This window comes from Coregonus clupeaformis, chromosome 9, assembly GCF_020615455.1.
Source record: "Coregonus clupeaformis isolate EN_2021a chromosome 9, ASM2061545v1, whole genome shotgun sequence".
In the NCBI taxonomy this organism is placed as follows: Eukaryota; Metazoa; Chordata; class Actinopteri; order Salmoniformes; family Salmonidae; genus Coregonus; species Coregonus clupeaformis.
The window spans coordinates 22,186,441-22,258,529 of NC_059200.1; the positions used below are offsets into that span (position 1 = coordinate 22,186,441).

The 72,089-nt window shown below is 45.5% G+C and overlaps 3 protein-coding genes across 8 annotated transcripts in view; all 3 read right to left on the bottom strand.

Annotated features, from left to right (window-relative positions):
* Positions 1-14,861, bottom strand: part of LOC121573463 (roquin-2) — a 43,020-nt gene extending 28,159 nt beyond the window's left edge. For 3 of the 6 annotated variants that reach the window (XM_045222516.1, XM_045222513.1, XM_045222517.1), the window contains exons 1-5: positions 14,541-14,861; positions 6,841-7,227; positions 6,343-6,460; positions 4,850-5,083; positions 3,959-4,134 (exon numbers count right to left, since the gene is read on the bottom strand). In XM_045222516.1, the coding sequence (XP_045078451.1) occupies positions 3,959-4,134; positions 4,850-5,083; positions 6,343-6,460; positions 6,841-7,071 (759 nt within the window). In that variant the 5' untranslated portion in view covers positions 7,072-7,227; positions 14,541-14,861. Of the gene's footprint in view, positions 1-3,958; positions 4,135-4,849; positions 5,084-6,342; positions 6,461-6,840; positions 7,228-7,505; positions 7,729-8,888; positions 9,022-14,540 lie in introns of those variants that run through there. The other 3 variants (XM_045222518.1, XM_045222515.1, XM_045222514.1) reach the window with 3 other exon arrangements.
* A 9,800-nt stretch (positions 14,862-24,661) lies between these two features.
* Positions 24,662-26,829, bottom strand: LOC121574305 (zinc finger and BTB domain-containing protein 26-like). Its single transcript, XM_041886918.2, has 3 exons — positions 26,680-26,829; positions 25,228-26,331; positions 24,662-25,034 (listed from the first exon to the last, which is right to left on the bottom strand). The coding sequence occupies exons 2-3, from the start codon at positions 26,308-26,310 to the stop codon at positions 24,843-24,845; spliced, it is 1,275 nt and encodes a 424-aa protein (XP_041742852.1). The 5' UTR covers positions 26,311-26,331; positions 26,680-26,829; the 3' UTR covers positions 24,662-24,842.
* A 9,005-nt stretch (positions 26,830-35,834) lies between these two features.
* On the bottom strand, positions 35,835-49,138 carry LOC121574306 (keratin, type I cytoskeletal 18-like). The gene is made up of 11 exons (XM_041886919.2): positions 49,086-49,138; positions 45,025-45,295; positions 44,517-44,642; positions 44,182-44,264; positions 43,661-43,817; positions 41,925-42,092; positions 39,584-39,709; positions 38,917-39,039; positions 38,257-38,351; positions 37,699-37,724; positions 35,835-36,004 (listed from the first exon to the last, which is right to left on the bottom strand). The coding sequence occupies exons 2-11, from the start codon at positions 45,286-45,288 to the stop codon at positions 35,883-35,885; spliced, it is 1,290 nt and encodes a 429-aa protein (XP_041742853.1). The 5' UTR covers positions 45,289-45,295; positions 49,086-49,138; the 3' UTR covers positions 35,835-35,882.
* Positions 49,139-72,089: the final 22,951 nt, after the last annotated feature.

The window sequence follows — 72,089 nt, forward strand, 5'->3', positions numbered from 1 at the left end:
TGGGCGGGTGCCAGCAGCGTTCGATTGAAGAGCATGCATTTAGTTTTACTTGTGTTTAAGAGCAGTTGGAGGCTACGGAAGGAGTGTTGTATGGCATTGAAGCTCGTTTGGAGGTTTGTTAACACAGTGTCCAATGAAGGGTCAGATGTATACAAAATGGTGTCGTCTGCGTAGAGGTGGATCTGAGAATCACCAGCAGCAAGAGCGACATCATTGATATACACAGAGAAAAGAGTCGGCCCAAGAATTGAACCCTGTGGCACCCCCATAGAGACTGCCATAGGTCCAGACAACAGGCCCTCTGATTTGACACATTGAACTTTAGTTGAGAAGTAGTTGGTGAACCAGGCGAGGCAGTCATTTGAGAAACCAAGGCTATTTAGTCTGCCAATAAGAATGCGGTGGTTGACAGAGTCGAAAGCCTTGGCCAGGTCGATGAAGACGGCTGCACAGTACTGTCTATTATCGATTGCGGTTATAATATCGTTTAGCACCTTGAGCGTGCTTGAGGTGCACCCATGACCAGCTCGGAAACCGGATTGCATAGCGGTGAAGGTACGGTGTATCTCGAAATGGTCAGTGATCTGTTTGTTAACTTGGCTTTCAAAAACTTTCGAAAGGCAGGGCAGGATGGATATAGGTCTGTAACAGTTTGGATCTAGAGTGTCACCCCCTTTGAAGAGGGGGATGACCGCGGCAGCTTTCCAATCTCTGGGGATCTCAGACGTTACGAAAGAGACGTTGAACAGGCTAGAAATAGGGGTTGTGACAATTTCGGCGGCTAATTTTAGAAAGAAAGGATCCAGATTGTCTAGCCCAGATGATTTGTAGGGGTCCAGATTTTGCAGCTCTTTCAGAACATCAGCTGTCTGAATTTGTGTGAAGGAGAAGAGGGGGGGGGGCATGGGCAAGTTGCAGCAGAGGGTGCAGAGCTGGTGACCGGGGTAGTGGTAGCCAGGTGGAAAGCATGGCCAGCCGTAGCAAAATGCTTGTTGAAATTCTCGATTATTGTAGATTTATCGGTGGTGATAGTGTTTCCTAGCCTCAGTGCAGTGGGCAGCTGGGAGGAGGTGCTCTTATTCTCCATGGACTTTACAGTGTCCCAAAACCTTTTGGAGTTAGTGCTACAGGATGCACATTTCTGTTTGAAAAAGCTAGCCTTTGCTTTCCTAACTGCTTGTGTATATTGGTTTCTAACTTCCCTGAAAAGTTGCATATCGCGGGGGCTATTCGATGCTAATGCAGTACGCCACAGGATGTTTTTGTGCTGGTCAAGGGCAGTCAAGTCTGAGGAGAACCAGGGGCTATATATTTTCTTAGTTCAGATTTTTTTGAATGGGGCATGCTTATTTAAGATTGAGAGGAAAGCACTTTTAAAGAACAACCAGGCATCCTCTATTGACGGAATGAGATCGATATCTATCCAGGAAACCTGGGCCATGTCAATTAGGAAGGCCTGCTCGCTAAAGTGTTTTAGGGAGCGTTTGACAGTGATGACGGGTGGTCGTTTGACCGCGGACCCGTTACGGACGCAGGCAATAAGGCAGTGATCACTGAGATCCTGGTTGAAGACAGCGGAGGTGTATTTAGAGGGTAAGTTAGTCAGGATGATATCTATAAGGGTGCTCATGTTTATGGATTTAGGGTTGTACCTGGTAGGTTCCTTGATAATTTGTGTGAGATTGAGGCCATCTAGTTTGGATTATAGGATGGCCGGGGTGTTAAGCATATCCCAGTTTAGGTCACCAAGCAGTACGAACTCTGAGGATAGACGGGGGCAAGCAATTCACATATGGTGTCCAGGGCACAGCTGGGGGCTGAGGGGGGTCTGTAGCAAGCGGCAACAGTGAGAGACTTATTTCTGGAAAGGTGGATTTTTAGAAGTAGGAGCTCAAACTGTTTGGGCACAGACCTGGATAGTATGATAGACCTACAGTAGATTGCAACTCCACCCCCTTTTGCAGTTCTATCTAGACGGAAAATGTTGTAGTTGGGGATGGACATTTCTGAATTTTTGGTGGCCTTCCTAAGCCAGGATTCAGACACTGCTAGAACATCAGGGTTGGCGGAGTGTACTAACGCAGTGAATAACTCAAACTTAGGGAGGAGGCTTCTGATGTTAACATGCAAAAAACCAATGCTTTTACGGTTACAGAAGTCAACAAATGATAGCTCCTGGGGAGTAGGAGTGATACTGGGGGCTGCAGGGCCTGGGTTAACCTCTACATCACCAGAGGAACAGAGGAGGACTAGAATAAGGATACGGCTAAAGGCTTTAAGAACTGGTCTTCTAGTGCGTTGGGTAGAGAGAATAAAGGGGGCAGATTTCCTGGCGTTGTAGAATAGATTCAGGGCATTATGTACAGACAAGGATATGGAAGGATATGAGTACAGTGGAGGTAAACCTAAGAGTTGGGTAACAATGAAAGAGATAGCATCACTGGAGGCACCGATTGAGCCGGTCTCCGTGTGTATGGGGGGTGGAACAAAGGAACTATTTGAGGCAGTTTGAGAGGGACTTGGGGCTCTACAGTGAAATTCTATAATAAGAACTAACTGGAACAGCAATAGGCAAGGCATATTGACATGGGAGAGAGGCATAAAGCAATCACAGGTGTTATTCGAGAGAGCTAAGACAACAACTGGTAATGGCGATGAAAGTTTGGGCTGAGGCTAAACAGATAAACAGGACAGGGTAACGTGTAAAGGAACAGTCCAGCAGGCATCAGCTGTGCAGCTGAGTGATCATAAGGTCCAGTGAACAGCAATATGTGAGTCCGAGAGCAGTTCGAATTGGTGCTACAGCACAGGCTAGCAGGAAGCACGGCTGTTGTTTGCGTGTGCTAGCGGGCCGGGGCTAGCAGATGGATCTTCGTGGTCGTCGCAATGGGAAGCCTGTTGAAACCACAGACGATTACGTCGGCAGACCAGTCGTGATGGATCGGCGGGGCTCCGTGTCGACTCTAGGAGGTCCCGTCCGGTTGACAGAGAGGTAGATAGCCAGTAGATGGGCCTGGCTCGAGGCTAGCTCAAGACTAACTGGTGCTTGCTTCGGGGGCAGTAGTGATTAGCCAACAGCAACATCCATTCGGTTGCGGCTAGCTTGTTGTGATCCGGTGTTAATGTCCAATGATTCAGTTATTCCCACAGATAATCCGATGTTCTGGGTGAAAACCGCTAACGGTGGCTAATAGCAAGTAGCTAGTTAGCTGGCTAGCTAGTTTCAACTGGAGATTCTAGATAAAAGGTAAGTCAATAATAGAATCCGTTACACATTGAGTGAGGCGGGTTGCAGGAAAGTATATTTAGTAGAAGGGTGAAAAGTGTGATAGGGCCATATGTACGAAAAATACACAAAAAATACAAACAGGCTATTTACACGGACACACACAGAGTACACGACCGCACTGCTATGCCATCTTGGATTCATGCAGAGAGAGGACCATTTTGAGTCATTTCACGTGGAACATGTTTCCATTGGCAGCTAATTTGTCATAATTGGCAATATAAATCTAAACTAAAGATGTGAATTTGAAATCTCCCAGAGAGATTCAGGAACTCATGGTAAGTGACACTCAGAAGCTTTCTCCACTGCTGGGCATGATGAGTGGCAGAGGCAGAAGGTGGCTCTTCTTCAAAGTGCTTCATTGATCAAATGTGACTGGTGGTACCGTACAGCATGGTGCCTATTGATGTCTGTAGCACTTTTGTAAGATAAAGATTTTTTAGCACTATGATAAAACCGCTGAATCAGAGTACTTTCTATCACCCCTATATTAAAGCAAGACAGCCTGTACGCTACAACGATATGGAGACTGTTATCGATGTCAGTGACTTGTGTGTGTGTGCATGCATGTGTATGCGTGTGTGTGTATTTGCATGCCTATGTGCATCATAAGTGCATGTCAGCGCATACTATATACAACATAATATACCAATACAGTAGAATAAGTCTTACCTTAAAGCAGGAGGCCCTGTAGAGTAGCTGGACCACATGTCCTATGGAGGTCTTGGAGGCCTGAGGGAACCGAGCCTCCAGCTTCTGGACCACAAACAGCACCAGAACTTTCCTGGACAGAGCTAAGCCGTCCTCTAGAGCCAACAACACCAGCTTCAGAGCGTCCTCCTGCGTGGCTGTTTCAAACGACACACGCAACTGTCGTCATGTAGCTACATACTGCATAGTACTTATGAAGTACTACTATTACATACTGCATAGTACTAATGAAGTACTACTAGTACATATCAGTGGCCTTATGTTCCAATGGGGATGAAGAGGATTAAGTAATTATTTAAGTACTAGTACATACTACATAGTATCTGATATTACTATGCTGTATTATTGATATCACTATGCTTTATTTATGTATTATTATGCTTTGTGTTTTATGTTGTAAATGTGTCTGAAACTTTGTGTGCTGCTATTTTGGCCAGGTCTCTCTTGTAAAAGAGATTGTTAATCTCAATGAGACTAACCTGATAAAATAAAGGTACCAAAAAAAATAAAAGAATACATAATACATATAAGTACATATCTGACACTTCACCATTTATTTTACAGCAAGAGGGAATCCTATGACACTGTAGGAAATGATACTGTGTTCTACTGGTGTCCTCAGACTGGAAACCCAAAACTCAGATCAGGTGTGAGAAACAGAGTTCCCTCACTCAGGATCTGCCCTATAAGTAATCATTATAAGACACCATAGTGCTGCAGCATCATAGAACATAGCAGAGAGGGAGGATAGAGCATGGAGAGAAAAGCATGCTGAAGCATCATGTGATTGACAGGTGTATTATCCTATCACCCCAGTTTGTCATATGACTGAAAGGTGTATCATCCACTCACCAGGCCCCAGGAACTGGCATCCCCGTGCCCTGACTGCAGCCCACAGGTTAGCAGAGAGCTGCTGTGGGTTCTGGTGCTGCAGGATGAGCTCTGTAACGGTACGTTCCCCTAGCGACCTGCCCGCCCGCACCGCCCGCACCCGCCCCTCCTCCTCCACCAGCTGACAGTTGACGAGCGTCACTAGCTTCCTCTGCATGGGCCGACTGAGCATGCTCGGACTGAGGGTCACCACACCTGGATGAAGGAGAGGAAGGGGTCAAACGTCAGAAGACGGCGCCAGAAACATAAATACTGAAATACACACAAAAACGGACGATCGCACAGACACATGAACAGACACACAGACACAGACACACACACACACACTCACACACACTGACATACTACTACAGAGAGATTTTCCCACACTCTGTCATTGTTTACCAGAGCTAAAGTTTAATCCTAGTCTAAAACAAGTCTTTATGGGGATGGAGAAACTGTATTTATGTAGTTTGTTAGTGCTGCCGCAATAGAAAAAACCCTCTCTTCCTCTAATAAATGTCCCATAGCAGGACAAAGTGGTAACAAAAGTGTCTTAAAACCCTTTATTACAGTGAGTCTATAAAAGACCAGGGATGGATGACCACTGTCTCCTCTCCAATTCTGTGATCATCACAAAAACAGTTGACAGAGCTGCCGAGGAATTTAACTGCACTCTCAGCTTTCCAGGTGAATTACACCCAATAAACAGAGCAATTCCCCTCCGATATTGACTTTTAAAAGCATTGATGGGAAAACAGGACTGGGCTCAAGGTCTACCGCCCGTCACACACCCAGCGTTTTATAGGTCCTGGGAGAAGGATTTTCCATCCTCCACCCTGCAATAATTGCTACAGATAATATACTCTACAATATACTGTTTATCTGAGAATGAGGTATAATAAAATATGCAATATGAAATTACATGCAGGGCAAAGTCATATTGTTAGTTTCACTTCTTTACATTTTGTCAATTTACTTTTTTGTTGTCTAATCTAATCTTGTCATCTAATTAAATGATTCCTTTAAATGAAACTAATTCAACTCAAACTACTTTCGACACAGCTCATTACATTTCCTGTTGATGTAATGTGGGGTTTCAGGCTTTGTGTTGGTGTGGGGGACACATGTTCCGTCTGACCTTACAGAGTGCATGGGTTTCCTGGGTCTAGCTGCTCCTACATGCTCTGATGCAAATGTTCCCACCACAGTAAGCTCAGACCCTGACAATAACAGGAAATGCTGTGTTCCTCTAACCTAAACATCAACTACACACACTCATACACACCCACACACACACACGTACACTGCTCTGAGCTCAGTGTCCCCTCAGAAGGAAGAAACCCACTGTGCTGAACACAGGGTCACCAGTAGAGAGCACCTCTTTGTCTGGAAACACACACACGGACACAGACACGCACATGCACACACACACATACAGATGCATTTATCACCACATTTCGGTGTTCTGGTACCTTTTCCTCCACTGATGGGTTTGAGGTAGAGAGCCAGCTCCTCCACACACACCCTGCACACCTCATAGTGATCTACCTCCACAGCACTGCTCAGAGACACAGGCTGGGACTCCACAGCCTGGGAACACACAACATCATCAACATTATCATCACAATCATCATCATCATTATCATTATCATCATTATCACCCCAATCATCACCATCATTATCACCCCAATAATCCCAATCATCATCATCATTATCACCCCAATCATCCCAATCATCATCATCATTATCACCCCAATCATCCCAATCATCATCATCATTATCACCCCAATCATCCCAATCATCATCATCACCCCAATCATCATTATCATTACAATCATCATTATCATCACAATCATCATTATCATTATCATCACAATCATCATTATCATTATCGTCATCATCGTCATCAGAAGAAGAAGAACCACAACAACAATAACAACAAAAACAACAACAAGACGTGCTGTACCCACCTGAGCTCCCACCAGCTGTAGCAGGGCACAGTTGACTGGCAGGAGGTCGATGTCAGTGCTGATGGCAGTCTGGTCGAAGGGGCAGGCCTTGCGGTGCAGCTTGTGCAGACAGGTCTTACACACGGTGTGTGAGCAGCCCAGACTGATGGGCTTGTGGCCGTTGCTGTCAAACTCGTTGTAGCAGATGGGGCAGGAGAGGAACTCTGTCCATTGGGCCGCCTGCACTGGCATCCTGCTGCCTGTCCTGACTGCTGTCACCTCTGGAGGGTGCTGTCTTGCTCAGAGGGATCGCATGCCACCACGCCCCGACAGCTCACTTACAACTGGTGGAGAACCAGGTGCAATGCTCCATAGATCTGTCCCCTAGTGGCTATAGATGATCAGAATCTGGGAAAATAAAGTAGAGCGGTGAGCGGTTATCTCGCCACACTTTTTCTTTCTTTGCCTCAATCTCACTCTCTTCTACACCTCTCTCATCCACTGCCCACTACCATCTCTAACAGAGGTGGTTTGCTGAACCACGCTCTCATGATGAGTAACCTTGTCCTGAGACCCGAAGACTTGTGTTAACTCCCTGGTCTAATGCATAGGCTTTAGCTCAGCGGGCTAACACAGTCTTAGGGAACACAGGCACCATGAAATTAGAACCCCAGTTGGTCACACACCCACAACCCCACCCATTCTGCCGCAGCTCCACCGTCTCTCTGATGCTTTCCCTGCCAGTCCATCATGCCTCCTCCTGGGCAAGCTGGTGGAGAGGCCTCCCTTGGCTGGCTACAGACCCTGGAGGTGCTCTGCCATGGAATGGTCCTATCAGTCTGATTTACACACTGACTGAGTACCAGGCCAGATTTGCACCTCTCTCTCTCTCTCTCACTCTCTCTCTCTCACTATGCACTCCGCTACAGGGCACAAGATTATAAATACTCAGAGTGAAACCCAAGACAGCAACAGGATCAGTATGGGCACAGAGAGAGAGACAGGGATTGAACCAGAATCAGGTTTTACGGGAGACGTAGATATGGCGAAGCTCCTTTAAGCCCAGGAAGCAGCCATTTAACTTGCCATTAACCAGCTTTTCAAGCTTAATAATGTCAAAACACGTTAGTTACTGACCAAATATGGAGTTTCGATTAGCAGCTATAGTCATGTACTGCTGTCACAGCCGGTATGTACTTCCAAAAAAGGTCTAAATAAAAAGTTACATGCAACCAAAAAAATGCCTCTTCGGCAGCTCCTTTGTATTGTAGATTTGTAGGCAGTAAAATGAGTGCTGTCCAGGATCCATGGGACGTGAGCGATTGGAAGTACATACCGGCCGTGACGGCAGTACATGACGATTGTTAAGATTGAAATGCTGGTGAATGGCAAGTTGAATGGCTGCTTCCTGGGCTTAAAGGAGATTCGCCATATAAACGTCTCCAGTAAAGCCAGATTCTGGTTCAGACAGAGACAGAGAGAATATGCTCATACAGCCAGTTGTAGCCAAATGGATAAGGATCATTGCTGCAGTGGATCTGGCCAATAAGCAAGTCTGTGCAAGGCTTTAGTTTAGACCATGAGGTTCTGTACAAAGCAGTAAAAGCACCCGGGAGCCACGACAGAAATAACTTTCCTGCATGCAACAGCTGCACCGACAGACCAGCAACTGCTGGGTGGAACCAACTGCTCCATCATCACCCCTCATCCAATGCATGGCATGAGGATGTTGCATCAGGCAGGCCCAGAGATGGCTCTACAAGGCTAAACCTGTACTGTCTTACTGTCATGCTGAGTTCAGTTATGCAACAAAGGAATGCACTGCTGTTCACAATCAATCATTGTGCAAAGAGAGGGAGACACCATGCACCTTGACCCCAAGGATAGGAAAGTGTGCGTGTGTGCGCGCCTTCGCGTGTGTAACTAGAAAATGCCATCATGTTGTAAAAACAATAATTTAACTCAACTCAAGAATCTCAGCCAACTCGAAAATGAAACGTTGCATAAATTATAAACATGCCTACAATTCTATCTACTAAAAGATCAAGCAGGTCAAGCTTTTTCCCCACCAAATGATGCACCATCCAAATGGCCCAGTGTGCGCGGTGTCCACATAGCCTCTCCGGCGTGGACAACTCAGTGATGATCTTGGCGTCATGTTTCCGCGAGGGTGCTCATTCTGAATATAACGCCACGAGCTTCACGCAACAGTTGAGCTCAGTCACTGGCTCGCTGACCAAAGTGAAAATGCAAGTAAAGGCTACAGGGGGAACATTTTTGGAGAGCTGAAGTTAGATTTGTTGACGTGCCGAAGCCACTGGGTGGGGAAACCGCAAATATAATTTCAACCACAGTGAGTGATTCAGTGTCACGTTGAAACCACCTCTTCCTGACTGTAAACTACAGCGACATATCCTGTTGTTCGCGGCAGATTGACTACGGCGGCATTTTCTGAGCTAAACTGATCAAGACGCACCTCCAACAACAATACATAAAACCTCACAGAATTACAATTTCTCTCGACCAGTGACATATGGGCTTTTTAGGTGAGCGCTGATGGCGCCCTTTGATAAGCAGTGCCCACTTTGCCAAAGGCAGGGGCGCAAAATATTTTGCTTGTCCATTCCCAGCGCGCCTCTCCAGGGTGCTGTTGGAGAGAAGCATCTCTGCAGCGCTCCAGCAAACGTTCCTTCCAAAAAAGTTTCTAACATAAATCATGTAGCAGATATAGGATATGGTATAAATAGAATGTGGCCTTTTCTGTAGCCTACAGGCTGGAGATAAAATTTATGTCAATGTAATTAGACGGACACTTTTTACACCATGCAGGTTTCTCCGATCAAATAGCCTTACCTAAATGACGCTCAATCAAATAAAAAATGGTCAGGTCAAAGTAAAATGGACAATATGGAATGGACAATCACAACTGTTGTCCAAGAGTTTCACCCCATTGTCATGGTCAGTTGTTTCAAGTTTGTATCCGTACATTTTTGACAAGCTGATCATAGCGAAGAAGAAAAGACTTCTGCATTTCCCGCGGTGTATACAAATAGGCTCGCGATAACTCCTGATAAAAGTTGGGTAGCTGATATTCAGAGCCCACATGGATGGGCATTCATAAAATGCCATTGCAGGCCGACATGGTAGGCTACACCCCAGTAAGCAAGAGCCGACATCTTTTGGATGTATTTTTTTGGTCTCCTGACATCGTTTTATGGTGTTTTACAAACGGTATGCTTACCACATAGATGGGCATTCATACAATTACATTTCAGAGAACACTGTAGGCTACACCGCAGTAAGCAAGGGTAGATGCCTTTTGGACGTCTTTTTTTGGTGCAGTTCCTGACCAGCCTTGATTTCCATATCCACCGACATTGGTTTTTGGTCTGGTCCAGACCAAATCTGAACCAATCATAGACATCTATGTTTGGTTCAGATTTTGTCCGGTCTGGACCAGCCTTGATTTGGCCCAAATATAGACATCTATAAATTACTTATTTTCAACTTTCATCAAGAACCAAAAATGAGCCTGATTTCAACATCCGGAAAATACATATTTTCAACATCCATAAAATATATTTTTCAACGTCCTGGAAAATATGTATTTTAAACATACGGAAAATACCTTTTCACCTTTCATTCAGAACCTAAATTGAACCTAACTTCAACTTCTGGAAAATACGTATTTTAGATGTCTTATATACGTCTTACTGGGGCTATTCTAGCTTTGCGGGAGGCCGCATTCTTTGGTCTCGCCTTAGGCGGCAGAACCGTAAGGACCTGCCCTGATCTCCTCGTGATATACAATCTTATACAATCAGTAACAGATGTGATAAACTATATATAAACAAGAGGAAATGGCATGTTCATCATCTGGTGACTACTGTGGGTGAAAAAAGGGGATATCTGTCCTCCTACACACACGCACCCACACACAGTCTTCCACCAGAAGATAATTTACATTTAACATGTGGCTCTACCCATTTGGCTCTACAGTCATGGTCAAAAGTTTTGAGAATGACACAAATACTAATTTTCACAAAGTCTGCTGCCTCAGTTTTGATGATGGCAATTTGCATATACTCCAGAATGTCATGAAGAGTGATCAGATGAATTGCAATTAATTGCAAAGTCCCTCTTTGCCATGAAAATGAACTTAATCCCCAAAAAACATTTCCACTGCATTTCAGCCCTGCCACAAAAGGACCAGCTGCCATCATGTCAGTGATTCTCTCGTTAACACAGGTGAGAGCGTTGACTAGGACAAGGCTGGAGATCAATCTGTCATGCTGATTGAGTTAGAATAACTCTTAAAAGGAGGGTGGTGCTTGAAATCATTGTTCGTCCTCTGTTAATCATGGTTACCTGCAAGGAAACACGTGCCGTCATCATTGCTTTGCACAAAAAGGGCTTCACAGGCAAGGATATTGCTGCTAGTAAGATTGCACCTAAATCAACCATTTATCGGATCATCAAGAACTTCAAGGAGAGAGGTTCAATTGTTGTGAAGAAGGCGTCAGGGTGCCCAAGAAAGTCCAGCAAGCGCCAGGACCGTCTCCTAAAGTTGATTCAGCTGCGGGATCGGGGCACCACCAGTGCAGAGCTTGCTCAGGAATGGCAGCAGACAGATGTGAGTGCATCTGCACGCACAGTGAGGCAAAGACTTTTGGAGCATGGCCTGGTGTCAAGAAGGGCAGCAAAGAAGCCACTTATCTCCAGGAAAAACATCAGGGACAGACTGATATTCTGCAAAAGGTACAGGGATTGGACTGCTTAGGACAAGGGTAAAGTCATTTTCTCTGATGAATCCCCTTTTTCCGATTGTTTGGGGCATCCGGAAAACACCTTGTCTGGAGAAGACAAGGTGAGCGCTACCATCAGTCCTGTGTCATGTCAACAGTAAAGCATCCTGAGACCATTCATGTGTGGAGTTGCTTCTCAGCCAAGGGAGTGGGCTCACTCACAATTTTGCCTAAGAATACAGCCATGAATAAAGAATGATACCAACACATCCTCCGAGAGCAACTTCTCCCAACCATCTAAGAACAGTTTGGTGATGACCAATGCCTTTTCCAGCATGATGGAGCACCTTGCCAAAGGAAAAAGTGATAACTAAGTGGCTCGGGAACAAAACATCAACATTTTGGGTCCATGGCCAGGAAACTCCCCAGACCTTAATCCCATTGAGAACTTGTGGTCGATCCTCAAGAAGCGGGTGGACAAACAAAACCCCACAAATTCTGACAAACTCCAAGCATTGATTATGCAAGAATGGGCTGCCATCAGTCAGGATGTGGCCCAGAAGTTAATTGACTGCATGCCAGGGTGGATTACAGAGGTCTTGAAAAAGAGGGGTCAACACTGCAAATATTGAGTCTTTGCATTAACTTAATGTAATTGTCAATAAAAGCCTTTGACACTTATGGAATGCTTGTAATTATACTTCAGTATACCATAGTAACATCTGACAAAAATATCTCATAACACTGAAGCAGCGAACTTTGTGAAGACCAATACTTGTGTCATTCTCAAAACTTTTGACCACGACTGTACACATTTGGCCCCTTACATTTGGCTCTCCTCACACATACTGTATGTCCCAGTCAGTCCTCACATGGCCCCATAGAGTTCCCTGTTGGCTCCTGAAGAGTCCCCTATGTGCCTCAACAGAACAGCAGATGTTCTACAACCTAAAGGACTTCCTGGCATTCTAAATGGATCATCATTGAGTCTGCTGATGGACAGGCTCTCATGTTAGCCGGTCCTCCTCCCCCCTTTGCCCCCCTTCCATTTGGGCAGGGGTAGAACCTGAACCCCTGGAATGTGAGAAGCAGTAAATACATGCATGGCTTTAAGGTAAGATTACATCAGCATGACCCCAGCATTGGAACATCCTGTTCTAGACTATAGGATAGCTCCAGTATTAGTGCTATTGGAGGCTGGAAATAACTTTTAGAAGTGTGTGTGTGAGAAAGAGAAAGAGAGGGAGAGAGAGAGAGTGAGTGAGAGAGAGCGAGAGAGAGAGAGAGAGAGAGCGTGTGCACACGTGCATGCATGCATGTGTGTGTGCGTGTGTGTGTGCGTGTGTGTGTGTGAGCACAAGTGTGTGTGCGAGCGTGCATGCGTGTGTGTTGGGGGGTATTTTCCTGTAAAGAGGACAGCTGGGCTTGTCCTGCATCAGTGAACCCTGCTGGTCCAGACATGGCCTTAGGACACCAGTCTCCCCACCACTCTGACTATACCAACCAGGCCCTCAGAGTACAATACAGTACAGTACATTACAACCAGTGACATATAACAGGGCTGAGATTCACACAAAAATGTGGTGGGCAATGGAATTTAGAATATGGAATATGGAACATTGCCAGCAGAGTGGGCTTCAATGAGTCACAGTCATTACTGTCTGTTTGAGTCATGAAACAAGACCGCCACAAACCTAATCACTATTCCCTCACTACCCCCTGAATGAGTAGTTCAATATTATATTCCTCTGGATGGTATAGCTTGCTCTTTGCTCGGAACCCCTCATCATCTGAGAAATAGAATCATGGTCCTTTCAAAACAAACTGTTTGTAGGAAAAACAACAAAACAAGCTTACTTCCTCTTCCTGTGCTCAAAAATAACAAAAGTGTTTATTTCTTGTTGTTGTTTATCAGTTTGGATTTTTATTCTGAGGTCAACATTTCACAATTGAATTTGTAGATTGACTTTCAAACATAATCCATATCTCAGGGTTAATATTAGACTATTCAATTAAAAATGAACCATTTGTTATGCTCATCTGGGAACAGAATAACTGCAGTCCTCTATAAACACAGCTAGAAGTACATTTTTACAATTCTGCGCATGTGACAAATACAATTTGATTTGATTTATATGCTATACATCAGGCTGTATTCATTTAGATTAAAGAAGGCCTTTTCAGAGTGTATTCAGCCTGGCATCAATACGTTGGCGGTGGGTGGGTGGCACTGGCACATATCACTCGCGATAGATCTGACTGTACACGGAAGTAGCTGCAACAGTAATTCTTGGAGCCTGCATTTTGATATGCAACTTCATTGGACAGCCAGTTTATGTAACATTGTCTAACATTAATCTGTTGATGCCTCTGTGCAAAGAGACTCATTGAATAATAGCCTCGGCTTAATAGATTAGGGGTCTTGTTGACAATTTCGAAGACAATTGTTCTTGGTTTCCATCCCTGACTGCATATATATCCACAAATATATTGAAATACATACAGATAGACCTATCCTGAAGAAATCGAGCATGGCTCCTAAATGTAGTAATGGTACCCCATAATAAATTATCTGCCTGTAGATATGATGGAATGAGAACAGTTGCCAACTACTTTAACTGGGGATGGACTCGATCATCAGAAGCGCGCCTATAATGTCGTGACACTTTGCTCTATTTTCAATAGATGAAGTTGTAATTGTGAATTTGGTCTATTTCTCATGCCAGTTACAAGCAGCCGTTATGGGTTGTGGATGTTGACTTCATGATGACAAAACTGGGCTGCACTTACGATGCATAAATATGAATTCCCCTAAATAACATTTTCTGTCACAAATATTTCCCAAATCAATTGCATTTACTACATTATTTCCCATCCAAATTGCACAGCCATACGCCCAGCGTTTTAGCAGCATGAAACACAACAAAATCATAATTGGACAACCAGCTGAAAGTCGCGCCTCTTTCTGTCACTTACCTTAGGCACTGTAACGGAGTACTATAATGATCATGTATTTATCGTCCAAGAGAGCAAACGGAAAAAACATCAGCAGCTGTTGCTATGGAACAGCAGCAACCAACTAAATTATATAGATGCCGCATTGAAAACTGTCATTTCAGCACATCAAATGACAGTTATTTACTCCAATTTCTATATTCATTTTCCAGTCTACGCGACTTGTTCGCTCAGGTAGCCTATCCTCCCTCGGTTTGACAACTAGGTACAACGATCGTGTGTACTGTATCACTCCGCTTCCCGTTTTTGAACTGCGTGCGGGGGGGTAGGCGCGTCTTGATCAGCCGGAGAGTTTCGGGTTAAAATGAGCGTAACTAAATAATATATATTGAAAATGTACCTCGAAACCTTATTTATAATGGTTGTATGTATGTGGTACTATTTTCATATTATGGGCAAGGATATAGACGTAAAGGGGCAAAGCCGGAACAAGCCGCTTTTCGAGGCGTGGGTCGCATCGTTTTTAAAGAGACAGGGGGATGCGATAGGACTGCTAGACGCAATGCTCCGAGCTGGTTTTGGCGCTATAATGACAGACACCTATCGAATTGACCGTCTCACTGTCTCTGCTTGCTAATCTCATTTGTCTAACAGTATAATCTAATGCAAGAAAAAGTGCAGTGCATTCAGAATGTTTCTAGCATTCAGTAAGACATCTGTTATTACTGTGTCATGATTATGATTGTAGCCTACCTATAATAACCTGATTCAATAATGGAAGGGTCCTAAACAGAACTTCACACACTCACACAAACGCACGCACATGCACACACACACACACACACACACACACACACACACACACACACACACACACACACACACACACACACACACACACACACACACACACACACACACACACACACACACACTACTCCCTTTTACAGTCACTCAGTGTCCCTCTCAGTACTCTGGGGGGACCATGAGGATGAGAGAATTGTTGGGTTGCACTGAGCTGAGCGTGGCTGACATTTCTCGAGCAAAGGGATAAAAGAGAAAGAGGAGAGAGTGACTGAGAGAGAGAGCAAGGAGGCAAGAGAGAGCAAGGAAACCCTCTCAGACATGCTGGAGTATCCACTCATACAGTGTAGATGCTTAGTGAGGTACACAGAGGACTCAGGTCATATACCCGGGCATACCACCGACTCCCTCACTCTATATGTCTTACCCATGCAGAACACATACCCTACAGACCAACACACAAAAACACCAACATATTATAGAGCACTCATTTACACAAAAAACATATTGATTAATACATTCCATTCCTACGCACACAAACACATTCCAGGATTACGTGTCATGGAGAATGACTATGTCTACAAGTAAGCTCTTTATTCCAAGTGAAATGTCAGAAAGTGGAAATTCACATCATCCAATACTGCAGGTGCCACCTTGTGGCCATCTATAACAGCCTACAACGCAGCATGCAGTCAAAAACACTACGGACATGACTAGAGAACTGCTGATTTAAACGGACACACATTTAATCAATGGGACATTACTCAATAATCACATGAAATGAGACAGCTAAAGGTACATTTACAAACTGACCTAAAATTAGCAATGTCTGATTTCTCAACCAGCATAAGACTACCTCATTATTTTCCGTTTACAATGTTTACAAGTCAAGTAGTAAAACCAAACCAAAACCAAACCAAAACATCATCTTAACAACATCCTCTTAACAACATTATCTTAATAACATCCTCTTAACAACATCATCTTAACAACATTCTCTTAACAACATTATCTTAATAACATCCTCTTAACAACATCATCTTAATAACATCATCTTAATAACATCATCTTAATAACATTATCTTAACAACATCATCTTAATAACATCATCTTAATAACATCCGCTTAACAACATTATCTTAATAACATCCTCTTAACAACATCATCTTAATAACATCATCTTAATAACATCATCTTAATAACATCATCTTAATAACATCATCTTAATAACATCATCTTAATAACATCATCTTAATAACATCATCTTAATAACATCATCTTAATAACATTATCTTAATAACATCATCTTAATAACATTATCTTAATAACATCATCTTAACAACATCATCTTAATAACATTATCTTAATAACTGTCACAAATGTTATTAGAGGCAGACCAAGGCGCAGCGTGATAGGCGTACATCTTTTAATGAGTACTTTACACCAACAACAAAACAACAAAACGATACTGTCACACCCTGGCTCTGGGACTCTATATGTTGAGCCAGGGTGTGTTCATTCTATGTGGTTTATTTCTATGTTGGGGGTTCTAGTTTGTCGTTTTCTATGTTTGCCTTAGTGACTCCCAATCAGAGGCAACGAGTGTCAGCTGTTGGCTGGTTGTCTCTGATTGGGAGCCATATTTAACTGTCTGTTTTTCACTTTGTGTTTGTGGGTTTTTGTTCCGTGTTCGGTCATTGTCACCGTGGACTTCACGAGTCGTTTATTGTTTTGTTGTTTCGTGTGTGCACTTTATTAAATAAAGTAATCATGTTCGTTCATCACGCTGCGCATTGGTCTACTTCTCTCCCTGACGATCGTGACAGAAAAACCCACCGTACCAGGACCAAGCAGCGTGTCCAGGAACAGGCAGACTGGACATGGGAGGAAGCGCCAGGAAAGGAGATGGAGAGGCTGGCGATGGCCCAGGTGGGCAAATCGTGGTCCTGGGAGGACATGCTCGGGGGCAAAGGGCCATGGGCAAGGATTAAGGCCCTGGCGAGAGAGGAGCAGCGGCGTCAGCAGTGTCATCGTCGGAAGGACGAGAGGCAACCCCAAAAAATTTTTAGGGGGGGGGCACACGGCATGGGTGGCTGGGCAGCAGGAGGCTGCCACAGGGCGATTTGGAGAGGAGGCCACCGGGTTTGGGGGCCCAGAAGGCAGGTTGGTGGAGCCTGGAAGGAGAGCGGAACCAACGTCCCGTACTCAGGCATGGCAGCATGGGACGGGGCAGGTTCCCGCGGTATACGGAGCGGGCGTTCTGTGCCACGAGTGGTCCGGCATAGTCCTGTACGTCCTGTGCGAGCGCCCGCACGTGTCGTGTGAAGGCGGGTATGCAGCCAGGACGGAGTGTGCCGGCTCAACGCTCGTGGTCTCCAATGCCTCTCCGCGGTCCCGGATATCCTGCTCCAGTGTCACGTGCTGTTATGCCAGTACGGGTACACAGCCCTGTACGTCCTGTGCGGATGCCTCACACAGAGTGTGTGAGGGTAGGCATTCAGCCAGGACGGGTTGTGGCCGCTCTTCACTCCAGGTCTCCTATCCGTCTCCACAGCCCGGTTCGGCCTGTTCCTGCTCCACGCACCAAGCCTACGGTGTGCGTCGCCAGCCCAGTCCGGCCTGTCTTTGCTCCACGCACCAAGCCTACGGTGTGCGTCGCCAGCCCAGTTCGGCCTGTCCCTACTCCACGCACCAAGCCTACGGTGTGCGTCGCCAGCCCGGTCCGGCCTGTTCCTGCCCCTCGCACCAAGCCTACGGTGTGCGTCGCCAGCCCGGCCCGGCCTGTTCCTGCCCCTCGCACCAAGCCTACGGTAAGAGTCGTCAGCCTGGTCCAGCCTGTTCCTGCCCCTCGCACCAAGCCTACGGTGTGAGTCGTCAGCCTGGTCCAACCTGTTCCTGCCACTCGCACCAAGACAGGGGTGCGAGTCGTCAGCCTGGTTCAGCTCGTTCCTGCCACTCGCACCAAGCCAGGGGTGCGAGTCGTCAGCCTGGTCCAGCCCGTTCCTGCCACTCGCACCAAGCCGAGGGTGCGAGTCGTCAGTCGGTGAGGCCCGTTCGGCTCCACGCACCAAGCCAGGGGTGCGAGTCGTCAGTCCGGTGAGGCACGTTCCGGCTCCACGCACCAAGCCAGGGGTGCGCATCGTCAGCCCGGTCCGGCCCGTTGCTGCTACACGCACCAAGCCAGGGGTGCGCATCGTCAGCCCGGTCCGGCCAGTTGCTGCTCCACGCACCAAGCCAGAGGTGCGCGTCATCAGTCCGGCACAACCCGTGCCTGGGTCATCGGTGCCAAATCAGGTACCGCTCAACTGCTCCACTAAGGAGCTGAAGCCTACCGCTCCTGCTACGCCCAGTCCAGCTCCAGCCAGCGGGGCCAGACCGGACCAGGGGCGCTATGGGGGGTTTGTTGGAGGGTGGTGGGCAAGCCCGGAGCCAGAACCGCCGCCGAGGAGGAATGCCCACCCAGCCCTCCCCTATTTTTCTCTGGTTGAGGCGCGGTCGCAGTCCGCGCTCTTTAGGGGTACTGTCACACCCTGGCTCTGGGACTCTATATGTTGAGCCAGGGTGTGTTCATTCTATGTGGTTTATTTCTATGTTGGGGGTTCTAGTTTGTCGTTTTCTATGTTTGCCTTAGTGACTCCCAATCAGAGGCAACGAGTGTCAGCTGTTGGCTGGTTGTCTCTGATTGGGAGCCATATTTAACTGTCTGTTTTTCACTTTGTGTTTGTGGGTTTTTGTTCCGTGTTCGGTCATTGTCACCGTGGACTTCACGAGTCGTTTATTGTTTTGTTGTTTCGTGTGTGCACTTTATTAAATAAAGTAATCATGTTCGTTCATCACGCTGCGCATTGGTCTACTTCTCTCCCTGACGATCGTGACAGATCGTGAAGTCTAAAGGTTCACCAACACAAACCTATACAGAACAAGATCCCACAATCAACTGTGCAAAACAGGCTGCCTAAGTATGGTTCCCAATCAGAGACAACGAGCTACAGCTGCCTCTGATTGGGAACCACCCTGGCCAACATAGATCTAAACGATCTAGAAAGAAAACATAGAACAACTAAACATAGGAACTAACACCCTGGCTCAACATTAAAGAGTCCCCAGAGCCAGGGCGTGACAGTACCCCCCCCAAAGGCGCGGACTGCGACCGCGCCAACCAAACACCACAGGGGAGGGGCCGGGTGGGCATTCCGCCTCGGAGGCGGATCCGGCTCCGGGCGTGACCACCACTCTCTCTCTCGCCCTCGTGGTCTGGCCCTGCTGGCCGGAGCTGCACTGAACACCGGTGGAGCGGATTGCTCTGGCTCCGGCGTGGAGCAGCTGACCGGTGCCGGACCAGGCACAGGTGGAACAGGCACGGACCGTGCCGGACTGACGACGCCGCACCACTGGCTTGGTGCGGGAGCGGAACGGGCCGGACCGGGCTGACGACGCGCACCACTGGCTTGGTGCGGGGAGCAGGAACGGGCCGGACCGGGCTGACGACGCGCACCACTGGCTTGGTGCGGGGAGCAGGAACAGGCCGAACCGGGCTGACGACGCGCACCACTGGCTTGGTGCGGGGAGCAGGAACAGGCCGGACCGGGCTGGCGACGCGCACCACTGGCTTGGTGCGGGGAGCAGGAACAGGCCGGACCGGGCTGGCGACGCGCACCACAGGCTTGGTGCGAGGGACAGGAACAGGCCGGGCCGGACTGGCGACGCGCACCACAGGCTTGGTGCGGGGAGCAGGAACAGGCCCGGACCGGGCTGGCGACGCGCACCACAGGCTTGGTGCGAGGGACAGGAACAGGCCGGGCCGGACTGACGACGCACACCACAGGCTTGGTGCGGGGAGCAGGAACAGGCCGGACCGGGCTGGCGACGCGCACCACAGGCTTGGTGCGAGGGACAGGAACAGGCCGGGCCGGACTGGCGACGCGCACCACAGGCTTGGTGCGGGGAGCAGGAACAGGCCGGACCGGGCTGGCGACGCGCACCACAGGCTTGGTGCGAGGGGACAGGAACAGGCCGGGCCGGACTGGCGACGCGCACCACAGGCTTGGTGCGGGGAGCAGGAACAGGCCGGACCGGGCTGGCGACGCGCACCACAGGCTTGGTGCGAGGGACAGGAACAGGCCGGACCGTACTGGGAACACACACCACAGGCCTTGTGCGGGGATCAGGAACGGGCCGGACCGGACTGGTAACACACCCCAGTACCTCTCGCCGTGCCTCTACACTCTCCTTCCCCCTCATGACCAATGGCCCCCGTAACCTGGTGGCCTCCTCTCCTAGTCCGCAAACTCGCCCTGTAGCTGCCTCCAGCAGCCCCGTCGTCCATGCCGTGTGCCCCCCCAACATTTTTTATTGAGGTTGCCTCTCGCCTGTCCGACGACGGCCCGGTTGGTGCCGCTTCTCCTCTCCTGCCTGGGCATCCTCCCTCATCGCCCTCCGGTAGCGGACGGCCTCCTCCTCCGTGATTCTCCCCCAACCGAGGAGGACATCTACCAGAGTAACCTCCTGTTCCATACCCGGCGTTTGCTCCTGCACACGCTGCTTGGTCCTATTTTGGTGGGATCTTCTGTCATGAACGTTATTAGAGGCAGACCAAGGCGCAGCGTGATAGGCGTACATCTTTTAATGAGTACTTTACACCAACAACAAAACAACAAAACGATACGTGAAGTCTAAAGGTTCACCAACACAAACCTATACAGAACAAGATCCCACAATCAACTGTGCAAAACAGGCTGCCTAAGTATGGTTCCCAATCAGAGACAACGAGCTACAGCTGCCTCTGATTGGGAACCACCCTGGCCAACATAGATCTAAACGATCTTGAAAGAAAACATAGAACAACTAAACATAGGAACTAACACCCTGGCTCAACATTAAAGAGTCCCCAGAGCCAGGGCGTGACAATAACATCATCTTAATAACATCATCTTAATAACATCATCTTAACAACATCATCTTAAAAAACATAATCTTAATAACACACACATGGGATCCTTCGAGGAGTTGTGCATCAAAGCAGCAGATATCTATTGTAAAGAAACGCAGACACATTTCTCTTACAGTATACTCACACGCACACGCATGCGCACAAGCACACACACACACGCACACGCACAAGCACACACACACAAACACACACTTGTGGGTACACACACTAATGCTAACAAATATAAATAGCAGTGATGTAGCTACAGTTTGTAGATTGATTCTGTATGTTCCTGTGCTAGTCCATCAAAACACTCACTAGAGTCTCTGGATGGGGGGAGAAAATAAAGTGCAAAAACACCACATTAGGAAAGAGGCAAACTAGTGAAAGAACATCTTCATTTGGTCATTTCGAGAATTTTTATCCCCAATATATTTTATATCCACTATAGTTTAGTCTACTTCTCCCTCCTGGCCTATTCTTCTGTGTAGTTTTCATTTAGACATTGGTCTGTGCTAAAACCCTAGCTACATCAGGAAAGAGGCAAACAAGTGGCATATATATACTGGCATCTGGTCAGAGGGGTGGTGGTACAGGAATCCTCATCTCTCCCAAGTGGACATTCTCAATTTTTCCCCTAACCCATCTGTCTATCTCCTCATTTGAATTCCATGCTGTCACAGTCACTAGCCCATTTAAGCTTAATATCCTTGTCATCTATCGCCCTCCAGGTTCCCTTGGAGAGTTCATCAACGAGCTCGGCGCCTTGATAAGTTCCTTTCCTGAGGATGGCTCACCCCTCACAGTTTTGGGGGATTTCAACCTCCCTATGTCCACGTTTGACTCATTTCTCTCTGCCTCCTTCTTTCCACTCCTCTCCTCTTTTGACCTCACCCTCTCACCGTCCCCCTACTCACAAGGCAGGCAATACGCTTGACCTCATCTTCACTAGATGCTGCTCCTCTACTAATCTCACTGCAACTCCCCTCCAAGTCTCCGACCACTACTTTGTTTCCTTTTCTCTCTCGCTCTCCTCCCACACTACTCACTCTGCCCCTACACAGATGGTAATGCGCCGCCGCAACCCTCGCTCTCTCTCTCCCACTACTCTCTCCTCTTCCATCCTATCATCTCTTCCCTCTGCTCAATCCTTCTCCCTCCAATCTCCTGATTCTGCCTCCTCAACCCTCCTCTCCTCCCTTTCTGCATCCTTTGACTCTCTGTGTCCCCTATCCTCCCGGCCGGCTCGGTCCTCCCCTCCAGCTCCGTGGCTTGATGACTCACTGCGAGCTCACAGAACAGAGCTCCGGGCAGCGGGAGCGGAAATGGAAGAAAACTAAACTCCCTGCCGACCTGGCATCTTTTCACTCCCTCCTCTCTACATTTTCTTCATCTGTTTCTGCTGCTAAGGCCACCTTCTACCACTCTAAATTCCAAGCATCTGCCTCTAACCCTAGGAAGCTCTTTGCCACATTTTCCTCCCTCCTGAATCCTCCTCCCCCCCTCTCTCTCTGTGGATGACTTCGTCAACCACTTTGAAAAGAAGGTTGACGACATCCGATCCTCGTTTGTTAAGTCTAATAACACTGCTGGTCCTGCTCACACTGTCCTACCCTATGCTTTGACTTCTTTCTCCCCTCTCTCTCCAGATAAAATCCTGCGACTTGTGACTGCAGGCCGCCCAACAACCTGCCCGCTTGACCCCATCCCCTCCTCCCTTCTCCAGACCATCTCCGGTGACCTTCTCCCCTACCTCACCTCGCTGATCAACTCATCCTTGACCGCTGGCCATGTCCCTTCCGTCTTCAAGAGAGCGAGAGTTGCTCCCCTTCTCAAAAAACCAACACTCGACCCCACTGACGTCAACAACTACAGACCAGTATCCCTTCTTTCTTTTCTTTCCAAAACTATTGAGCGTGCCGTCTTTAGCCAACTCTCTTGCTATCTCTCTCAGAATGACCTTCTTGATCCAAACCAATCAGGTTTCAGGACTGGTCATTCAACTGAGACTGCTCTTCTCTGTGTCACGGAGACTCTCCGCACTGCTAAAGCTAACTCTCTCTCCTCTGCTCTTGTCCTTCTAGACCTGTCTGCTGCCTTTGATACTGTGAACCATCAGATCCTCCCTCTCCACCCTCTCCGAGATGGGCATCTCCGGCGCGGCTCACTCCTGGATTGCGTCCTACCTGACCGGTCGCTCCTACCAAGTGGCGTGGCGGGAAGCTGTCTCCGCACCACGTGCTCTCACCACTGGTGTCCCCCAGGGATCGGTTCTGGGCCCTCTCCTTTTCTCCCTATACACCAAGTCACTTGGCTCTGTCATATCCTCACATGGTCTCTCCTATCATTGCTACGCTGACGATACACAACTAATCTTCTCCTTTCCCCCTTCTGATAACCAGGTGGCGAATCGCATCTCTGCATGTCTGGCAGACATATCAGTATGGATGACGGATCACCACCTCAAGCTGAACCCTGGCAAGACGGAGCTGCTCTTCCTCCCGGGGAAGGACTGCCCGTTCCATGATCTCGCCATCACGGTTGACAACTCCGCTGTGTCCTCCTCCCAGAGTGCGAAGAGCCTAGGCGTGACCCTGGACAACACCCTGTCGTTCTCCGCCAACATCAAGGCGGTGACCCGCTCCTGCAGGTTCATGCTCTACAACATTCGGAGAGTGCGACCCTGCCTTACACAGGAAGCGGCGCAGGTCCTGGTCCAGGCACTTGTCATCTCCCGTCTGGACTACTGCAACTCGCTGTTGGCTGGGCTCCCTGCCTGTGCCATTAAACCCCTACAACTCATCCAGAATGCCGCAGCCCGTCTGGTGTTCAACCTTCCCAAGTTCTCTCCCGTCACCCCCCTCCTCCGCACACTCCACTGGCTTCCAGTTGAAGCTCGCATCCGCTACAAGACCATGGTGCTTGCCTATGGAGCAGTGAGGGGAACGGCACCTCTGTACCTTCAGGCTCTGATCAGTCCCTACACCCAAACGAGGACATTGCGTTCATCCACCTCTGGCCTGCTGGCTCCCTTCCTCTGCGGAAGCATAGCTCCCGCTCAGCCCAGTCAAAACTGTTCGCTGCTCTGGCACCCCAATGGTGGAACAAGCTCCCTCACGACGCCAGGACAGCGGAGTCACTCACCACCTTCCGGAGACATTTGAAACCCCACCTCTTTAAGGAATACCTGGGATAGGATAAAGTATTCCTTCTACCCCCCCAAATTGTAAAGTGGTTATCCCACTGGCTATAGGGTGAACGCACCAATTTGTGAGTCGCTCTGGCTAAGAGCGTCTGCTAAATGACGTTAATGTGCCCTTGAGCAAGGCACTTAACCCCTAATTGCTCCTGTAAGTCGCTCTGGTTAAGAGCGTCTGCTAAATGACTAAAATGTAAAATGTAAATATATACACATTGAGTGCAATTCATTTACACTAGTTTCCTCTTTGTCTTTAAAGTTGTAATTCTTTGTGGTTGTAATTCTTTTTTGTTTTAATTCTTTGTAGTTCTAATTCTTTGTCGTTTTAATTTAGGCACTGGTATGCTTAACTCAGAAGTCTCTTGCTGCAGTAGTCCAGCAGCTCCCAGGCTCACACCACCTCCTCAAACATATTCTGCAGGCTGCTCTTGCCGTGGATGTCCTTGAGGTGGCGCCGGAGGCCTGGTTTGTGTGCGAAGTGGATGGCGCAGTAGTTGCACTTGTGTGGCTTGTCCCCTGTGTGGAGGTTAAGGTGGTCTTGCAGCGTGGCCTTCTGGGAAAAGGTCTTGTGGCAAAGCGGGCACTGGAATAATAATACAGTAATAAAATAATAATATATACAATTTAGCAGACAGTGACATCCAAAGCAGATTGCAATACATTACATACAAACAATACTAAAATACAAACATTTTAGTATATGTGGCCGCAGGAGCTTGTCATGATGCTCAAAGTGCTTTAAACACTGTAAGGGTGGAGGGGTGTGTTCCACTCACCTGGAAGGGCTTGACCCCTGTGTGAACCCTGATGTGTCGGGTCAGGTTGCTCTTCTGGCTGAAGCTCTTCCCACAGAGAAGACACGGGTAGAGCTTGTGTTCCTTTATGTGTCCCACATAGCTGTCCAGGTGGTGGAACACTCGGTCACACTTCCTGCACAGGTAGGGTCTCTGTAGGAGGATCTCCGATCCCAGTCCCGAAAACTCTGCCCCCGTCAGAACCCCGAAGGAGGACTCGGGAGACCCGCCCCCAACCCCCTGCATGTGACGAGCAGCAAGCATGTATATGTCCTCTCCAGAGTCCCCGCCCACTTCCTGATCCTGGGAGCTGTCAGCCAGTCCTGACCTGCTGTGGGCAGGACTTCCTGCTGGAGAGAAGGTCCTCTTCCTGTACTCTCTGCATGGCGTGGGCGGGCGCTGCTTGCGTCTGTGGGCGCCCGTCGGGTAAGGGTACGGGCTGTAAGGGTACGGGCTGTTAGTGTGTACCATGTGGACACTGTCCAGAGTGTCTTCTGAGTCCAGGCTGTGGTCCCTGTCCTCTGGGTCCTCTTGGGTCTCCCCCTCCATCTCCCCCTCGTCCAGACATGCTGAGCTGGGTTGGCGTTTAACGCTGTCTGGTGGTGGTGGAGGGGTCCCCTCAGTCTCTGGGCTCCTCTCCCGCTTCAGGTGGGCCAGGGTGGGGTCCAGGTACTGAGAGATGGCCTGGGCACACCTCTCCACCACGTGGCTCATCTGCAGTGCGCTCGCTGCCGTCAGGTAGCTGACCAGTTCCCTCAGAGGGACCTCCAGGTGGCCTGTGTAGCAGGACAGGAGCAGCCGACGGCCCACCTCCGCACTGGGCACCACGGTCACCAGCAGCTCCCGGCTCCCCTCGTGCAGCAGGAACTGGTCCCGGAGGAAGGCAGAGGAGGCCGCCAGGACCACCCGGTGACCCGGGAAGCGGAACGACCCCGATCCGAGGACGAGGGTGACGTCACAGAAGCGTCGATCCTCTCTCAGCTGGCTCATCTTCTGCAGGATGGAGTCATCGTGGGCGGGGCTGGAGAAACGGAACTGGAGTGTGTCTGAGAAGGAAGATGACATGGTGGTGGTGCTCTTCTCTTTCTGTAATTACAATGTTATAACATCAACATTACATAGTTATTACTGTTTATGAGGTACCTTCCAAGCCTACTCTATATGACAAAAAACGTATTTTTCTTGTAAATATATATATATTTTATTGATTGATTGAAGAGCTATTTTATTTATCTATACGGTTATAGGCCAGTCAATGACTGAAAATGTGCTTTTCTCAAGTGGGGATCTCGTATCTTCATGACGAGTGCTACTGTATGTCCGAAAATTAAAAACTAAACAATCTGGTTCGATAACAATCTGGTCATGAATTACAGACGGTGTATTGTTGTAGTTGAATGATGCAGCAGAAGAGAGTGCATATTTCAAACTCGCCTGATATGAGTATGAAGTAGAGTCCCTAGTCTACTCTTCTTCCTTCTCCTGAATACGTAGCCTAGGGTGGGTGACGAATTATATTGTGTCTATAATTGTGTAGGCTGACAAATGTCTGTAATCATCTCCGCATCGCTGAAGTATCATCAAGCGACACCACTCATTCACAAAAAAAGAGTCGCTCGCGAATCACTTCCGGTTTCCTGGGCGTTCCAAACGCAAGCACTTCGTTTATTGTGCGCAGGAGCGCTTGATAGTAGCGCATGCTGAAATGCCGTAGTGCCCTCAGACTGGTGATGAGAACGCTAACGTTAATATTATGTAATTCCTACGATATGTTTGATATGCGCTGAGTTTCTAAAAGTGTTCCAGCTTATGTGGCTCTCATTTAATTCTCAGATCATGATATAATTATTCCTCATCATATGTCACTCCTGTAACCTAGTTTTACAACACAGTTAGCCTACAGGTACTGAAGACAATTCACCCAACTTACCTTTGTCTTTTATAATTTAATCGACCGAATGAATACACGGTATGGAATATGATGAAATAACAAAAGTTGTAAAAGTAACTGTTTTATAATTTATCAGCTCTCACGTAAAGGTTTCACCACTAGAGAGCAACCACACACACATAAACAATAGAGCAGACATTGAGGCAAGCCAATGATCAACTGTCTGCTGTAAATGTCTACCATCACCAGATGAGAGAGACACACTGAGTCCCTACAATATATCTCTGCTTGATTCACAAAAATTAGATTTAGATGATTACGAGGAATGTATATATACATCTCAGTCTATCATTTACTTAATTATTTTTCTTGCAGAATTTGCCTTAGGGCTATATTTCTTTTAATAATATTTTTATTTTTAGCAGAAGCTCTTATCCAGAGGGACTTACAGGAGCAATTAGGGTTAAGTGCCTTGCTCAAGGGCACATCGACAGATTTTTCACCTAGTCGGCTCGAGGATTAGAACCAGCGACCTTTCGGTTACTGGCACTACGCTCTTAACCACTAAGCTACAGTATATCCCCTGAAGCATTCTTATCATTTCTTTCCAATTATATTTTGACAGAAGTTGAGTAGGTTCTCTTTTTCAGATGAGCCCTGAAAATATAAAAAAAATAAAAAAAAAAATATTAAGCAAAACAGACACATTTATCAACATAGATTTCTCTGAACTGACCCAGGGGGACCAGAACATCTAATTTCAGAGAGCTCTGTGAGATGTTCTACATAAAGGCAAATATGTAGGCTAGGTAAGGAGCTGCCAGGGTGTGTAGGCTAGGTAAGGAGCTGCCAGGGTGTGTAGGCTAGGTAAGGAGCTGCCAGGGTGTGTAGGCTAGGTAAGGAGCTGCCAGGGTGTGTAGGCTAGGTAAGGAGCTGCCAGGGTGTGTAGGCTAGGTAAGGAGCTGCCATGGGAAATAACAGTTCATTGCAGTCCTTTCCCAGTATCAAAAGGTTTTGAAAAGTCTACAAACATGGCAGCACAATTCTTTCTACCATCTAATGCATTTTCAATATCATTTACAACAAGCATGGTAGCCGAAGTAATCCTATCTTTAGGTCTGAATCCGTATTGATTAACATTAAGAATACCATTTACAGATAGAAAATAACGTAGCTGTTTGATACTCATGTTTGCCCTCACTTGACCATAACCTAACTGTGTTAGACCAAGCATTGCTTCCTTGCCTTTCCTCGTCTGAAACCAGTCATGCACCTGGTTTGAGGCTGTCCTACAGTGTGTCATTATAGGAAAATATGTAGTCTAGGTAAGGAGCAGCCAGGAAAATAACAGTTCATTGCAGTCCTCTTCCAGTCAGAGTGTGTGGGAGAGGGAACAGAAGCAGGGTGGGGGTGGGGACGGGGACGGAACCTCTGTGTGTTGCTCAAACCAGTCTCTTCTGTGACAGAGTGTTACTCAAACTACACTTAGTGTCATTGATGTTTGCTCAGAGAGAAAGTGCCAGACTATAATCTTATTATCCCAGGAGCCTTTGTTCACGGTCAAGAGTCAAGACCACGCAGCTCACCATAATACAGTGTTGGTCAAGACTAATGTCAAACTAATGTCATAGTTGGTCAAGATGAGCGCTGGTCAAACAGGTGGCTATGGGATCGGGAGCACAGCTGTCCATGTAGGCTAATCATGGCTGTGGTTGAACATCAAAACCCAACTCTCTTTTAGTCAAAAATGCCTTTGTTGTTCTGACAACAACCGGAGAAGTTTGATTGTTTCTCTGACAAGAATAGATGAAGTATATTCCTCAAGGAGCTAATGGCTTGAAGGAGCAAACCCTGTAACTGGCCTAGTCTGATGATGCTACAGTAACTGTCTTGCCCTGGGGCTTACAGACATATTCAAGATGTGAATGCTACACTATCTTTGTGAATATAGATTATTCGTCTCGTTTAAAAACATGCATTTTCCTCTATCTGAGTATTCAGACGAGACTGTAGATTTACCATACAAACTTTCACAGACTTCAAAACAATCTCTACACAATGTTCTCAGCTTAGGGAAGCCTGATGAAGATAATTTACATTTGTGAATAATATTCCACTACTTTTGTGAAAAAACATTTCCTCAATCTGTGTAGTCAGACTAGGCTGTAGAATATATATACCTTTATAGGTCAGCTGGGACTGGGTTGGAGAGCTGTCCCTTGAGGTAATAGTGGGAGTCAAACAGTCCAACAACGATGACACAACCCTGAAGGGACCAATACTAAGTTTACTTCTTCCTGACCTTTCCCTGATCTCAACAATCCACCAGACCTCATTAGATCTGTTAGGATCTACCTGGGATCATAGTGTATAATGATTTCATGGACAAACGATTAGGACTTTTCTCCACTTTAGGGGGGACTGTCTCAATCCAGTCAGCCTCTCACAAGCTTCTCAGCCACTGACTCACTGGTACTGTAAGGGCCTCAACAACACACCTGGGTGGATTTACATTAGTAAAATACGTCTAGTGAGATCTATCTCTCTTCAACATTAGATTTGCAACTTTTCTGTTTACATTAGCCTTGGATGTGGTGTGGCCAAAGGCACATTCCTGCTTCATGTGAGTGCAGCTATTATACCGTAAATACCATAGTATATAGACAAACAAAATAAGGATAGCAATTCAAAGTATACAGGAGCTTCTCATCTAAACCACATTACATATAGTGTTTCACACCTGATTAATGCAATGATTCACAAATGTGTGGCTATTTTAAAAGCCTTTTAAAAAATGTATTTTTGTACTTTTTCTCCCCAATTGTTAGTTACAGTCTTGTCCCATCGCTGCAACTCCCTTACGGACTCGGGAGAGGCAAAGGTCGAGAGCCATGCGTCCTCCGAAACACGACCCTGCCAAGCCATACTGCCCGCTTAACCCGGAAGCCAGCAGCACCAATGTGTCGGAGAAAACACCATACAACTGGCGACCGAAGTCAGCGTGCATGCGCCCGGCCCGCCACAGGAGTCACTAGAGCGCGATGGGACAAGGATATCCCGGCCGGCCAAACCCGGACGACGCTGGGCCAATTGTGCGCCGCCTCATGCGTCTCCCGGTCGCGGCCGGCTGCGACACAGCCTGGGATCTAACCCAGGTCTGTAGTGACGCCTCTAGCACTGCGATGCAGAGCCTTAGACTGCTGCGCCACTCGGGAGGCCCCAGACTTTAATTTTCAATTTGGCTAACAGAGCAAACATGTTGTCTACTGGTATTAAGGTAGTTAAATCAAATCAAACCAAATCAAATGCCATTGGTTACATAAACGTGTTTAGCAGATGTTATTGCGGGTGTAGCGAAATGCTTGTGCTTCTAGCTCTGACAGTGCAGTAATATCTAACAAGTAATATCTAACAATTTCACAACATATACCCAATACACACAAATCTAAGTAAAGCAATGGAATTAAGAATATATAAATAAATATATGGACGAGCAATGTCAGAACGGCATAGACTAAGATACAGTAGAATAGTATAGAATACAGTATATACATATGAGATGAGTAATGCAAGATATGTAAACATTATTAAAGTGACTAGTGTTCCATTTATTAAAGTGGCCAGTGATTTCTAATCTATGTATATAGGCAGCAGCCTCTAATGTGCTAGTGTTAAGGTAACGTGTTGTGGGAGCGCCGTTATCTTTACACTGTACCACTCAGAGGGGGGTATGTGGTGTAGACCTCTGGAGGTAGTGTGGGAGACATCTCTTAAAGACAGATTTGAATCTAGATCCAACTATTTACACTACACAAGTGTACCTCCCCTGGATCTAGTTTGTGCCGTTAAAGTAGTGTAGCATTAGAGTATGTCTGGCATTAGAGTTTTTTTCTGGCAATGTCTGGTACTTAATGTATGTTTGTGGACCCCAGGAAGAGTAATAACGCAGCCGCTAATAGGGATCCTGATAAAATACTAAAATACTCAACTGTATGAGACATTGTGTCCAGCCACCCCTTCAGGTAAATCCTTGTGTGGGATCTTATGATTCTCCTCTGTCTCATTCAACAAGGTTAGGTCACTGTTAAGTTTAAAGTTCATGTTGATCCTTTTGTTGTGACCATGGTCTTTCCCAAAGTTGTGATGATGATGACGCCTTCTTAATGGGTCTCGATGTATTTCCAGATAAAAACATTCTCTGGTACAGTATTGCCAAGCACGAGTGAATTACAAGACCGTTCTATGGTTTGTTTTTGTTTTCTAATACTTTGGGGATGTTTTCACATATCCTTATTACATGGTAATTACCTATTACAAAAGCTAGGTGTTTGCTTTGGCATAGCTAATCCTAAGTAATAGGTTCCTAATCATCGGAACTCCCTATTCGGACAGACAGACAGGCAGACAGACAGACAGACAGACAGGCAGACAGGCGGGCAGACAGGCAGACAGATAGATAGATAGACAGGCAGACAGATAGATAGACAGGCAGACAGATAGATAGATAGATAGACAGACAGACAGACAGACAGACAGACAGGCAGGCAGGCAGGCAGGCAGGCAGGCAGACAGACAGACAGACAGACAGACAGACAGACAGACAGACAGACAGACAGACAGACAGACAGACAGACAGACAGACAGACAGACAGACAAGCAAAAGCGTATGACTCATGAAAACTCTCATCCAGATCAAACACAGATCGTTAGGTTTGCTATGTCGACAAAAATGACATTACTCACCAAGATAATAAGGTATTGTGTTTGAGGTCACACTTTAGGTATTTTCCCCATCGTTAGCGGTCCAGTAGATTAATAGGACCCAGACTATAATGCTTGTGGAGAAAGCATGCAGAGACCTGTTTCTCTATGTCTGTTGTACTGCAACTGTTGAGTTGTATAACAGAAATGTCTGGTCAGCATTACAGCTTTGACAAGCTGGGTCAAGCTATAGTAATTAATTCCTTTCATATAGGGACTAGGGATTGAAGATTAATGATATATTGTATTAACTATAGTCTCATTTGTTGACTGGAACCTCTTAAGAAACAACGATAGCCTCAGACCTCCAAGACCTTATCTGACCTATGGAGAAACTCCATTGTAGGCAGAACCCAGACAGAGAGACAATTGAAGGTGTTGTTCATCACCACTATAATAGTGATAACAGTCATTGCCAAACATTACTACACAGTCATTATACAGGCCTTAATCTGGCTCGTCAATAAGGCTTCCAGAGTCTCATGTCGTGGTGCATCAGCCAGACACACACATCTCCTTAGGACAGGTGTGTCACACACGACTGCACACACAGGTGGCGTGTACATGTTTATAATGTCTCCTGGAACACACCTGTCTGTCTGTCTGTCTGTCTGTCTCTCATCCATAAGTTCATGATAGACTGTCACAGACGTCTGTCATAGAGGTCTATCATAGACGTCTGTCATAGACGTCTGTCATAGACATCTGTCATAGAAGTCTGTCTATCATAAACTTGTGAATGAGAGTGGGACGGAATCTCTCCTGTACTACGTCTGGCTGCCACACAGGCCTCTGCCTATCAGTCTGCCTCAGCTCACGCCATGCCAATAGTAGGGTTTAACAGATCTCTGAAAGTGTCCGTTATTAAGGACGGAAGGAAGGAGAAACACCCTCATCAGTCAGTCCCCTGTTCTGATGTGTGTCAGGGAGCTTAGAGGGTTTGTCGCTGGGAAAGTCCCACACACACCCTGGTCTCCTCAGCCCGTGTGGCTAGGCAGGTTGAGGATGGTACAGTAGAGGGAAAACACCCTGGTCTCCTCAGCCCGTGTGGCTAGGCAGGTTGAGGATGGTACAGTAGAGGGAAACCACCCTGGTCTCCTCAGCCCGTGTGGCTAGGCAGGTTGAGGATGGTACAGCAGAGGGAAACCACCCTGGTCTCCTCAGCCCGTGTGGCTAGGCAGGTTGAGGATGGTACAGTAGAGGGAAAACACCCTGGTCTCCTCAGCCCGTGTGGCTAGGCAGGTTGAGGATGGTACAGTAGAGGGAAAACACCCTGGTCTCCTCAGCCCGTGTGGCTAGGCAGGTTGAGGATGGTACAGTAGAGGGAAAACACCCTGGTCTCCTCAGCCCGTGTGGCTAGGCAGGTTGAGGATGGTACAGTAGAGGGAAACCACCCTGGTCTCCTCAGCCCGTGTGGCTAGGCAGGTTGAGGATGGTACAGTAGAGGGAAACCACCCTGGTCTCCTCAGCCCGTGTGGCTAGGCAGGTTGAGGATGGTACAGTAGAGGGAAAGACCAGCAGACACTCATATTTCCAATAATTGTTAATGTGACAGTGATTAGTAACCAGAGAGACAATCACCTCCCAAGAAGACTGGGACCAATCCCCTCAATGTCTGACTGGGACCACTCCCATCAATGTCTGACTGGGACCACTCCCATCAATGTCTGACTGGGACCACTCCCATCAATGTCTGACTGGGACCACTCCCCTGTGTTGATGGAGAGCTTTTGAAGCAAAGCACACATAAATGACCATACATGACTATAGATGATCATACAAGCATACTGTACAGACACAGGCAGGCAGGGACACACAGACCCACCCCACATACCCATACCCACACAGACCCACCCCACATACCCATACCCACACAGACCCACCCCACATACCCATACCCACACAGACCCACACAGACCCACACAGACCCACACAGACCCACACAGACCCACACAGACCCACCCCACATACCCATACCCACACAGACCCACCCACATACCCATACCCACACAGACCCACCCCACATACCCAGACCCACACAGACCCACACAGACCCACACAGACCCACACAGACCCACACAGACCCACCCCACATACCCATACCCACACAGACCCACACAGACCCACACAGACCCACACAGACCCGGACAGAAACAACAACAAAATGCATACGCTTCTACAAATACACATACTTACATAGCACATACTTAAATACAATTGCCCTCTCCCACCACATATTTACACACATTTTCGGCTTTTCACAGATTACCTTCACATAAATAACTGATGCCAAGGTGACAGCATAATGGTTTTTGCAGGTAATGATTATGTAATTACATCTGTGTAGCTACAGCAACACATTACTTTACATTCACTACAATGTATTTCAGCAACACAGTTTTTTGACTCAGTTGACTTGCAGTTGATGGAGGTCGTGAACTAGTCATAGTAAAAGCTGTCTGCCAGTCAGTCAGTCAGTAATTTAGTAAAACATATAATTTAGATGGCACCTGAGTCTCATACCTCACATTTGTGAAAGAGACACAACCCAAAACCAGAAATAACACCCTCTATACTTGATGAACACCTAATGTTTTTTCCAACGCAAAGATTAACAGAGACATCAAATCGATGACTTCGTTGTTCAGAGATTGCATGGCAGTCTGCCTTTAAACATCTGTGTCCACTAATTGCTGTGCAGGCACCTCTATGTCCAAACAGCAGTTACTAAATGTCTCTGACTACAAGTTAAAGTATTCTGGTGAAAGATATCCAGGAGGTCACTATTTGACTTCAACGTTAAAGTTGATTAAAGACCATAAGTACAATAAGCACATCAAATCTAATCAAATTGTATTACTAACCTTTCATCGTTACAATGTGTGATTAGCTAACTGCTATGATGGATGAATAGGACTGGAGCATTTATCAGAGCTGTCAGACAGACGTTTAGGCTCAACATGAAGGTAACTTTGCAGGGTTGTATGCATGCCTACCTACTGCACATAGCAGTCATCACACACGCACATGAACAGGCACAATTATCTGTTATTATTATTAATGATCAATTATCTCCACTGACGTGTTATTGTGCTCATCATGCTACGTAGTAGACAGGGTCGTTTCGTGGTTTTACATATAATATTTAGAGTGTGTGTAGAATACATAAAATGTGTTCTTGAGTGCATGTGGAATGTGTTGGATGTAATAAGTCTTGCATTGTAGAGTGTGGTTGATCGTTTTTGAACATGTAAGCAGTATTTTGGATACTTCATGATGATAAATCAAAATAAAATAGAAAATAATACCAGCTTTGACTAAAAGATTAACCTTTATTTCAGACCTTACAGAAGTTTATAGATACAGACACAAACGCATGTTGAAAACCCCCCCAAAAAATGCAATTCAGGTGAAAGATATTTACTGTGTCTATTGCTTGTTACCTAAATCTAGAAATAAATCGTTTAATACACAAAGCAAAACCTTGTATTAAACAACAGCCATGTTAGAGGAGGGGACACAACTGAGGGAGTTTCATCTGACAACTGAGGGACTCCCTAAAACGGATGCCATACAGGACATCTCATTCACTTCCAGTATATCTCATTTTATTGTATTATTATATTATTGTATGTATACTATATACTATATAGCTCATAGTATATCCAGACATATGCATGAGGCTATGAAAAGAACAAGACTAACACTCTGATGGGAATGAAACAGACATCCATGTTAGTGGAGGCCCCTGAGGGTCAGTGGGTCAGCTGGCCCTTGACCCCGATGTGTGAGGAGAAATTATCAATTCAAATCAAATCAAATTTTATTTGTCACAATCGCCGAATACAACAGGTGTAGTTAAGAAAACATTTACTAAATAAAGTAAAAAATAAATTTAAAAAATAACACAATAAAATAACAATAACGAGGCTATATGAAGAAGATGATGATGATGATGATGATGATGATGATGATGAGGCCCCTCTCACTTCTTCTTCACCTCCTGCTCTATCTGCTCCACCTCGCTGGACTCATCCACCACCTTGCCGTTGATCATGGTCTGAGTCACCACCTTCACTATCTTCCTGGTCCGCACCTCTGGCTCCTCTGCAGGGAAACGAGAGGATGATGAAGAGGATGATGAAGAGGAAGAGGATGGGCTACCGAATGTCACAGGGTCACACTATTACTGCAACCCAACAGGCTCTGGTTTGTAACACGGCCTATGAACCTGCTAACTTGTTGCTGATATATCTACTGCTTATGAATGAGCAAAGAATAGCTTATAATGTGCTAAGAATTCCTTTTGTACGTACACCCCAAATAAAGTGCTACCAAATTGATTCAGTGAGCAGTCACAAGCCTACAGTAACACTCCGTTACAACATTGAGACTTGTGGGATTATTTTCACCTACTGCAGTTTCTAGGGACAGCGCTTTTTCGGGCGTTTGCTTTGTTTGCAGGTTTATGAAACTGCCATTAGTCTGTGGCCACGGCCCCTTGATTTGATGCCAGGGCGTTGGAAGTAGCACAGAATCAAAGTTGTACATTTGATACTGACATAAGGCAATGTCGCTGACCCTATTTTAAACCTGTAGTGTAAATAGCTGTTGGGCAGTTGGCTTTCTCAGCGAGCCAATGGCCCGGAGTACTTCAACTTTACTCTATAAGTCACCTACAGTACCTACACATGCTAGCCTAGGGACGTTTCCTAGTGTAACCTCTTGGTGTATGGTAAAGTTGCCCCTAGATGTTGATCTTGGGTCAGTTTTGCAGTTTCCCGACTAGGATTGGGGGAGGGGAAGTGGATACTAAATCTGTACCTAGGGGAAACTTCACCTTGGAGCGTAACCCACCTGGACTTGTGTTTAAACCAACACTATAATCACATCATCATTGTGTTACGACACAACAAAGCCTTGAGCCTGGTGAACATTCAGACCAATGAAAGGCTCGGTGAAAATGAGGGTGAAGGTTAGGGTGGGGATGAGAATGAAGGTGAGGGTAAAGATGAGGGTGAGGATGAGGGTGAAGTTGAGGGTGAAGGTGAGGGTGAGGGTGGAGGTGAAGGGGTGGGTGAGGGTGAAGGTGAGGGTAAAGGTGAGGGTGAAGGTGAGGGTGGGGGTGAGGGTGAAGGTGAGGGTGAAGATGAAGTTGAGGGTGAAAATGAGGATGAGGGTGAAAGTGAGGGTAGAGGTCAGGGTGAGGATGAGGGTGAAGTTGAAGGTAAGGGTGAAGGTGAGATGAGGGTGAAGATGGGGGTGAAGTTACGGGTGAAGGTGGGTGAAGAGTAAAGTCATACAGCAAGAGAAAGGGATAGAGAGTGGGAGAAGGTCAGAGGGAAGAGAGAAGGGAGGAAAGAAAGAAAGAAAGAAAGAAAGAAAGAAAGAAAGAAAGAAAGAAAGAAAGAAAGAAAGAAAGAAAGAAAGAAAGAAAGAAAGAAAGAAAGAAAGAAAGAAAGAAAGAAAGAAAGAAAGAAAGAAAGAAAGAAAAACGAAAGATGCATGGGTGACCAGGATGGGTCCATGCAGTCCATTTGAGAGGCTGAGGTGAATTGAGGTCTCTCTGTGTGAGAATGCAAATAACCTATTCATGAATGAATGGGGACTCTTATCACACGCCATGGATGGAATTACCTGATGTCACACTGATAAAGGAGCTTTCTCCATCCAGGTGAACGGTCACATCCACAATCAACCAATCAATGTGTTGCTGAGTAAGTAAGTGTTGATGTTCGCTTAGGTTAGCCTGTGTCAATGAGGAAGTGAGAGTGAAGTGAAGTTAATGTACTGATACTCACTTTTTGGTGATGGGACTTCATTAATCCTGTATGAATAACGGAAAAGGAATGTGCGAGTTAAAATGTGCCCAATGACTTCAACTGATACATGGAAATTGTCACTGTCAGAAGATGTTACCATGTATGGTCATCAATTGGCTGATTCCCAGGAAGAACAATTATCTGTTTGAATCAACTCAACAAAACACAATGTAGTCCTATCCTGGATATACTGTACAGTCCTAAGCACCCCTTATTTACATCTGACCATAGCATTATATCCAACAAAGACAGAGGAAGATAAGTGTTTCCAATGACATCATCAACCAATTAGTAGACAATTAGTAGGCAATTAGTGGGCAATGCCTACTCATAATTGGTTAAAATCACACGATGCATACTGATGATGTCATTGGAAACACTTATCTTCCTCTATCTTTTTCACTACAAAACATAGAAACGCGCCATTTTCACATATGTTGATGTTGTGGTGGTGCTGGAGATGATGAATATGAAGTTGAACATTTTTGAAATTTCCCTTTAAATGTTCACATAAAGATTAGCATCATGGTTACTCACGTCTCCTCTCCCTCCAGCAGTCTCCTGTAGGTGGCGATCTCTATTTCCAGGTTCTGCTTGATGCGGAGCAGCTGTTCATAGTCCATCTTGTTGCGCTGCAAAACAATACAATACAATACAACTTTATTAGTCCATTTGTTACAAATAACAACGGAAACATGGGGCCTCCTGAGTGGCGCAGTGGTCTAAGGCACTGCATCGCAGTGCCAGCTGTGCCACTAGAGATCCTGGTTAGAGTCCAGGCTCTTTCACAGCCGGCCGCGACCGGGAGACCCATGGGGTGGCGCACAATTGGCCCAGCGCCGTCCAGGGTAGGGGAGGGTTTGGCCGGCAGGGATGTTCTTGTCACATCGTGCACTAGCGACTCCTGTGGCGGGCCGGGCACAGTGCACGCTGACTCGGTCGCCAGGTGTACGGCTGGCTTCCGGGTTAAGCGGGCACTGTGTCAAGAAGCAGTGCGGCTCGGTTGGGTTGTGTTTCGGAGGACGCATGACTCTCGACCTTCGCCTCTCCCGTGTCCGTACGGGAGTTGCAGCAATGGGACAAGATTGTAACTACCAATTGGATACCATGAAATTGGGGAGAAAAAGGGGGTGAAATACCAACAAACAATAAACGGAAATATATATACAGCTCCACCTCCTTAGCCCCAGTAAGTACCTGCATGTCCAGACGCAGCTGAGACAGGTTCTCCTCAAGCTGGGACAGTGTGGCCTGCAGACGCTCCATCTCCAGGCTGTACTTCTGCCCTGTCTCCCCCAGGTTACCCTTCAGAGCTGACACCTGAGGGGGGAGAGGGTGAGTCAGATAAAGAAAACTGTGGACGAGACAAACATGCATGCACACATGTACACACGCAGATTAAATGTACACCCGATACACATTCTCATCAAATATACAGTGTGTGATTACAGAAAGGGAAATAAGAGAATCTGTGTGTACAAGTCAGGGGATGGTTGTTGTTGTTATAACACTGATCCCTACACTCTTTGAAAAACAAGGTGCTATCTAGATCCTTGATTGGGTTTTTTGGCTCCCCATAGGAGAACCCTTTGAAGAACCCTATTTTACCTGGAACCGAAAAGCATTCTCTTATAGGGACAACCAAAGAACCCTTTTGGAACCCTTTTTTCTAAGAGTGTATCTGACCCAACATCAAGGAAGGTGAGAGATATTTACAGTCAACAAGGATAACATGGATGGGGAAAGGAGCAAGGATCTCAGCGATACTGTAGTTGTGCAGGTTGTCCAGCTGTAGATCTGAGTGACAATATTCTAAGGTCCCCAGTACAACACAACCCCCAGTTGACAGGTTCCTAGTTCCTACCTGTTTGTGCAGACTCTCCAGCTCCACCTCCAGGTTCTGTAGGAAGCGTTGTCTCTCCACCAGCTCACTCTGAGCCTCCCTCAGAGCCTCGTTAGACTCCTTCACCTCGCTCTGCACCGTCTCCAGCTGTAACACACCACACACACCTTCCTGAACGCACCGCACCCCCAGGTTACTGAAAACAGTAACACACCACACACACCTTCCTGAACGCACCGCACCCCCAGGTTACTGAAAACAGTAACACACCACACACACCTTCCTGAACGCACCGCACCCCCAGGTTACTGAAAACAGTAACACACCACACACGTTCCTGAACGCATCGCACCCCCAGGTTACTGAAAACAGTAACACACCACACACGTTCCTGAATGCACCGCACCCCCAGGTTACTGAAACCAGTAACACACCACACACACGATCCTGAACGCACCGCACCCCCAGGTTACTGAAAACATTAACACACCACACACACGTTCCTGAATGCACCGCACCCCCAGGTTACTGAAAACAGTAACACACCACACACACGTTCCTGAACGCACCGCACCCCCATGTTACTGAAAACAGTAACACACCACACACACGTTCCTGAACGCACCACACCCCCAGGTTACTGAAAACAGTAACACACCACACAGGGACGCACCGCACCCCCAGGTTACTGAAACCAGTAACACACCACACACACGATCCTGAACGTACCGCACCCCCAGGTTACTGAAAATATTAACACACCACACACACGTTCCTGAATGCACCGCACCCCCAGGTTACTGAAAACAGTAACACACCACACACACGTTCCTGAACGCACCGCACCGCCATGTTACTGAAAACAATAACACACCACACACACGTTCCTGAACGCACCACACCCCCAGGTTACTGAAAACAGTAACACACCACACAGGGACGCACCGCACCCCCAGGTTACTGAAAACAGTAACACACCACACACGTTCCTGAACACACCGCACCCCCAGGTTACTGAAAACAGTAACACACCACACACATTCCTGAACGCACCGCACCCCCAGGTTACTGAAAACAGTAACATTTTAACATTCTAGCAGACGCTCTTATCCAGAGCGAAAGGGCACATCGACAGATTTTTCATCTAGTCGGCTCGGGGATTAGAACCAGCGAGCTTTTGGTTACTGGCACAACGCTCTTACCCACTAAGCTACCTGCCGCCCCAAACAGTAACACACCACACACCTTCCTGAACGCACCGCACCCCCGGGTTACTGAAAACAGTAACACACCACACACACCTTCCTGAACGCACCGCACCCCCAGGTTACTGAAAACAGTAACACACCACACACGTTCCTGAACGCATCGCACCCCCAGGTTACTGAAAACAGTAACACACCACACACGTTCCTGAATGCACCGCACCCCCAGGTTACTGAAAACATTAACACACCACACACACGTTCCTGAACGCACCGCACCCCCAGGTTACTGAAAACAGTAACACACCACACACACGTTCCTGAACACACCGCACCCCCATGTTACTGAAAACAGTAACACACCACACACACGTTCCTGAACGCACCGCACCCCCAGGTTACTGAAAACAGTAACACACCACACAGGGACGCACCGCACCCCCAGGTTACTGAAAACAGTAACACACCACACACGTTCCTGAACACACCGCACCCCCAGGTTACTGAAAACAGTAACACACCACACACGTTCCTGAACGCACCGCACGCCCAGGTTACTGAAAACAGTAACATTTTAGCAGACGCTCTTATCCAGAGCGAAAGGGCACATCAACAGATTTTTCACCTAGTCGGCTCGGGGATTAGAACCAGAGACCTTTCGGTTACTGGCACAACACTCTTACCCACTAAGCTACCTGCCGCCCCAAACAGTAACACACCACACACGTTCCTGAACACACTGCACCCCCAGGTTACTGAGAACACTATGTTACTAGATACCAGACCTGGGTTCACCTGGATATGATAACTATGATACGCCTGAATCGTAACTTGAGATACGCAATGGGAGATTTGCATGAACATTTGAGTCACACGCACTCATCTCATGATACAAATCAGCCCTGAGAGACTAAACTCTAGTGTCTAGTTTCTGGCATGGTGATGCACCCAGCCAGCCAGTCCCCCACTGAACTTATTGAGGTCCCCAGCCAGCCAGTCCCCCACTGACCTTCTTGAGGTCCCCAACCAGCCAGTACCCCACTGACCTTCTTGAGGTCCAAAACCAGCCAGTACCCCACTGACCTTCTTGAGGTCCCCAACCAGCCAGTACCCCACTGACCTTCCTGAGGTCCCCAGCCAGCCAGTCCCCCACTGACCTTCTTGAGGTACCACTGCTCAGCCTGGTCCTTGTTCTTCTTGATGATGCCCTCGTACTGAGTTCTGAGCTCTGACATTACTGTGCCCAGTTCAGGTCCACCACGGCCTGCGTCCACCTCCACGTTCACAGTCTGAGCAGCAATATAGCCCTTCATAGACTCCACCTCCTGCAGAGAGACAATTAATAAATCAATCAATCAGGGTTTGGAACTTTTTTCCAATCGTGTCGTTCTGAATAGAACCATAATTTTGCTCTGGGCATTTGTCCTACCTACGGAGGAGCAGCTTCTATGGAAGAACTCTGAATGTCTTTGAACTTCCGAGAGTTGGCTTAACGTTGGACTAAGCTAATGTTAGCTAGCTAACAAGCGTGTGTGTGCAGAGCAGCACTAGAATTGCTGATTGGCTTAAAGCCGTGGTATATCAGACATTCTACACCCCACTGTGACAGCGAGAAGGTCAGTAAATTCTACACCACTCTGTGACAGAGAGAAATTCAGTGAATTCTACACACTACTGTGACAGAGAGAAGGTCAGTGAATTCTACACCCCACAGTAACCGAGAGAAGGTGATACCCTCTTCATTATTAACATCCTCTCCATGCATACTTGATGGAGGTGAGCTCATGTCACTGTTCTCTCTCTCTCTCTCTCTCTCTCTCTCTCTCTCTCTCTCTCTCTCTCTCTCTCTCTCTCTCTCTCTCTCTCTCTCTCTCTCTCTCTCTCTCTCTCTCTCTCTCTCTCTCTCTCTCTCTCTCTCTCTCATACACAACTTAATAGACTCAATATATGGCACCACTGCATTGGCACCACACCCAGCTTTATAAACACACCGAGCACTTCTAGGGCCAGTCATCGACAACACACACACACAAACACACAAACACACACACTAGGAAAACAGGAAGGGATGAGCCAAGCACCCACACACACAGAGGCAGGCACGCACACGCACGCAGGCACACAGTCACACACACACAGACACACACACCTGCAGAAGCGTACAATCACATCATTCTGCCCCTTGCCACATACAAGTAGGACAAGGTGACTTATCCCTTCACACAGGCCTGTAGTGTGCCTATTCAGAGCAGAGCAACCAGTGAACCAATGCTGTTCTGAGAGGGGTCTCTGTGGACTTGTGTAAAAAATCTAAGACCTGAGCTACTTTCAGGCTTTCAGTTACTTAAGACAAAGGGACCTCCGGCGTTGGGTTTCAGAGTCCGAGCTGGTTCCTACTCCAAGCTTCCTAGGGGATGTAGAGTGATACCACCACTGGGGCAGACATTAACAGAGGACCACTCTCTTCCCCTCCTTTATAGCTTCCCCGCTCAGACCACTTACTTGATTCAGTGGTCTTTCATTCAGTTCAGGCCATTCGGTCAATGGCCAGTAAGAAGAGGAAAGGGGACAGAAGACATCCTTGCCTCACTCTAGTCAGAGATATCTCTCCATACTAGGAGACCAGGGAAAAATCTGGAGTCTGGTTATGACCTGGCTATAACTAGGGACCCATAGTTTTTCCTGGCTTCGTAATGAAGTGAGGAAAAACTCCTGGCCCCTCCATCCCAGAGGTCAAAACTGGTTAAAATGACATCTTGATGACATCATTCCAACTAGTTTTGTCTGCCAGGATACCATCATCCTTAATAAGGAGAGTTGACCTCTCTCTAGTTTTTGACTTGTATGCTTTAGGATGAATAAAGCCCTGATCTACAGAGCTACCTCCTCTCACCTCCTCATGGTTCTTCTTGAGGAAGTAGAGTTCTTCCTTCAGGCTGTCCAGGTCTCCTTTCAGGGAAACAATGATCTGCGCATGGTCCACCTTGGCCTTCTTCAGGGCCAAACAGTCCCTCTCCACAGACTGGGACATGCACAGCTCGGTCTCCCACCTGGAGGAGGAGGAAGAGATTGAGATAGATTGAGAAGTGAGAGATTCTGAAGTGAGAGATTGTGAGAGCTTTGGTGACTAATATTTCTAAAGTATTCCATACAGATAGTATACAAACTTGAAACTTGAAAGAAGGGGTGGGGTGAGGGAGGAGGGGAAGGACTAACTGACACTTGCATACACATATGCACAAACACAGACTAAAACACACACACAAGCACACAGTCCCGCTATGCATTCAAATATGTGTCTACTAAGTGCAGCGTTCGTGTGGAGCCTAAACATACATCTGCAAACCACGCTTGAAGCGCTTTCACTTCAAACTGAACTGATGTTCAGTAGCAAACACAGAGAAACACGCTCACTTGATCCTGAAGTCGTCAGCTGCCAGTTTAGCATTGTCAATCTCCAGCATGAGGCGAGCGTTCTCCAGTGTCTTCTTCCTCACCTGAGAAATGACAGGGATCAGGGTAAGCATTACCTTTCATATATCAACCACAAGGGTCTATTTCTGCTAATGTTAAATTCCTATTAAAGAGAGTCAGTGTGTTTACACCTGCACGGTAAACATGTACGCGTGTATGGCCACATGTGTGTACTGAGTGTGACACAGTGTCATTGTACAGTGAGAAAAGGGCATGGGAAGTTACATGGGGTGAGAGAGAGGGATCTTGGGAACGTAGGGATATTGGGAACCCACCTCCTCTTCCACCTGGTGGGCCTGGGTCATCATGGTTTGGAAGTCGTGACCTTTAGGGATGCGTTCAATCATTATTTTCTTGATCCTCAGCTCCAGGTCTGCATTGGATGTCTCCAGGGAGCGCACCTAAGAAGAAGCAGACTTATTATCCATTATCTTGCAAAGTGCTTGCTCAAGGGTACAACGACAGGATGGCATTCAGGATCAGAAGAGGACGGGCTCATTGTAATGGCTGGAATGGAATCAATGGAATGAAGTCAAACGTTGTTTCCATATGTTTGATGTGTTTGACTACATTCCATTTACTTCATTACAGCTATTACAATGAGCTCTTCCGCCTAAGCTCATCCCACCAGCCTCCTCTGTTCAGGATAGAGACACCAGCAACCGTCCGGTTGCTAGCTCACTCCCCACTAGATTTCCTGTCAGATCTAGGATTCGAACCAGCGACCCTCCGGTTGCTGAACCACTTCTCTAACCTCTACCCTCTAGACTACCTTCCGCTCACCTTGTCCAGGTAGGTGGCCAGACGGTTGTTGAGGCCCTGCAGGGCCTCCTTCTCGTTGGCGTGGTTGCCCAGCTGCCCATTGAGGTTCAGGGTGACTGGAACTCCGTTCAGGTCATGGCTGACGGAGGCGGAGCGGGACAGGGGTCTGGCGGCAAAAGGCACAGCAGCTCTGGAGCGGGCACGGCTGCTGTCTCTCAGAGACAGGCTGGAGAAAGAGGGCTGACGGCCCACAGAGAAGCTCCGCACTGAGAAACTGGACGACATGACGGCTCTGTGTGGGAGATGACAAAGAGGAAGAAGACCTGACTTGAGGGTCGGAACATTGTTGTAATAAACACACTTGTGTCCACTACATATGACTATTGTGGCCTCAAGGAATACGGCTCTAGTCTAGTGGTGCTTCAGCTCAGTTTAATATGGAAATCCTCATTATTAGAGGACAAAATTGATCAAGGTCACTACACCATTGATTGTTACAGTATGCAAATAATTATTTATGGCATATAAACCTTAGGTTAGGACCTAGCTGAGTATAGCAGGTCTGTCAACATACCTAATGATTTTAATCCAACTGAAACAATACATTCATGGGCTAAAAGGAACGGGTACACCACTGCTGTCTATTTAAACAAATAATCAGCCACAGAGTGATAAACGTCAATGGAGTACTATTTTTATATCTACTAGACTGTCTTTATGACTACTAGACTGTCTTTATGACTACTAGACTGTCTTTATGACTACTAGACTGTCTTTGTTACTACTAGACTGTCTTTGTTACTACTAGACTGTCTTTGTTACTACTAGACTGTCTTTGTGACTACTAGACTGTCTTTATGACTACTAGACTGTCTTTGTTACTACTAGACTGTCTTTGTTACTACTAGACTGTCTTTGTGACTACTGGACTGTCTTTGTTACTACTAGACTGTCTTTGTTACTACTAGACTGTCTTTGTGACTACTAGACTGTCTTTATGACTACTAGACTGTCTTTGTGACTACTAGACTGCTTTTGTGACTACTAGACTGTCTTTATGACTACTAGACTGTCTTTGTGACTACCAGACTGTTTTTGTGACTACTAGACTGTCTTTATGGCTACTAGACTGTCTTTATGACTACTAGACTGTCTTTATGACTATTAGACTGTCTTTGTTACTACTAGACTGTCTTTGTGACTACTAGACTGTCTTTATGACTACTAGACTGTCTTTGTTACTACTAGACTGTCTTTGTTACTACTAGACTGTCTTTATGACTACTAGACTGTCTTTGTTACTACTAGACTGTCTTTGTTACTACTAGACTGTCTTTGTGACTACTAGACCGTCTTTGTTACTACTAGACTGTTTTTGTGACTACTAGACTGTCTTTATGACTACTAGACTGTCTTTATGACTACTAGACTGTCTTTGTGACTACTAGACTGTTTTTGTGACTGCCAGACTGTCTTTATGACTACTAGACTGTCTTTGTGACTACTAGACTGTTTTTGTGACTACTAGACTGTCTTTATGACTACTAGACTGTCTTTATGACTACTAGGCTGTCTTTATGACTACTAGACTGTCTTTATGACTACTAGACTGTCTTTGTTACTACTAGACTGTCTTTGTTACTACTAGACTGTCTTTGTTACTACTAGACTGTCTTTGTGACTACTAGACTGTCTTTGTTACTACTAGACTGTCTTTATGACTACTAGACTGTCTTTGTTACTACTAGACTGTCTTTATGACTACTAGACTGTCTTTGTTACTACTAGACTGTCTTTGTTACTACTAGACTGTCTTTGTGACTACTAGACTGTCTTTATGACTACTAGACTGTCTTTGTTACTACTAGACTGTCTTTGTTACTACTAGACTGTCTTTGTTACTACTAGACTGTCTTTATGACTACTAGACTGTCTTTGTTACTACTAGACTGTCTTTGTTACTACTAGACTGTCTTTGTGACTACTAGACTGTTTTTGTTACTACTAGACTGTCTTTATGACTACTAGACTGTCTTTGTTACTACTAGACTGTCTTTGTGACTACTAGACTGTTTTTGTTACTACTAGACTGTCTTTATGACTACTAGACTGTCTTTGTTACTACTAGACTGTCTTTATGACTAATAGACTGTCTTTGTGACTACTAGACTGTTTTGTGACTACTAGACTGTCTTTATGACTACTAGACTGTCTTTGTGACTACTAGACTGTTTTTGTGACTACTAGACTGTCTTTGTGACTACTAGACTGTTTTTGTTACTACTAGACTGTCTTTATGACTACTAGACTGTCTTTGTTACTACTAGACTGTCTTTGTTACTACTATACTGTCTTTGTGACTACTAGACTGTTTTTGTTACTACTAGACTGTCTTTATGACTACTAGACTGTCTTTGTTACTACTAGACTGTCTTTGTGACTACTAGACTGTTTTTGTTACTACTAGACTGTCTTTATGACTACTAGACTGTCTTTGTTACTACTAGACTGTCTTTATGACTACTAGACTGTCTTTGTGACTACTAGACTGTTTTGTGACTACTAGACTGTCTTTATGACTACTAGACTGTCTTTATGACTACTAGACTGTTTTTGTGACTACTAGACTGTCTTTGTGACTACTAGACTGTTTTTGTTACTACTAGACTGTGTTTATGACTACTAGACTGTCTTTATGACTACTAGACTGTTTTTGTGACTACTAGACTGTCTTTGTTACTACTAGACTGTCTTTGTTACTACTAGACTGTCTTTGTTACTACTAGACTGTCTTTATGACTACTAGACTGTCTTTATGACTACTAGACTGTCTTTGTTACTACTAGACTGTCTTTGTTACTACTAGACTGTCTTTGTGACTACTAGACTGTTTTTGTTACTACTAGACTGCCTTTATGACTACTAGACTGTCTTTGTTACTACTAGACTGTCTTTGTTACTACTAGACTGTCTTTGTTACTACTAGACTGTCTTTATGACTACTAGACTGTTTTTGTGACTACTAGACTGTCTTTGTTACTACTAGACTGTCTTTGTTACTACTAGACTGTCTTTATGACTACTAGACTGTCTTTATGACTACTAGACTGTCTGAGACACTCAACAATTACTTAATCCCAGCTCACAATACAATCGTCAACATGTAAATGACCAATCCGGTATCAGAAGATTTTCCAAGGAACTGTCAGAAAGCCCTTCATATCTTACATTACTATGTGGATAGTTATTGTTGTTATTTTCTTATTAAACAATAAGTTAGAAAGCTTGTTTTTAACTCTTGTCAATAACCAATGAGAGAAATCACAAAAACAAGAACAGACATGAGTTCAGAGCAAGGAGTTCAGAGTTATGTTCTGTCTAAAACACTAGTAGTATTGTTTAGTGTTTGCATGTCAAACAGACAGACAGTCAGTTCAACGTCTAGTTTGGATTTACATTTGGTTGAGTTGTCAGCTAACGTGAATTCAACGTGAAATCAACTAAAAATGTCACCTTGTCATTGGATTTAGGTTAAGAGTTGGGTGAAAAAATACAAAATTCCCTTACGTTGAGGACTTTTTGCAAAATCAGTTTTCCACGTTAATTTAACGTCATTACATTGAGTTTTATGGTTAAAATGACGTGGAAACAATGTTGATTGAACCAGTGGGTGGGCTGTTCAATAGGGATTAGGGTTCATGTAAACCTCTCTCTGTCATTTAATACTCTGTGAGTTTCTCCCACCATCACAACGACAAAACATCCGAAAAAATAAAACATTCCTTTGTGACGTGATGAGTAGAGAAATATATAGAGATAAGGTGATTAAGGCACAAAAAACACAGGCTAAAAAACTGTAAAGTGGATCTTTAAATTATAATGTATAATCTTATAATCTTATGAATTACAATCTTTGATTATAACTTAGTTTTCAATATTTGTGTCATTATACATTTACTGTTTTCAAAATGAAATTGAATTACAGTTATTCAGACAAACTTGATAATCTTTCATATTTTTTTTTAAATCTTTGATTCGTGTAAGATAGGACTAAAAAGAAACAATTAAATGAAACCACTTACCTGGATTCTATTCTTTTCAGTGAGATAGAGAGAGAGGGAGAGAGGGATCCTGGAGAATGCTGAGTCTACTGTGAGACTGATGCTACAGGTGCATTTATATGGAGGTGAGAAATGGGGAGGGGCCACATCTAAAAGTGGGTGAAGCCTCTGAAGCCTCTGTAAGACATTGGAGTTGTTGTCTCCTGCAGGTAGGTAGAGATAACCTGAACTGTATTCAGGAGAGTAACATCAAATATTTTGAATGAAGGAAAGAGAATAGGTGTAATCAAACAACAGAAGGCTATCTCAATATAGTTCTACTGTATGTGTGGCTATGTCAATATAGTTCTACTGTATGTGTGGCTATGTCAATAGAGTTATACTGTATGTGTGGCTATGTCAATATAGTTCTACTGTATGTGTGGCTATGTCAATATAGTTCTACTGTATGTGTGGCTATGTCAATAGAGTTCTACTGTATGTGTGGCTATGTCAATATAGTTCTACTGTATGTGTGGCTATGTCAATATAGTTCTACTGTATGTGTGGCTATGTCAATATAGTTCTACTGTATGTGTGGCTATGTCAATATAATTATACTGTATGTGTGGCTATGTCAATATAGTTATACTGTATGTGTGGCTATGTCAATAGAGTTCTACTGTATGTGTGGCTATGTAATATAGTTCACTGTATGTGTGGCTACAATAATGCTATGTCAATATAGTTCTGCTGTATGTGTGGCTATGTCAATATAGTTCTACTGTATGTGTGGCTATGTCAATAGTGTTCTACTGTATGTGTGGCTATGTCAATATAGTTCTACTGTATGTCAATCAATCAATCAATTTTATTTTATATAGCCCTTCTTACATCAGCTAATATCTCGAAGTGCTGTACAGAAACCCAGCCTAAAACCCCAAACAGCTAGTAATGCAGGTGTAGAAGCACGGTGGCTAGGAAAAACTCCCTAGAAAGGCGAAAACCTAGGAAGAAACCTAGAGAGGAACCAGGCTATGAGGGGTGGCCAGTCCTCTTCTGGCTGTGCCGGGTGAAGATTATAACAGAACCATGCCAAGATGTTCAAAAATGTTCATAAGTGACAAGCATGGTCAAATAATAATCAGGAATAAATCTCAGTTGGCTTTTCATAGCCGATCATTAAGAGTTGACATAGCCACACATACAGTAGAACTCTTTAGTAATGTGTGGCTATGTCAATACTAAAGAGTTCTACTGTATGTGTGGCTATGTCAATATAGTTCTGCTGTATGTGTGGCTATGTCAATATAGTTCTACTGTATGTGTGGCTATGTCAATAGAGTTATACTGTATGTGTGGCTATGTCAATATAGTTCTACTCTATGTGTGGCTATGTCAATCGTGTTCTACTGTATGTGTGGCTATGTCAATATAGTTCTACTGTATGTGTGGCTATGTCAATACTAAAGAGTTATACTGTATGTGTGGCTATGTCAATACTAAAGAGTTCTACTGTATGTGTGGCTATGTCAATACAGTTCTACTGTATGTGTGGCTATGTCAATAGAGTTCTACTGTATGTGTGGCTATGTCAATACAGTTCTACTGTATGTGTGGCTATGTCAATATAGTTCTACTGTATGTGTGGCTATGTCAATAGAGTTATACTGTATGTGTGGCTATGTCAATAGAGTTCTACTGTATGTGTGGCTATGTCACTACTAAAGAGTTCTACTGTATGTGTGGCTATGTCAATATAGTTCTACTGTATGTGTGGCTATGTCAATATAGTTCTACTGTATGTGTGGCTATGTCAATATAGTTCTACTGTATGTGTGGCTATGTCAATAGAGTTCTGCTGTATGTGTGGCTATGTCAATATAGTTATACTGTATGTGTGGCTATGTCAATAGAGTTCTACTGTATGTGTGGCTATGTCAATATAGTTCTACTGTATGTGTGGCTATGTCAATAGAGTTCTACTGTATGTGTGGCTATATCAATATAGGTATACTGTATTACATTTACATTTTAGTCATTTAGCAGATGCTCTTATCCAGAGCGACTTACAGTTAGTGAGTGCATACATTATTTAATTTTTTTTCATACTGGCCCCCCATGGTAATCGAACCCACAACCCTGACATTACAAACGCCATGCTCTACCAACTAAGCTACATCCCTGCCGGCCATTCCCTCCCCTACCCTGGACGACGCTGGGCCAATAGTGCGCCGCCCCATGGGTCTCCCGGTCGCGGCCGGCTACGACAGAGCCTGGATTCGAACCAGGATCTCTAGTGGCACAGCTAGCACTGCAATGCAGTGCCTTAGACCACTGCGCCACTCGGGAGAGTCAATATGTCAGCAGGGGATCGAATACTTTTTTCCCTCACTGTATACAGTGCATTCGGAAAAGTATTTAGACCCCTTGATTTTATCCACATTTTGTTACGTTACAGCCTCATTCAATTCATTGGTTAGTCATCATTATTGATGCTGTGATCAGAACAAGAGATGTTAGGACTGAGGAGCAGTGTGAATATGTATGACCACTATACCCTCAGGATTACAGTCTCTGACCCTTCGGCATTCCCTCAGTTCTGGTCACTGTACTGTAAACATTCTGTACAGGTCACTCAGCCAGAGTCACACTCACATGAAGATCTAAAGATATTGATCTGGTTTGTTTTCATATTATTGCCTACAGTATACAGTGCATTCGGAAAAGTATTCAGACCCCTTGATTTTATCCACATTTTGTTACGTTACAGCCTTATTCAAAGATGCCCCTTATACACACAATGCCCCATAATGACGAAGTGAAAACAGGTTTTTATAATTTTTGCACATTTATAAAAAATGTAAAGATAGAAATACCTTATTTACATAAGTATTCAGACCCTTTGCTATAAGACTCGAAATTCAGCTCAGGTGCATCCTGTTTCCATTGATCATCCTTCTACAACTTCATTGGAGTCCACCTGATAAAAAAATTGATTGGACATGTCAGAGCAAAAACCAAGCCATGAGGTCAAAGGAATTGTCCGTAGAGCTCCGAGACAGGACTGTGTCGAGGCACAGATCTGGGGAAGGGTACCAAAACATTTCTGCAGCATTGAAGGTCCCCAAGAACACAGTGGCCTCCATCATTCTTAAATGGAAGACGTTTGGAACCACCAAGACTCTTCATAGAGCTGGCCGCCTGGCCAAACTGAGCAATCGGGGGAGAAGGGCCTTGGTCAGGGAGATGACCAAGAACCCGATGGTCACTCTGACAGAGCTCCAGAGTTCCTCTGTGGAGATGGGAGAACCTTCCGGAAGGACATCCATCTCTGCAGCACTCCACCAATCAGGCCTTTATGGTAGAATGGCCAGACGGAAGCCACTCCTCAGTAAAAGACACATGACAGCCCACTTGGAGTTTGCCAAAAGGCACCTAAAGGACTCTCAGACCATGAGAAACAAGATTCTCTGATCTGATGAAACCAAGATTGAACTCTTTGGCCTGAATTCCAAACGTCACGTCTGGCGGAAACCTGGCACCATCCCTAAGGTGAAGCATATTGTTGGCAGCATCATGCTGTGAGGATGTTTTTCAGTGGCAGGGACTGGGAGACTAGTCAGGATCGAGGGAAAGATGCAAAGTACAGAGAGATCCTTGATGAAAACCTGCTCCAGAGTGCTCAGGACCTCAGACTGGGGGGAAGGTTCACCTTCCAACAGGACAACGACCCTATGCATACAGCCAAGACAATGCAGGAGTGGCTTCGGGACAAGTCTCTCAATGTCCTTGAGTGGGCCAGCCAGAGCCCGGACTTTAACCCGATCAAACATCTTTGGAGACACCTGAAAATAGCTGTGCAGCGATGCTCCCCGTCCAACCTGAAAGAGCTTGAGAGGATCTGCAAAGAAGAATGGGAGAAACTCCCCAAAAACAGGTGTGCCAAGCTTGTAGTGTCATACTCAAGAAGAGTTGAGGCTATAATCACTGCCAAAGGTGCTTCAACAAAGTACTGAGTAAAGGGTCTGAATACTTATGTAAATTTCATATTTCCATTTTTTATTTAATTTTAAATTTCCAAAAATTTATAAAAACCTGATTTTGCTTTTTCATTATGGGGTATTATGTGTAGATTGATGAGGGGGGAAAAAACAATTTAACCCATTTTAGAATAAGGCTGTAACTTAACAAAATGTGGAAAAAGTCAAGCGGTCTGAATACTTTCCGAATGCACTGCACCTGAGGCAGTGCTAAAAAATGTAACACAACAATGTTTGAGAGAGAGGAGAGAGAGAGAGAGAGAGAGAGAGAGAGAGAGAGAGAGAGAGACTGTGGATTTCCTGGTCTTCCTGTTGGTCTGTCTTCTTGTTGTAAACTGTGTCCTTCCCCTGTCCCCCCCCCAGTCTCTCTGTGATGTTAAACAGGTTGATAACCCCAACACAACAAGTTGATCACAGCCAACGCACCTGCTCTCCAGTATGGTCCATCCCAACTTAATGACTTCCTGACTTCCTGCCGCCATAATCACAATATCCCTCCGACAGGTCTCAGCAGCTGCGCTTCCTGAGGCTCCACAGTAGCTAGGACTGAGCCTCAGTACAATGTTATTACACTTCTTGATATGGTGTTAGTCCATACACACAATGAAATAGCATCATAGGGCAAAATTGAGGCGGCACAAAGACATACAGTATCATGAAGACATTTATTTAAAATACTCAAGTACTGTTGACCGTCTCGTCGACCTGTCTCCTCTCTGTAAACTGCCTGACAGACAGGTGTTTAATGATTCCCTGGTGTGTTTTTTTCATTTCTCCCTCCTTCCTCTGTTCAACAGAGCTGAATAGTGTGAATATATAACAAGAGAACAAAAACAGAGAGGACAAATAATGAAATGAAACTTCTGGTCATAAACAATGTGGAGCAGGTACAGCAGCCATTTTGCCTCAAGATGTATAGTAGGTCAAATAATCTCCTGTCACTAACTAGTCTTTGGTTTGTCAGTTAAATCCTGTTCTACGAGTTTTACTGTAGACAATGTGCATTTTGTCCTCTGTAGACAGTTGTTTTCAACATGTGGGTTAAAAGAAGACAGAGTGTAGAGTGGAGGAGAAATGTTTTTGGTAAAAAAGGAGATTGAGATATATTCCGGCTCAGATATATACATTACTAGTCATATTGTCAGGTCATTGGTGAATGTTTTGCATCCTACTGTACAATGTCCACAGGAGGTGAACCATGCAAATACTGTATCTAGCCTGAAGCTTTATTGCGGTTCAGTGGTAAAGTGCACCTGTCACTCTTTTTTAGAATAATATATGCTAAACACTTTGAGAAGAAAATGCAGGTTAAACACTACACAGTCATTGTTGTACAAGCTTTGAAACGTTAGCTGCCAATTATATCATATTTACAAGTATGGCTAAATACTTTTTATGATGTTTACATAATTTGCATTGGTGAGACTACGAATAACCCATTCATTCTATCTGGCTCATCGTTTATGATTTGACTATCATCAGTGAATGATCCTCTGTATGGGGCTTTTGCTTGGCAACCATCCCAGGACAATCCAATGACAGACAGAAGTTTAGAGACTTCTTTATTATCTGCAAGGTATTATTGCCCCCTGTGGCCTACAATGGTTACTACACGTTCTGAACATCACTGTGTTTTTAGGTCTGACAAAGAGAGATTAGGTCTGACAAAGAAAATATACAAGTAATATTGAAGTCTTTGTAACATAATATAGTTGCCCTATGAGAAAGGTAACTGTTGCCAGCTAGTGAAAAAGGCTAAACTATGGAATGGTCTGATGGAGGATATAGCACAGGGCTGCCCAATTCCGGTCCTGGCGGGCTGAAACGCTTCTGGTTTTCTTCCTCGCCTTCTAATCAGGGACCAGTTCAGACCTGGGACACCAGGTGAGTGCAATTAACTACCAGATAGAAACGAAAACCAGAAGTGTTTCAGCCCTCCAGGACTGGAATTGGGCAGCCCTGATATAGCATGAGCCAGATCTTCAAGACTGCAGCATTGGCAATCATCACATCTCCAAGAGAGGGCAGTAGCAAGCTACGCACCAATGTGCAGTAACAGGATTGTTACTACTAATGACCCGCTGCAGATTCTCAGAACTCTATCTTATCACTAGTATGATGTCTTCCTATCACAAAATATAAACTTTTCTTAAAGCTGTTAAATAAATCAGGAAAGCTGTTTGTATTCCAAAATGCACAGTGACCACTGAACACAATTACTACACAATTGTTAGCTCAGTGCACACGCACAAGCACACACACACAACTCTGCTCTTTTCTGGTCTCTAATAGGCTTCCAGTTGGGCTGTTGAAGGTTGAGGTGGAGGTACGGCCCGGGCTGACGGCTGGATTTCAGCACACTAACTAATCAAGGATAAAGATGCCTAGTGAAGAAATTGCAAGCAGATATGGACAGATGTGAACAAATCAGGAGGTCAGAACCTGGCCAGATGTGAACAAATCAGGAGGTCAGCACCTGGCCAAATGTGAACAACTCAGGTCAGCCCCTGGTCAGATGTGAACAACTCAGGTCAGCCCCTGGCCAGATGTGAACAACTCAGGACAGCCCCTGGTCAGATGTGAACAACTCAGGTCAGCCCCTGGTCAGATGTGAACAACTCAGGTCAGCCCCTGGTCAGATGTGAACAACTCAGGTCAGCCCCTGGCCAGATGTGAACAACTCAGGTCAGCCCCTGCACTCCTTCTTTCTTTTCATGCAGTTCAGGGTTTGGAGGTTTGGGGTTTCACCCCCCTCAGAGTACAGGTTGCTTTTGTGTTTGAGGAACACGTCAGACCCCTTAAAATGTGTGTGGAGATTTTTATCAGTTGGGTTGGTAACGTTTAGAGTGTGGTTCATGAGGATATGAGGAAAAGTGAGTGAGGGATTAGTGTGTGTGTGTGTGTCTGTCTGTCTGTTATGCTGCTACAGTATTCTACACCATATAACCAGCCTTGTACCCCTAATGTACTTACCCAAAGTACAGAACCTCAGAAATGTACAGAAAAGACTGGTTTTGAAGAATCAGAATCAGTTTCACATCACAGGGACACTACCTAACACTTTTGGACAGTTTTTGCTGTCAAACCGAAAGAATATGCTGAATTGCAGGATATTAATGCAAGCAATACCATGTCTGCAAGACCCTACACATAAGTGCATTGCCTAAAAATGCCAAGGTTATTTTTTTAACACTGAAGGACAGGAACACAGCCTCTTTCAAACAAAATTGTTACAAACGAATCAAATCAAATCAAATGTATTTCTAAAGCCCTTTTTACATCAGGAGATGTCACAAAATGCTATACAGAAACCCAGCCTTAAACCCCAAACAGCAAGCAAAGCAGAATAACGTGGAACTTAACAAGTGTCTTGTCTTATTTTAACACAACCCCCATATGCTTGAACATTTACAATGAGAACTATGGGCAGTAGCAACAGGTACCAAACAGCAGGTAGACAGTAGGGTTATTAAAGGAGATTGGACAGGTGTGGAAATTACCTGTGACTGTGATCACACATACAATGCAATCCCCATCATGTGGATCACTCCATTATCTTATTACAAACAAAACTGGAATTTACTTGTATACATAATCTAGTATTAGCAATAAAGAAGTGTTATACATATAATATATATTAGCAAGATATAAAAAAGGTCTTGATTTTCAACATACTGTACACAAAACACAGCATACACGTGTTCTGCAAGAACAATGAGCAATCCATAGCTAATTAGAACAGTAAGCTGGCAAGCCTTCTCAAGCTTTCTCACAACAGGTATGAAAAAAGTATGGTTAGCCTAAAAATTTAAAATACAAAAGTAGTACACATTTCACAATAGGACAAAATAACAAAATATTTATTCCACAGACTCCTTCATATTTTCATAATCAAAGCAACTTGGGTTCAGCAAAATTGAATTCTTCTTAATTTTTCTTTAGAAATACTTTCCGTAGATAGATATTGGGTGCGACTGTGAGCCATGGACAGAGAAACACAAGACAATAATTATACAGTCATATGATCCAGTGATAATGTGATGGTTGTCTGTTTGTTTAGAGAGGCAGGCTTAAATATAATGTTGCTCAGCTCTACTTGATTTGGCTACTTTAACCATTGGTAGCATATGTATTTTTCCATTGTTGTCGAATGTAGCATTTTCATATGTATATTACAGCTCCTTTTCCTGTCCTGGAAGTACTTAAAAGACTTTGCGTTAGGGATGAATTCTCAGTAGTTTAGAATATAACCTAAGATTTGAACAAAAGCCAATAAATGCAATCATCACTTAAATAGAGCGCTGGACTGACATACTTGAGTTCATTTGAGTCATCAAAGAACAGCTCAGTGAAACAACGAACGATAACAGAGACAATGCATGTGTGTGTGTGTGTGTTATATGTCAAATGAAAAGACACACATTATTTTAATAATAAAAAAAACATTGTGTATAATAGAATAATGAAGTATGATACTATTTTACCAGGACTATCAGTGAGCAACAGGAGAAAATGTGAATGCAAAGATAATTCATTACTAATATTATTACTATTATTATCATTATTATTATTATTATTATTATTATTATTATTTATATATATGGCTATTGGGCCTAATTGGTAAATGGTTGACAGAATGTAAAAAAAAAAAAGCCCGTTTATTGGACATAAAATAGACAAATAGATTTCAATAATGGAATAAAAATAAATTCAAAATAAAAAACTTCAAATGGTGAGTTTATTTAAGAAGAAATTGGTGCATGGAATAAAATACCCCCAACAGCCAAGTTTTGCGTTAAACACAGTCTGTTGGACAAACTGTGAGGGGCAGTGGCACGCGTCGCGCCTGCTGCTCAGTTCTCACCTTCAACTTTCGACAGAAAAGGTAAAATGCTCTTTTTTTTTTTACTCAACCATTCACCATAAATTGCAGCGCTTTAAAGTTGTTGATCAATATGCAAAACAGTAACGATGAATATCCCACGAGCCGAGGGGTCCGGTAATTACACCTCAGGGTGGCAGCACGGTAATTTGGCGGCTCGGGGATCCTGCAATCAGCGTTCTATTCATTAACGCGGGAGCCATTTAATCTGCGGCCACTCGAGCCTGCCAATCACCCCAGCAGACACATGACATTACAAAAGCAAAATGAAAAAGTTTAAATTACCAGCCAGGCCCGCGCGTGTAACAACTCTAAACACTATATTTAGGCCGCTTTATGTTGCTGAATGGCTGTTACCACATTGTGAAAGGACAACGGGAGACAAACTTAATGAAACAACATCATTTTATGCATTTATATAGACACCTTTATTTATTGAGGCTGCGGGAGAGGCTGCAACAGATCATGCTTAAAGACCTATGACGTGCCTGTGACTGGCCTACCATTTGTCTTTAACCAGCACAACAATTGCCTCATGGTAAAAGGAAATATGAAAAAAGAGGATTGATTGAAAGCTGGCACTCAGGGCTATTGTCTCAGGCGGGAGAGAGGAAATCCTACCCATTGCTGTTTAGGGGTGCCAAGGAGAGGAAAGGCCATGTAACTCTCCTTAGTTAGATAGAGTGAGGCAGCCAACTGTATCCCTACATAATCCCCAGAATAGGATTTTGATTTCTATTATATTTTTAACACACAATGTTTTCTGGCTGACTTAGTAAGCTACTTGAAAAAAAAGAGGGTGAATTTGATCAACAGTCTGGATCTAGTGCTTTAGTAGGCCTACATCTTATCTAGAAATATTTTGAAAAAAGTACAATGTTTTGCTGGTGGCCATTCATAGCATGTAGCATGTTGACTCTCCATGCCACACAGGGAATGGCATAACAGACCCCTCCTCTTTTCTTCCTTCCTGTACATCCAGTCAGGTCTGGCCTGAATACCTCTCTCTGACCATAGGGGATTTGGGTTAAGGGGGAAGCATGTAGCCAGGTTTACAGTCAGGTCTGGCCTGAATACCTCTCTCTGACCATAGGGGATTTGGGTTAAGGGGGAAGCATGCAGCCAGGTTTACAGTCAGGTCTGGCCTGAATACCTCTCTCTGACCATAGGGGATTTGGGTTAAGGGGGAAGCATGCAGCCAGGTTTACAGTCAGGTCTGGCCTGAATACCTCTCTCTGACCATAGGGGATTTGGGTTAAGGGGGAAGCATGCAGCCAGGTTTACAGTCAGGTCTGGCCTGAATACCTCTCTCTGACCATGGGGGATTTGGGTTAAGGGGGAAGCATGCAGCCAGGTTTACAGTCAGGTCTGGCCTGAATACCTCTCTCTGACCATAGGGGATTTGGGTTAAGGGGGAAGCATGCAGCCAGGTTTACAGTCAGGTCTGGCCTGAATACCTCTCTCTGACCATAGGGGATTTGGGTTAAGGGGGAAGCATGTAGCCAGGTTTACAGTCAGGTCTGGCCTGAATACCTCTCTCTGACCATAGGGGATTTGGGTTAAGGGGGAAGCATGCAGCCAGGTTTACAGTCAGGTCTGGCCTGAATACCTCTCTCTGACCATGGGGGATTTGGGTTAAGGGGGAAGCATGCAGCCAGGTTTACAGTCAGGTCTGGCCTGAATACCTCTCTCTGACCATAGGGGATTTGGGTTAAGGGGGAAGCATGTAGCTGACATGCAGTCTGATGAAGGAGGGGAGAGGGGCGGAGAGGGCGGCTAACCCTCTCTCCTCTGCCTGCCAATAGCAACCCCAGAGTGGGCTGTGGCACCAACAAACCCAGACCTGGGCATGGATCCAGGCCAGGCAGGCAGCATGGGCAGGAACCCCTCTGTTTGCGCCCAAATGGCACCCTATTCCTTACTTTTCACTCATTGGGCTCTGGTCAAAAGTAGTGCACTATGTAGGGAATAGGGTGCCATTTGGGACTAAGCCTGTCTCTGCTCTGGAGGCGCTGCATGGTGGAGGAAGGGGCTTCTAAAGCCATATATCAGCTGTCTGATGACCTGCAGGCATGTGCTGTGTAGTCTGGGTCCCAGCCCTGCTGAATGGTGTGAGAGAAAGGGGAAGAGAGAGAGGGAGAGGGAGACAGAGAGAGTTAAAGAGAGAGATAAAGGAGAGAGAGAGGTAGAGTGAGACAGAGAGAGTTAAAGAGAGAGATAAAGGAGAGAGAGAGGGAGAGTGAGACAGAGAGAGTTAAAGAGAGAGATAAAGGAGAGAGAGAGGGAGAGTGAGACAGAGTTAAAGAGAGAGATAAAGGAGAGAGGGAGAGTGAGACAGAGAGAGTTAAAGAGAGAGATAAAGGAGAGAGAGAGGGAGAGTGAGACAGAGAGAGTTAAAGAGAGAGCTAAAGGAGAGAGAGAGGGAGAGTGAGACAGAGAGAGTTACAGATAGAGATAAAGGAGAGAGAGAGAGGGAGAGTGAGACAGAGAGAGTTAAAGAGAGAGATAAAGGAGAGAGAGAGAGGGAGAGTGAGACAGAGTTAAAGAGAGAGATAAAGGAGAGAGGGAGAGTGAGACAGAGAGTTAAAGAGAGAGATAAAGGAGAGAGAGAGGGAGAGTGAGACAGAGAGAGTTAAAGAGAGAGCTAAAGGAGAGAGAGGGAGAGTGAGACAGAGTTAAAGAGAGAGATAAAGGAGAGAGGGAGAGTGAGACAGAGAGAGTTAAAGAGAGAGATAAAGGAGAGAGAGAGGGAGAGTGAGACAGAGAGAGTTAAAGAGAGAGATAAAGTAGAGAGAGAGGGAGAGTGAGACAGAGTTAAAGAGAGAGATAAAGGAGAGAGAGAGAGAGAGAGAGAGAGTGAGACAGAGATAGTTAAAGAGAGAGATAAAGGAGAGAGAGGGAGAGTGAGACAGAGAGAGTTAAAGAGAGAGATAAAGGAGAGAGAGAGAGGGAGAGTGAGACAGAGAGAGTTAAAGAGAGAGATAAAGGAGAGAGAGAGAGAGAGTGAGACAGAGAGAGTTACAGAGAGAGATAAAGGAGAGAGAGAGGGAGAGTGAGACAGAGTTAAAGAGAGAGATAAAGGAGAGAGGGAGAGTGAGACAGAGAGAGTTAAAGAGAGAGATAAAGGAGAGAGAGAGGGAGAGTGAGACAGAGTTAAAGAGAGAGATAAAGGAGAGAGAGAGAGAGAGTGAGACAGAGAGGGTTAAAGAGAGAGATAAAGGAGAGAGAGAGAGAGTGAGACAGAGAGAGTTAAAGAGAGAGATAAAGGAGAGAGAGAGAGGGAGAGTGAGACAGAGAGAGTTAAAGAGAGAGATAAAGGAGAGAGAGAGAGAGTGAGACAGAGAGAGTTACAGAGAGAGATAAAGGAGAGAGAGAGGGAGAGTGAGACAGAGAGAGTTACAGAGAGAGATAAAGGAGAGAGAGAGAGAGAGTGAGACAGAGTTAAAGAGAGAGATAAAGGAGAGAGGGAGAGTGAGACAGAGAGAGTTAAAGAGAGAGATAAAGGAGAGAGAGAGGGAGAGTGAGACAGAGAGAGTTACAGAGAGAGATAAAGGAGAGAGAGAGGGAGAGTGAGACAGAGAGAGTTAAAGAGAGAGATAAAGGAGAGAGAGAGGGAGAGTGAGACAGAGAGAGTTACAGAGAGAGATAAAGGAGAGAGAGAGAGAGAGTGAGACAGAGAGAGTTAAAGAGAGAGATAAAGGAGAGAGAGAGGGAGAGTGAGACAGAGAGAGTTACAGAGAGAGATAAAGGAGAGAGAGAGAGAGAGTGAGACAGAGTTAAAGAGAGAGATAAAGGAGAGAGGGAGAGTGAGACAGAGAGAGTTAAAGAGAGAGATAAAGGAGAGAGAGAGAGAGAGTGAGACAGAGAGAGTTAAAGAGAGAGATAAAGTAGAGAGAGAGGGAGAGTGAGACAGAGAGAGTTAAAGAGAGAGATAAAGGAGAGAGAGGGAGAGTGAGACAGAGAGAGTTAAAGAGAGAGATAAAGGAGAGAGAGAGGGAGAGTGAGACAGAGAGAGATAAAGAGAGAGATAAAGGAGAGAGGTAGAGTGAGACAGAGAGAGTTAAAGAGAGAGATAAAGGAGAGAGAGAGGGAGAGAACGAGACAGAGAGAGTTAAAGAGAGAGATAAAGGAGAGAGAGAGGGAGAGTGAGACAGAGAGAGATAAAGAGAGAGATAAAGGAGAGAGAGAGGGAGAGTGAGACAGAGAGAGTTAAAGAGAGAGATAAAGGAGAGAGAGAGGGAGAGTGAGACAGAGAGAGATAAAGAGAGAGATAAAGGAGAGAGGTAGAGTGATACAGAGAGAGTTAAAGAGAGAGATAAAGGAGAGAGAGAGGGAGAGTGAGACAGAGAGAGTTAAAGAAATAAATAAAGGGCTGTGGAATGTCTTTATTCTTTTGGAACTTTTGTGAGTGTAATGTTTACTTTTCCATTTTCTATTGTTTTTTTCACTTGCTTTGGCAATGTAAACATATGTTTCCCATGTCAATAATGCTCCTTCAATTGAAATTGAATTAAAGGAGAGAGAGGGGGAGAGGAAGAGAGAGAGAGAGAGAGAGAGAGAGAGAGAGAGAGAGAGAGAGAGAGAGAGAGAGAGAGAGAGAGAGAGAGAGAGAGAGAGAGAGAGAGAGAGAGAGAGAGAGAGAGAGAGAGAGGAAAAGAGAGAGGGAGAGTGTCTGGACAGGAGGGAGGATGTCGACCTGTCATTTGTTTTCTGCCAAACCTGCAGCAGGTCAGGAAGGGATTTTCATCCCAGTGGCCGGCGGTAGGAGAGGAAGAGAGGGGTCTGCAGGAGAGAGAGATACTGTCCAGGGTCCGCTGGGCGCGCTGTGAATCCACTATTGTTCTCTCTCCGCTGACACCAAGCCCGCCGTTTCCTCTGTCATAAATCTGCCCCAGGAGGTGTCACCCCCCCAACCCCCATTGTCTCTGAAGAGGAAACCTGTAGTGGAGGAGGAGGCCTGGATGGACTCATCTTCAGACCCTACTAAGGGCAGGGGAGCAGTTTGGTATACTCAGTGAATATGTATTGTGAGTCAATATTGCGATTTGATGTTCCAAACATATTGCTCACTATATGTCTGCTGCAAGAGAGACAAGAGGGCATGAGAAAATGAGTTTTGATCAGTCAGGGAAATAAAAGTGCTGACAACGTGTTTACTCACTATTTAAAAAGAAGATGACGAACAAGCTATAGACTGGAGAGAAAAAATAGCACAGGACAGGAGAAGTGACTTGGAGGTGGAGCCTTCTCTGAATGAGATAAGATAGAAGGATACATCACTGGTGACTCACTCATTTAATAGAGTCACTGACTGCTACTATCAGATTGAGTTGTCACCTCGCAGATGTCACAGATCGCTACCCTGAGAGGAGTGGATGGATTTTTCAACAATTTAGACAGAGCCCTTGCGCCGTATATATCAAGTGTCTCAGAGTAGAAGTGCTGATTTAGGATCAGACTACATGGACAGGGGGGACCTGATCCTAGACCAACACTCCTACTCGGACACACTTACAGCCTCGTCTCCCTCCTTGGTCGTCCTAACCCAGTCCTCTTGCTGTACCTCTCAACCAGCCAGCCAGCCAGCCAGAGGTATGGTACAGGAGGACTGGGTGGGTTAGACTCCTGTATCATACCACCCAGTCCTCCTGTATCATACCTATCTACCAGCCAGGGTACAGTGTTACAGTCTAACCCACCCAGTCCTCCTGCTGTACCTCTCTACCAGCCAGGGTACAGTGTTACAGTCTAATCATGGCTCCCCTCTGGAAACCATCAATGGGGGCTGGGCCCCTCAATCATCCTCTAAATCATGTCCTTGTTCCACGTCACCGTGCTGTAGCCACCGGGGCCTCCGACTACTAACTCAAAGCAAACAATACATTCATTAACGCTGAAGGAGAATGCTCGTGCTAGCGGTTGGTTGGTAGGCCTCGGACCGACAGGCAGGAAGGCATGAAAAACTATTAGAACTCTAACTAAGGTTTTTACGGAGTTGTCGAGGTGGATGTCCACTAAAGTCATATTTTGTGATAGAGGGTTTATAAATGCTTTCTGAATGTTGTTTCTTTCTGTGGACGGGAAAAACTTGTTGTGACCGGTTGTAGCTGATTAATTAAAGCGGCCACTTAAGTTAGCTTCTATTGATTTGTGAAACGCAGATGTTTATTGAAGTAGTAATTGAAGAGCAACATGCGTGATATTTACTGTTTGAATGGCACACGTGTGGGGCCTGCGGCTTACAATTCAGTAGCCTGTTTGTTGAATCTGTCTGTTGTGAATTATAACAGTTATTATGTGAGGTGATTGTGGGTGGACCCCCCTGCACACCACACATGCATAGGTAGTAACTCTTTCTACAAACCCATCTCCATCATGTTAGTTAACCACTTCAGTTGTCAGGGTGATTGACCAGACTTGCAGCTGTCAGAACTGCACAATAAGAGGAGGGGAAAGAAGGCATTTTCAAAAGACTCCCTCCAGACGCAAGAAAGGAGAGGTGAATTCCAGAAAAAGTGGGAATTTATGACATTCTTTGTCCCCGTGAAACAACAAACGGTACTGAAAGGTGTGAACAGTATGCCAGCTCCGTCGCGGTACCTGGACGTGAAAGAGAGCACCTGTCGAGTCCACCACCATTCCGATGGCAAACCACTAGCCCAAGGCCCCTCCCACTGACGCACCCTGACACCTAACTGTCATTCTCGCCTGGCATGGTGGGTGGCAGTGGAAAAGGATCATTTCATTTGACAGCAGCTATTTCACTAATCCAAAACAACAGCAGTAAGGTAGAAATTAGTGGGGGGGGGAGTAAAAATGAAATCCGCATGTAGGCCTAGGCCTGAAGGGTATAGAACCTGACACTTGTATAAGAAAATGGTCAGGGCAGAAGAAGAAAATTAAATGTATGTGATGTAAGTCCTGGGGGGGCTGAGAGAGCGAGAGAGAGGGGGAAAGAGAGAAAGAAAGAGCGAGGGAAAGAGAGAGAGTAAAAAAAAAATGGTTTAATTCACTTTTGTTTATCATCTATTTCACTTGCTTTGGCAATGTATGTATATGTTTCCCATGCCAATAAAGCCCCTTAAATTGAATTGAGAGAGAGAGAGAGGACAGACCAATGAAGAGAGAGAGAAAAGAAAGAGAGAGAGAGAGGGGGAGAGAGAAGAGGGAGGGGGGGGAAGAGAGATAGAGAGGGGGGGAGAGAGAGAGAGAGAGAGAGAGAGAGAGAGAGAGAGAGAGAGAGAGAGAGAGAGAGAGAGAGGGAGAGGGAGAGGGAGAGGGAGAGGGAGAGGGAGAGAGAGAGAGAGAGAGAGAGAGAGAGAGAGAGAGAGAGAGAGACCTCAGGTTGGACCCTGCCTAGCTGCCAGTGAGATGTACCGTAGCTCAGGACCAAAACCACACGGAAATAGAACATGAATATCTGTGCCTGCTGACAGGGTTGCTGCTCATATTAGCATCTAGCCTCAGACACAGGGGACTGTATCAGGACAGGTGAAAATAATTACAATATCCGCACTGAGGAGAAGCTCATTACACATCTGGTTAAGCTTTGGGAGGGAAACCTTTGTAGGGTGGTCTTCGACTCCTCGCTGTACAACACGCCTGCCCTGTTAACACAACAGGCCTCTGGAAGTCAATCAAACGGCAATGTATTGGTGGGCTAAATCGCATTCTCTGCATTGAACTCTAAATGATCTATGATGTAAGAAATGGGTGACATTTCTGCTGTGTCTAAAACCCCCGTTCTTCTTTGTTGAATGAGTTCCATTGGAGTTTATAAACTGAGGTTTGCTTGGGTGCTATGTGGCTTGCTTGGGTGCTATGTGGCTAACATGGACGGTATCATTGAGTATTATAAAGTTACATTTGGGACCACTGCAAGGCCACAATACTGTGCTATTCCCAAGCAGAACATTCCACCTGGGAGACTACTGTACTATGGAGCTGTGATTTTGGAGGCTGATGATACGGTATATTCTACCCGTTATCAATAAAAGGTGATCTCTAAGGCTTGAGCTTCAACTTTTAAATTACATTTGTAAAACACTTTTTATTATACAGAATAATCTCAAAGTGCATAAAATAGATTTTTATTTTGACACTACTAGACAGGGCAACTGACACAAAGAACCCAGCTGACACTAATGATGATGTTCCATTTGAGGTAATCCAACGGTTCCATCCGCATCTTCTATTCCCAATGATCTGTCTGAACCACAACGTTCTCTGGTTCTACATTCCACTACACCACTGTAAAGAGTCAGATTCTTTATAAGGTCTCTTCAGCCAAGAGATGTTAACCTGAGAGTCTGTCTGGCTTTGTGACTTGGCTGTGAAGACCGGTTCCTGTTGGTTTGGGCCGAGAAAACATTCCCAGAAAGTTCCCGACCATGTCTGGCTTCTTTCATCTTGGGTATTCAATGTATTTTCAAATTCCCATAATTATGAGACACATTTCTGTTTCCTTTTTAATTTATGAAAATTTCTGAGGTACTCGAGACATTGATGAGAGCAGGCAACTCCATGTTTGGTCATTAATGTAGGCCGGCTTTGCAAAGAAAGGTAATGGACAGTAACATTTTAGTCATTTAGCAGACGCTCTAATCCAGAGCAATTTACAGTAGTGAGTGCATACATTTTCATATTTGTTCTTACTGGTCCCCCGTGGGAATCAAACCCACAACCCTAGCATTGCAAATGCCATGCTCTACCAACTGAGCCACATGGGACCTAACGTAACCTAACGTAGCAGGCTTAGAAAGATGCCTGAGCGGAGTCCCCTCTTCCGCTTTTCAGGGGAAACGGAAGTTAGGTTGAAAAAATCCCTGAAAACCAGAAACATCCACTTTCTGTCAACGCCGCAAAGGATGAATGGACAGTCACAGTGTAAAACACAGGGATGTGAGGGATTGGTGGTTGAAGCCTTGAAGGGCTCACCAGCCCGTAACCAACAACATCTCGCCAGCGTTACTCAGGTAACTCCTAAATAGTTTATTTGAACGCGTTCTGATGTTTCTGAGGTTCCAAAGTTCTGAGTTTCTGAGGTTCCAAAGTTCTGAGTTTCTGAGGTTCCAAAGTTATGAGTTTCTGAGGTTCCAAAGTTCTGAGTTTCTGAGGTTCCAAAGTTCTGAGTTTCTGAGGTTCCAAAGTTCTGAGTTTCTGAGGTTCCAAGTTTCTGAGGCCTACTACTACAGACAGTCACGTGACCTGAGCAGACATTCAGATCTGATTGCGGGGCTCAGTTGCCTGGGCAACCCACACAAAGCTAAGCAGCTAGCCCCTGCCTCGCCTGCGTCTTGACTCGGAGACGTAAGTACCAACAGATGCCGATGTAGCGCTGACCTCAGTCGCTTCCTGGAAACGCAAATTTGTCATAATGAGAGAGAAAAAAGGGAACAGTTAGAGTTAGGTTAATACGGTCAGTCGAGGCTGAGGCTCCCTCTCAGAGTCAGGGTATATGAGCAGAGCCAGGTCACAGCAGTCCTGTGTTGTGTAGGTTTAACTTGACATGTAGCTACATTTCTCCCAAGTGCTACTAAGAGTGAAAAATCCAGACGCACTAAACTGGACTGTTAGGATATAGATTTCAGAGACCTTTACTTTAGGACCAGCTCCTTCTGGGGCTCTTTCTGTTTACTACTACATGTGAACCTTGCTCATCCCTGGAAATGTTTGGAATTGCCAACAAACCACATTCACATTGAGTTTTTATCTGTAAAAGATGTGCTCTTGCCATGTATAATATAGTCCAATTAACTGGTCTCGTAATGTAAAAATGACTTAAAACCACAGGTTTGTAGAATGCTATTGTCCAGGTGACTCAGGTCCAGGGGTAGTTTGTGATTGGATAGCGATAACATGCTTTGATATGTGTGTGCAGATGATTTAATGATGTAATACCTTGCAGAATCTACCTCCGTCTTCTGATTCCGGAAGCAATCACGGTATCGCAAGAACACTCAAACCACAGCATGATATCACCTTCTAAAACGCAAGAGGAGGAAAAGAAATGTGCGCCAGAGCACTCATATGCGATCAATTATTTCACAAAAAACTTACAGGAGAAGGAAATTTGTGGAGCCATTAGCTCCCAGAGCTTGGGATCATACTGGGGGTAATAGCAACCTCACAGAATAAACACATTGGGCTAACAGCTCACCAGGATCGGCCTGCATCTCAAATGGCACTCTATTCTCTGTACTGCACTTGTCTGGTCAAAAGTAGTGCAGTACGCTGAGTGTACAAAACATTAGGAACACCTTTTCCATGACATAGACTGACCAGATACATCCAGGTGAAAGCTATGATCCCTTATTGATGTCACCTGTTAAATCCACTTCAATCAGTGTAGATGAAAGGGAGGAGACGGGTTAAAGAATGATTTTTAAGCCTTGAGACAATTGAGACATGGATTGTGTATGTGTGCCATTCAGAGGGTGAATGGGCAAGACAAAAGATTTAAGTGCCTTTGAACGGGGTATGGTAGAAGGTGCCAGGCGCACCGGTTTGAGTGTGTCAAGAACTGCAATGCTGCTAAGTTTTTCACGCTCAACAGTTTCCCGTGTGTCAAGAATGGTCCACCACCCAAAGGACATCCAGCCAACTTGACAACTGTGGGAAGCAAATGGGGGTGCAAGTGAATATTAGGAAGGTGTTCCTAATGTTTCATACACTCAGTGTATATAGGGAATAGGGTGCCATTTGGGACTGAGCCCTGGGTTAGAGGGTTAGAGGGGTGAAGTGGTTATAGGAAGGTTAAGGGGAGGGGAGGTGTTACTCTAGGGTGGCTAGCCTACACCCGCCATGCGAGTGGCAGAGCAAGACTCAAATCACCCCTAATTAACAGAGGTCAAAGAGTCTCCCCCCTACTTCCATGACCTTTGACGAAGTGCCTGCTATAAACCATACCCCCCACGGCGGTAGCAGGTCTACCGCAAACACAAAGCCTCAAAACAGAAATTCCTTTGAGATAACACAGTCCTGGATTACCTGGCTAACTGCCTCTGTCCTGAAGCACATACTTGAACTAAGAAGCGAGTAGAGAGGGAGTGAATGTACCTTGTACCCTTTTCACACTGCTGAACTCTGCCAAACCAAGCCGAGCCAAGCTGAGCTGCACATCCACCATTCAGTAGCTGCTGAAACCATGCTGAAAAAGACATGGTGAAAGGCAAAATAACCAAGTCAGGCCAGCGCAGTGTGGGTCAGGTCACTGGTGTGAAAGGGGTTATTCAATGACTGCCTGGTATGTGCAGTACGTACAGCTCAGCTTGACTCAACTCGGCTCATTAGTGTGAAAAGGGGAAATGTGCCTTGCGGTGCCCTGATCTCAGGGTCATATGACGTAGCCCTGGCCTGTAGCTCCAAGCCTGTGGACTGGAACAGTCGGCCCGTCCTAATATCCCGTCCTGTTTCTCTGTCTGTTTATTATTTCTGCAGCTCGGCCCCAGGCCCAGAGCAGACACAGGCCAACTCTCCACAGAGTTAATATAAAAAAGGAATCATTCTGATAGTTCCCAGCGAGCTGAGCTGGCGAAACACTTCCAGATTCTCTTAGAAGAAAAATGTAAACACACTAGCAATGCTGGCAGGGAACATGGTAGAGTGATGGAGGGTAGTGAACCTGTTGTGTCCCCCTGCCTCGCAACTGAAGGGGTTCCAAGCCACTGGATAGAACCGCAGGTCAACTGGTTACACACACAGAGAACTATCACATTATCCTGATTCTAGACCTGTTTGCGCTCTCTTGATACTATGGTATGACAATGACCACAGGAGTTAGCGAGACAGCCCAAACAGATCTGGGACCAGGTTACCATCACATAACAGAGGCCCTGGAATATTTCAGTTTCAGTCAGCATCTTAGAGTAATTCTCATCAACAAAAGGAGTATAATATGTGCAATATGTTTGTATTGTGTATACAGTGCATTCGGAAAGTATTCAGACCACTTGACTTTTTCCCCAAATAAATACGTTACAGCCTTATTCTAACATGGATTAAATATTTTGTTTTCCTCATCAATCTGTACACAATACCACATAATGACAAAGCTAAAACAGGGTTTTAGAAGAAAAGAAAATATATACACTACCAGTCAAGGGTTTTTCTTTATTTTTACTATTTTTTATATTGTAGAATAATAGCGAAGACATCAAACTACGAAATAACACATATGGAATCATGTAGTAACCAAAAAAGTGTTAAACAAATCAGAATATATTTTATATTTGAGATTCTTCAAATAGCCACCCTTTGCTTTAATGACAGCTTTGCACACACATGGGTCCTCACATGCACATGCCTACAGGGTTGAGATATTGGGGACGTAGGTCGGGGTGCCTTGTAAGGATCCGACGGCGAGTGGGAAATCTGCCTCTACCATCAGTCCTATTAGCCAACGTACAATCATTGGATAATAAAATGGATTAATATCCTACCACCGGCCCATTAAAAACTGTAATATCTTATGTTTCACCGAGTTGTGGCTGAACGACGACATGGATAACATACAGCGGGCGGGGTTTTCGGTGCATCTGCAAGATAGAACAGCTGCCTCCGGTATGACAAGGGGTGGCGGTCTGTATATATTTGTAAATAACAGCTGGTGCACTGGAATATGTTCCGGGATTCTTCCGATGGCATTCAATGACTACACCACATCAGTCACTGGCTTCATCAATAAGTGCATCGATGACGTCGTCCCAACAGTGAATGTATGTACATACCCCAACCAGAAGCCATGATTACAGGCAACATCCGCACTGAGCTAAACGGTAGAGCTGCCGCTTTCAAGGAGCGGGACTCTAACCCGGACGCTTATAAAAAATCCTGCTATGCCCTCTGACAAACCATCAAACAGGCAAAGCGTCAATACAGGACTAAGATAGAATCGTACGACACCGGCTCCGGTGCTCGTTGGATGTGGCAGGGCTTGCAAACTATTACGGAGTACAAAGGGAGGCACAGCCGCAAGCTGCACAGTGACACAAGCATACCAGATTAGCTAAATTACTTAAATGCTCGCTTCGAGGCAAGCAACACTGAAGCATGCATGAGAGCATCAGCTGTTCCGGACGACTGTGTGATCACGCTCTCCGGAGCCGATGTGAGTAAGACCTTTAAACAGGTCAACATTCACAAGGCCACAGGGCCAGACGGATTACCAGGATGTGTACTCCGAGCATGCGCTGACCAACTGGAAAGTGTCTTCACTGACATTTTCAACCTGTCCCTGACTGAGTCTGTAATACCAACATGTTTCAAGCAGACCACCATAGTCCCTGGGCCCAAGAACACTAAGGTAACCTGCCTAAATGACTACCGACCCGTAGCACTCACGTCTGTAGCCATGAAGTGCTTTGAAAGGTTGGTCATGGCTCACATCAACACCATTATCCCAGAAACCCTAGACCCACTCCAATTTGCATACCACCCCAACAGATCCATAGATGATGCAATCTCTATTGCACTCCACACTGCCCTTTCCCACCTGGACAAAAGGAACACCTACGTGAGAATGCTACTCATTGACTACAGCTCAGCGTTCAACACCATAGTGCCCTCAAAGCTCATCACTAAGTTAAGGACCCTGGGACTAAACACCTCTCTCTGCAACTGGATCCTGGACTTCCTGATGGGCCGCCCCCAGGTGGTAAGGGTAGGTAACAACACATCTGCCATGCTGGGGGCCCCTCAGGGGTGCATGCTCAGTCCCCTCCTGTACTCCCTGTTCACCCATGACTGTATGGCCAAGCACGACTCCAACACCATCATTAAGTTTGTCGACGACACAACAGTGGTAGGCCTGATCACCGACAACAATGAGACAGCCTATAGGGAGGAGGTCAGAGACCTGGCCGTGTGGTGCCAGGATAACAACCTCTCCCTCAACGTGATCAAGACAAAAGAGATGATTGTGGACTACAGTAAAAGGAGGACCGAGCACGGCCCCATTCTCTTCGACGGGGCTGTAGTGGTGTCCACATCACCAACAAACTTTCATGGTCCAAACACACCAAGACAGTCATGAAGAGGGCATGACAAAGCCTATTCCCCCTCAGGAGACTGAAAATATTTGGCATGGGTCCTCAAATCCTCAAAAAGTTATACAGCTGCACC

Bases quoted from the DNA above. Each gene is read 5' to 3' on its own strand.
- LOC121574306 (XM_041886919.2), bottom strand. From the start codon at position 45,288: ATGTCGTCCAGTTTCTCAGTGCGGAGCTTCTCTGTGGGCCGTCAGCCC. The intron at 39,710-41,924 runs GTCAGTGGGGGA...GGTGTGTTACAG, and splicing joins AGCAGTGGTACCTCAAGAAG to CTGGAGACGGTGCAGAGCGA. The intron at 39,040-39,583 runs GTAGGAACTAGG...CTCCCCCCTCAG, and splicing joins TGGAGAGTCTGCACAAACAG to GTGTCAGCTCTGAAGGGTAA.
- LOC121574305 (XM_041886918.2), bottom strand. From the start codon at position 26,310: ATGTCATCTTCCTTCTCAGACACACTCCAGTTCCGTTTCTCCAGCCCC. The intron at 25,035-25,227 runs GTGAGTGGAACA...TTATTATTCCAG, and splicing joins CAGGGGTCAAGCCCTTCCAG to TGCCCGCTTTGCCACAAGAC.